This window comes from Trachypithecus francoisi, unplaced genomic scaffold, assembly GCF_009764315.1.
Source record: "Trachypithecus francoisi isolate TF-2019V2 unplaced genomic scaffold, Tfra_2.0 Lachesis_group17, whole genome shotgun sequence".
Classification (NCBI taxonomy): Eukaryota; Metazoa; Chordata; class Mammalia; order Primates; family Cercopithecidae; genus Trachypithecus; species Trachypithecus francoisi.
The window spans coordinates 61,268,491-61,340,579 of record NW_022681462.1 but is presented as its reverse complement, the minus strand read 5'-3'; the positions used below and the strand labels follow the sequence as shown (position 1 = coordinate 61,340,579).

Sequence of the window (72,089 nt, the reverse complement as noted above, 5' to 3'; positions counted from 1 at the left end):
TGACATCCATTTTAGAAGCAATGCTCAGTCAACTAACTTGGCATTTGAGGGGGTGGAGAGCTGCCTTTTCCAAAAAGAACAAGGCTACAAGGGACAGGATCCTGCCTGTAGAGGTAATAAAGAAAAGGAGGCTGGGTGTCGTGACTCACACCTGTAATCCCAGCACTTTGGGGGGCCAGGGCCAGAGGATCACCTTGAGCTCAGGAGTTTGAGACCACCCTGGGCAACATACTGGTATCCTGTCTCTACTAAAAATTATTTTTTAAAACATAGCCAGACGTGGTGGTGTGCACCTGTAACCCCAGCTATTCAGGAAGATGAGGTGGGAGGATTGCTTGAACCCATGAGGTAAAAGCTACAGTGAGTTATGTTTGCAGCACTGCACTACAGCCTGGGTGACAGTAAAAACCTGTATCAAAAAGGAAAAATTAAAAAAAAAAAAAAAGCAGAGGGACAGGATTCCAACATTCTGAGTAGCTCTTAAATGGTGTGGGAATAAGACATCTTCTCAAGGTGAAACTGTATTTACTAGCAAGAAAATAGGGATCAATTAAATTGGTCCAAGTTCTGCACAATTTGGAGCAGTTGACTTTGATTTGTAAAACTGCATGTTAATTGTTATCTGAGCTTTTAGGAGCTTAGCCCCAAAAATCATACCTGAGGTAAGGGAACCCTAGAAACCATTGAATGACCATACATAGGTAGTACAGCAGAGGGGTTGGGCCAGCCTCCAGAACAGTCAGGATTTGAATAGCAACTCTATTCTCTACTAATTGTGCCACCCTGGGCACATACACCTCTCTTTTTCTTTCTAAAATGAGAAAAATGGTACCTACCACATAGTTGGTTTATGGATAGAAGAGAAATCCAAAGATCTGCAGAGGGTCCCTGTGGGTTTTCAGCTGGGAACAAATCAATGCATTCCTGTGAGGAAGTTACCTGATGCTGAGGAAAGGACCACTCAAAAAGAAAAAGCAAACCAATGGAGCTCACGCAGCACCAGGAGCAGTTTGTATTTCCAGCAGCCAGAATAGAAAACCTCATTATCCATGATATACCAGGTGAAGGACTCAGATATTGCCTCAGTAGTGTAGAGAAATTTAACCCTAGACTAAAGATTATGATGGTCCCACCTAACTTAAAAGAAAGACTCAATAGTATCATACTGTTTCCAAAAAACTTAATTGCAATCCAGAACCAAATTTCAGAATATTTGGAGGAATACAAAAATATCTAGAATCTGAAAAGGTAAAATGTATAATATTTGGTATTCAGTTAAAAAAAAAAAAACAGAGGCCAGGCCCTGTGGCTCACTCCTACAAATCCCAGCACTTCAGGAGGTCAAGGTAGAAGAACGGTGTAAGCACAGGCATTCGAGACCACAGTGGGCAACACAGTGAGACCTCATCTCTACAAGAATAACTTTTTTTTTTTAAATTAGCAAGGCATGGTGGTGCATGCCTGCAGCCCCAGTTACTCGGGAGGTAGAGGGGATGATCGCTTCAGCCCAGGAGGTCAAGACTGCAGTGAGGCAAGATCAAACCACTGCACTCCAGCCTGGGCAACAGCCCTGTCTCTGAACGAAACAAAAACAAGCAAACAAAAATGACAGGAAACAGGAAATATGAAAGGAAACAGGAAAGGAAATAGTCATGAAGGGAAACAGGAAACATAAGGGAAAAAAATTCAATCAATAGGAACATAGGAAAATGGCACAAATGATAAAATTAGCAGAAAAAATTCATCAAAATAATTAGTATGACTATATTCTATATGTTCAAGTAGATAGAGGAAAAATTGAATATGTTAAGCAGAGACAAAGCAAGTGAAAAAAAACCTCAAATCACACCCTAAAAATAAAAACCTCAACATCTAAAATAAAATAAACACTGGATAGAATAAATAGACAGACACTACCAAGGAAAAAGACTTGTGAGCTTGAAGACACAACAATAGAAAGTATCCAAAATGAAACAGAACAAAAAGACGGGGTGAGGACAGAACATCAGTGAACTAAGTGAACAAATTACATGTAATTAAAGGGAAGGGGAGAACAAAAATATTATTTAAGGAAACAATGGCCGAAACTTTCCAAAAATGATGCAAGCTGTAAGTCCACAAAAAGTCTCCACAAACCCCAAGCAAAAGAAACGCCAAGGACATTACACTTCAGAATATCATAATTATATCACTTAAAACCAATAATAAAAAGAAAATCTTAAAATCAGGCAGAGATAAAAGATACGCTATAACAGAGTAACAAAGATAAGAATTACATCAGAATTTTCATTGGAAACAATGCCAGCTAGCAATTAATAGAGTAAAATCTTTAAAATTCTTGGCGGCGGGGGCGGTGGTGGAGGAAGAAGGCTGTCAATCTAGCAATCTAGACCTAATGAAAATGTATTTCAAAAACAAACACAAAATAAAAACCTTCTTAGAAATGCAAAAGCTGAAATTATTCTTCATCATCAGATTCATATTACAAAAACATATATTAAATGAAATTTTTTAGATGGAAGGAAAATACCAGATATATAAACAGCATTGGAAAGGATTAATACGTGAGAAAATATAAAATAATGTATTATGTTTAGAGTCTTGAAAACAAAATTGACTATCTAAAGCAAAAATAATAGCCAATAACTTAAAATGGATATAAAACTAACATATATAATAAGAATAGCACAAAGGCCAGAAGAAGGGAAATATAAGTAAACTGTTATAAGTTTTTAATACTATATATAAAGCAATAAAGTATTACTTGTAGACTGTAAGTTAATATGTACAATATAAAGCCTAAAACAACCACTAAATAAAAAAAATGGATAGAACTATAATCTAACAAAGAAAGCAGCCGGGCGCAGTGGCTCAAGCCTGTAATCCTAGCACTTTGGGAGGCCGAGATGGGCGGATCACGAGGTCAGGAGATCGAGACCATCCTGGCTAACACGGTGAAACCCCATCTCTACTAAAAAAATACAAAAAAAAACTAGCCGGGCGAGGTGACGGGCGCCTGTAGTCCCAGCTACTCGGGAGGCTGAGGCAGGAGAATGGCATAAACCCAGAGGCGGAGGTTGCAGTGAGCCGAGATCCGGCCACTGCACTCCAGCCTGGGTGACACAGCGAGACTCCGTCTCAAAAAAAAAAAAAAGAAAGTAAAACAGAATAAAAAATAGGCAAATAGGCAATAAATCCAAAAGAAGGCAAAAGAAAAGGAAAAGGGGAACAAAGGACAAATGAAATGAAAACAAATGACAAGATCGCAGATTAAATCAAATCATATCATTAATATTAAATGTAAATGGTCTAAATACCTCCAGGTAAATGACAGAGAATGTCAGATTGGATAAAAAAGCAAGGCCTAACTATCTTGCCTATCAGAAATTCACTTTAAAAAGACAAAAACAGGTTAAAAGTAGAAGAACAGACATAACGCTAACCAGAGCACACAGAGTGAAAGAACACATTTAACACTAACCAGAGCAAAGCAGGAATAAACAGGGGCATTTCACAGGAAAGGTTAAATTCATCAAGAAGACATAATCCTTAAATGTATATGGGCCTATGTGACATTATGAGATACAGATACAGGTGGGTTTTTGTTCATGGCTCCTGGCTCATAATTGACATAGCCCTTGTTACAGTAAAAAGAATTTCTCTCTCTGATCTTCTCTTGCCCAAGGCTTTTAAAACTCTGATTGTAGAACATAAAAGCCTCATTCCAGAAAGAGTCCTGCCTCATATTTTGAAGGAAGGAATGTTGCACAGAGACGCCAAAAAGAATCTGAACAGACAGGCTTTGCTGTATTTGGATCATACCCTTTTAGTCCACTCACATTTGTACATGGTCATCAATCATGCCTATCCAATGAAATCTCCATAAAACGTCCAAATGTTCATTCAGGGAGCTTCCAGATAGCTGAACATATGGAGTTTCCTGAGAGTTGGCATACCCAGGGAGGGCATGGAAGGTCCATGCCCCTTCCCATACCTTGCCCTATGCATCTCTTCATCTGTAGCCTTTGTAATATCCTTTATAATAAACTGGTAAACATGTTTTCCTGAGTTTCTGAGTCACTTAAGCAAATTAATCAAGCCCAAAGTGGGGGTCACGGAACTTGAAATCCAACTTAAAGCTGGTTAGTCATAAGTTCTAGAGGCCATGAATTATGACTGGTGACTAAAGGGAGGGGCAGTTTTGTGGAATGAGATCTCAACCAGGGGATCTGACACTATCTCTAGGTAAATAATGTCAGAATTGAATTAGAAGATATTCAGCTGGCACCCACTGCAGAACTTATTGCTTATTTGTTGGTGGGGAGAAATCCCAATACACTTTGGGGTCACAGAAGTCTTGTGTTGATATAAGACGAAAGGAATAATGGTTTGAATTTTTCCTAACAGCCTAATAACAGAGTTTCAAAATACATAAAGCAAAAACTTACGAAATCACAAGAAGAAACTACGAAATTTAGAAAATCCTTAAATATTCTGAGGCATGAATTGCAGAAGAAATTTAAGAAGAGCAAATTAGGAAGTAATTTTTAACTGGAGGGAAATGAAAACACAACATATCAAAATTGTGAGATACAGTAAAAGCAATGTTTTAGGAAATTCACAGTACTGACATGCTCTTATTAGAAAACAGAAAATGTCTCAATTCAGTGGTCTCAGCATCCATATTAAAGATTAGAAAAAGAACCCAGATGAACATATATGTAAAAATTCTCAACAAAGTATCAGCAAACTGCAATAGCACATTAAAAAGATCATTCACCGTGATCAAGTGGGATTCATTCCTGGGATGCAAGGATGATTCAACATATGCAAGTTAATAAATGTGACACACCATATTAATAAAAGAAGGACAAAACCCATATAATCATCTCAACAGATGCAAAAAAAATCATTTGACAAACTTCATCCTTTATTATAAAAACTCTCAACAAACTAGCTACAGAATGTACAAGTAACATTCCACAACATAATAACGACCCTATATGACAAGCACACAGCTAACATCATACTCAACAGTGAAAAGTTGAGAGCTTTTTCTCTATAATCAGGAACAAGATAAGGATGTTCACCCTCACCACTTCTATTCAATATAGTAATAGAAGTCCCAACCAAAGCAATCAGGCAAGAAAAAGAAATAAAGGCATTCAAATAGGAAAGAAAAAAGTGAAACCACCATATTGCTGATGACATGATCTCATATATAGAAAATGCTAAGGATTTCACACACAAAAAAATGTTAGAACTGATCAGCAAATTCAGTAAAATTGCATGATACAAAATCAACATACAAAAATCAGTAGTGTTTTTATACACTAACAGCATATATAGAAAACAGCATATATATCTCATATATAGAAAACCGCAAGGATTTCACACACAAAAAAACTGTTAGAACTCATCAACAAATTCAGTAAAATTGCATGATACAAAATCAACATACGAAAATCAGTAGTGTAGCATACACTAACAGCAAACTATTTGAAAAAGAAATGCAGAAAACAATCCCACTCATAATAGCATTAAAAAATGAAATACTTAGGAATAAATTTAACCAAGGAAGTAAAAGATCTATATGCTGAAAACTATAAAATATTAATGAAAGAAATTAAAGATGACACAAATAAATGGAAAGAGATCTTGTACTCATGGATTAGAATATTTTTTAAATGTCCATACACTACCCAAAGCAATTCACAGATTCCATAAAATCCCTATCAAAATTCTGATGTCATTTTTCACAGAAATAGAAAAAACACTTCTAAAATTTGTATGGAACCCCAAAAGATCCCAAATAGCCAAAGCAATCTTCAGCAACAAGTTCAAAGCTGAAGGCATTCACATTCCTTGACTTCAAAGTATATTACAGAGGCAGGAGTAGCTTGCAGCTCCCACTCAGATGGACAGAGCAGCACATGGTGACCACATCGTGAATTGTTGCTCCAAGAACTACTGCAGGAATATACCAGGAAAACTGAGGGAATTCACAAACCCTTTGCAGGAATTAGATCACCAGTGCAGGCTCCCTGAGACGACAAAAAACTAACTGCAGTCGATGCACTCTTGAAAGTGCCACCTCCTGGCTGCAGGCAACCAACACAAAACCAGCACACTAAACAAAAACACAATCAAGGACCCTCACAGAGTCCACTTTGCTCTCCTGCTGCCTCCACCAGAGCAGACACTGGTCTCCACAGCTGAAAGACTTAAAGATGAATCACATTACAGGACTCTGCAGATACTCCTCAGTGCCCAGAGCCTCGTAACTCTACTGGGTGGCTAGACTCAGAAGAGTAAAAATCCAGTTCAGCTCTCCAGTTCAGTTCCCCATTCTTAGCGGAAGAGGGAGAACACCAAATCAAGGGAGCATGGCATGGGAAAAAAGAATCTGAACAGCAGCCCTTGAGTCCCAGATTTTCCCTCTGACATAGCCTACCCAAATGAGAAGGAACCAGAAAAGCAATTCTGGTAATATGACAAAACAAGGTTCTTTAACACCCCAAAAGATACCAACTCACCAGCAATGGATCCAAACCAAGATGAAATATCTGGAATTGCCAGAAACAGAATTCAGAAGGTCGTTTATTAAGTTAATCAATGAGGCATCAGAGAAAAGTGAAGTCCAACTTAAATAAATCAAAAACATGATACAGAATACGAAAAGAAAAATATCCAGTGAAATAGACAACAAAAAATAAAATACAATTACAACTTCTGGAAATCAAGGACACACTTAGAGAAATGCAAAATACACTGGAAAATCTCAGCAACAGAATTGAACAAGCGGAAGAAAGAACTTCAGAGCTCGAAAACAAGGCTTTTGAGTTAACCCAATCTGCCCAAGACAAAGAAAAAAGAATTTTAAAAAGTGAACAAAGCCTCCAAGAAGTCTGGACTATATTACATGTCCAAACCTAAGAATAATTGGTGTTCCTGAGGAAAAAGAGAAATCTAAAAGTTTGGAAAACACATATGAGGGAATAATCAAGGAAAACTTCCACAGCCTTGCTAGAGATCTAGACATGCAAATACAAGAAGCTCAAAAAACACCTGGGAAATTCATCACAAAAAAATAATCACCTAGGCACAAAGTCATCAGGTTATGTAAAGTCAAGATGAAGAAAAGAATCTTAAGAGCTGTGAGGCAAAAGCATCTGGTAATCTATAAAGGAAAAGCTATCAGATTAACAGCACATTTCTCAGCAGAAACCCTACAAGCTACAAAGGATTGGGGTCCTGTTTTTAGCCTCCTTAAAACGATTATCCCAAGAATTTTGTATCCAGTAAAACTAAGCTTCATAAATGAAGGAAAGATACAGTCTTTTCCAGACAAACAAATGCTGAAAGAATTCACCACTACCAGGCCAAAACTAAAGAACTGCTAAAAGGAGCTCTTAATCTTGAAACAAATCCTTGAAAAACACCCAAATAGAACCTCCTTAAAGCATAACTCTTACAGGACCTATATAACAATAATACAATGGAAAAAAAGTATTCAGGCAACAAGTAGCATCATGAATAGAATAGTACCTCATATCTCAACATAAACATTGAATATAAATGGCGTAAATGCTCCACTTAAAACATAATGGCACTTAAAATGGCAGAATGGATAAGAATTCACCAATCAAGCTTCTGCTTTCAGGAGACTCAGCTAACACATGCAGACTCACAGAAATTTAAGATAAAGTGGTGGAAAAAGATATTCCATGCAAGTGGACACCAAAAGCGAGGCGGAGTAGCTATTCTTATATCAAACAAAACAAACTTTAAAGCAACAGCAGTTAAAAAAGACAAAGAGGGATATTATGTAATGATAAAAGGACTAGTCCAGCAGGAAAATATCACAATTCTCAATATATATGCACCTAACACTGGAGCTCCCAAATGTATAAAACAATTACTACTAGATCTAAGAAATCAGATAGATGGCAACACAATAATAGTGGGAGACTTTAATACTCCACCAACAGCACGAGATACGTCATCAAGACAGAAAATCAACAAAGAAACAATGGACTTAAACTATACCCTAGAACAAATGGACTTAGCAGATACTTCTACCCAACAGAACATTCTTCCCAACAACTGCAGAATATAAGTTCTATTCATCAGCACATGAACATTCTCCAAGATAGACCAAGGTAACAAAACAAGTCTCAGTAAATTTAAGAAAATCAAAATTATACCAAGTACTCTCTCAGACCACAGTGGAGTAAAACTGGAAATCAACTCCAAAAGAAACCCTCAAAACCATGCAAATACATGGAAATTACATAACCTGCTCCTGAATGATCACTGGGTCAACAATGAAATCAAGATGGAAATTTAAAAATTCTTTCAACTGAATAATAGTGACAAAACCTATCAAAACCTCTGGGATACAGCAAAAGCAGTGTTAAGGGGAAAGTTCATAGCATTAAATGCCTACATCAAGAAGTCTCAAAGAGCACCCATAGACAGTTTAAGGTCACACCTCATAGAACTGGAGAAACAAGAACAATCCAAACCCAAACCCAGCAGAAGAAAAGAAATAAAGATCAGAGCAAAACTAAATGAAATTGAAACAATCAACAATAAAAAATTACAAAAGATAAATGAAACAAAAAGATTGTTCTTTGAAAAAATAAATAAGATAGATCATTAGCAAGATTAACCAAGAAAAGGAGAGAGAAGATTCATAAGCTCAATTAGAAACAGAACGGGAGATATTATAACCAATACCACAGAAATACAAAAGATTATTCACAGCTACTATGAACACCTTTACATGCATAAACTAGAAAACCTAGAGGAGATGGATAAATTCCTGGAAATATACAACCCTCTTAGATTAAACCAGGAGGAAACAGAATCTCTGAACAGACCAATAACAAGCAGTGAGATTGAAATGGTAATTTAAAAAAACAAAAAAGTCCAGGACCAGATGGATTCACAGCTGAATTCTATCAGATATTCAAAGAAGAATTGGTAACAATCCTATTGACACTATTCCAAAAGATAAAGAGGGAAACCTCCCTAAATCATTCTATGAAGCCAGTATCACCTTAATATCAAACCAGGGAAGGACATGACATAAAAAAAGAAAACTACAGACCAATAATGATAAAAGGACTAGTCCAGCAGGAAAATATCACAATTCTTAGTATATATGCACCAACATTGGAGCTTCCAAATTTATAAAACAATTACTATTAGACCTACATGAGATAGATGGCAACACAATAGTAGTGGTGGACTTGATGAACACAGATGCAAAAAAATTCTCAACAAAATACTAGCAAACTGAATCCAGCAGCATATCAAAAGATAATCCAATATGATCAAGTAAGTTTCATATTAGGAATGCAGGGATGGCGTAACATACATAAGTCAATAAATGTGATACACTACATAAACAGATTTAAAAACAACAACAAAAATCACATGATCATCTCAATAGATGCAGAAAAAGCATTTGACAAAATCCAGTATCCCTTTATGATTAAAATCCTCAGCAAAATCGGCATAGAAGGCACATATCTTAAGATAGTAAAAGCCATCTACGACAAACTCACAGCCAACATTATACTGAACAGAGAAAAGTTGAAAGCATTTCCCTTGAGAACTGGAACAAGACAAGATGGACCACTTTCACCACTTCTATTCAACATATCCTGGAAGTCCTAGCCAGAGCAATCAGAAAAGAGAAAGAAATACAGGGCATCCAAACTGATAAAGGGAAGTCAAACTGTCACTGCTGATGATATGATCGTATACTTAGAAAACCCTAAAGATTCATCCTAAAAGTTACTAGAACTGGTAAATGAATTCACCGAAGTTTCAGGATACAAAATTAATGTACACAAATCTGCTATACACCAATAGCAACCAAGCTGAGAATCAAATCAAGAACTCAACCCCTTTTGCAATAGCTGCAAAAAATATAAAATGCTTAGGAATATACCTAACCAAGGACATGAAAGACCTCTGCAAGGAAAGCTACAAAAACACTGTGGAAAGAAATCACAGACAACACAAATAAATGGAAACACATTCCATGCTCATTAATGGGTGAAATCAATATTGTGAAAATGACCATACTGCCAAAAGCAATCTACAAATTGAATGCAATCCCCATCAAAATACGACCATCATTCTTCACAGAACTAGGAAAAACAATCCTAAGATTCATATGGAACCAAACAAGAGTCCACATAACCAAAGCAAGACTAAGCAAAAAGGACAAATCTGGAGGCATCACATTACCCAACTTCAAACTATAATATAAAGCTATGATCACCAAAACAGCATGGTACTGGTCTGAAAAGAGGCACATAGACCAATGGAACAGAATAAAGAGTCCAGAAACAAGCAAAATACTTATAGCCAATTGATCTTTGACAAAGCAAACAAAAACATAAAGTGCTGAAAGGACACCCTATTCAACAAATGGTGCTGGCATAGTTGGCAAGCCACATGTGGAAGAATGAAACTGGATCCTCATTTCTCACCTTACAGAAAAATCAACTCAAGATGGATCAAAGACTTAAATCTAAGACCTGAAACCATAAAGATTCTAGAAGATAACATCAGAAAAACCCTTCTAGACATTGGCTTAGGCAAAGACTTCATGACCAAGAACCCAAAAGCAAATGCAACAAAAACAAAGATAAATAAATGGGACGTAATTAAACTAAAAAGCTTCTGTACACCAAAAGAAATAATCAGCAGTTAACAGACAACCTACAAAGTGGGAGAAAATCTTTGCAATCTATACATCTGACAAAGGACAAATATCCAGAATCTACAAAGAACTCAAACAAATCAGCAAGAAAAAAACAAATAATCCCATCAAAAAGTGGGCTAAGGACATGAATAGACAACTCTCAAGAGATATACAAATGGCCAACAAGCATATGGACAAGTGCTCACTATCACTAATTATCAGGGAAATGAAAATCAAAACCACAATGTGATACCACCTCACTTCTGCAAGAATGGCCATGATCAAAAAAGTAAAAAAAAAAAAAAAAAAAAAATAGATGTTGGCATGGAAGCAGTGAAAAGGGAACACTTTTACACTGCTGGTGGGAATGTAAACTAGTACAACCATTATGGAAAACAGTGTGAAGATTCCTTAAAAAGCTAGATCTACCATTTGATCCTGCAATGCCACTAGTAGGTATCTACCTAGAGGAAAAGAAGTCATTATACAAAAAAGGTACTTGCACATGCATGTTTACAGTAGCACAATTTGTAATTGCAAAAATATGGAACAGGTCCAAATGTCTATCAATCAATGAGTGGATAAAGAAAATGTGGTGTGCTGGGCGCAGTGGCTCACACCTGTAATCCCAGCACTTTGGGAGGCCGAGGCAGGCAGAACACAAAGTCAGGAGTTGGAGACCATCCTGGCTAACACAGTGAAACCCCGTCTCTACTAAAAATACAAAAAATCAGCAGGGCGTGGTGGCGGGTGCCTGTAGTCCCAGCTACTTAGGAGGCTGAGGCAGGAGAATTGCTTGAACCTGGGAGGCGGAAGTTGCAGTGAACCAAGATTGTACCACTGCACTCCAGCCTGAGCGAGTAAGACTGTGTCTCAAAAAAAAAAAAAAAAAAAAAAAAAAAAAAAAAAAAGAAAATGTGATAAATATGTGCCATGGACTACAACTCAGCCATAAAAAGGAAAAAAAAAAATGGCATTCACAGCAACGTGGATGGAATTGGAGATTATTCTAAGTGAAGTAACTCAGGAATGGAAAACGGAACATCATATGTTCATACTGATGTGAGAGCTAAGCTATGAGGACGCAAAGGCGTAAGAATAATACATTGGACTCTAGGGACCTGGAGGAAGAGTGGGGACGATGAGGGATAATAAAAGACTGCACAATGGATACGGTGTAGACTGCTCAGGTGATGGGTACCCCAAAACCAAAGCCACTGAAGAACTTATTCATGTAACCAAACACCACCTGTTCCCTAAAAACCTATTAAAATAAAAAATTTAAAAGATCCACAAAGAATAGTGAAATCTGAATAAAGTCTAGAGTTTTAGTTATTAGCTTTTTTAAAAAAGTTGAAGTCATAGAAATAGAGTAGGATGGTGGTTACCAAGGGCAGAGGAGTAGGGGTGGGTTTAGGAGATGTTGTTCAAAGGATACAAAATTTCAGTTAATCAAGAGATCTATTGTACAACATAGTACTATAGTTAATAACATGTATTCTTGACAATCTCTAAGAGTAGATTTTAAGTGTTCTCTCTATAAAAAATTGTGTAAGTATGTTAGGTAATGCATACATTAATTAGCTCAATTTAGCATTCCACATTATATACATATTTCAATACATCATGGTATATATAATATATAATATATAATTTTGTCATAATAAACATATTTTTAAATTAATTTAAAAATTAATTTAAATTTATGTTGTTGTTGGAACATGACAGCCTCTCCACGTATGAATGCCAATATTCAATATTGAAAAAACAGTACATTATAAAGCTACTGTAATCAAAACAGCATGGTAATGGCATATAAAACAGACACTCCAACCAATGGAACAGGATAAAAAGCCCAGCAATAAACCTATACTCTTATGGCCAAACCAATGCTCAAGACTGTAATCCCAGACTTCAGGAGGCCGAGTCAGGCAGATTGCCCAAGCTCAGGAGTTCAAGACTAGCCTGCGTAACATGGTGAAACTTCGTCTCTACTGAAAATACAAAACATTAGTCGGGCATGTTGGTGTGTGCCTGTAGTCCCATCTACTTGGGAGGCTGAGGTGGGAGGATTGCTTGAACCCAAGAGGCGGAGGTTGCAGCTAGCCAAGATTGTGCCACTGGACTCCAGCCTGGGTGACAGAGTGAGACTCTGTCTCCAAAAAAAAAAAAAAGGGAAAGCTCCATGACACTGGTCTGAATAATGATTTCTTGGAAAAGAACCCAAAAGCACAGGTAACAAAAGCAAACGTACAAAAATGAGACTGCATCAAACATAAAAGCCTATACAGCAAAGGAAATAATTAGCACAGTGAAGAGACGACCCACAAATTGGGAAAAAACATTTGCAAACCAAACAGTTGATAAGGGACTAATATCTAAAATATATAAGGAACACAAACAACTCAATAGCAAGAAAACAACCCAGTTACAAAATGAACATAGAACCTAAATAGACATTTTTCAAAAGAAGACAAATGACCAACAGATATAGGAAAAAATGTTCAATATATTTAATCCTCAGGGAAATGCAAATGAAAACCACAGTGAGCCTCACACTTCTTAGAATGGCCATTATCAAAAAGACGAAAGACAAGTGTTGATGAGGACATGAGAAAAAAAAAAGGAAGCCTGGCCCACTTTAGTGGTAATGTAAATTAGTACACCTATTTTGGAAAACAATATGAAGTTTCATCAAAAAACTAAAAACAGAACTTTCCTGTGATCTAGAAATCCCACTTCTGTATATCCAAAGTAATTGAAATCAGTAAGTCAAAGTGACAGCTGCACTCCTATGTTCATTTCAGTAGTATTCACAGTAGCCAAGATATGCAATCAACCCAAGTATCTATGCAATGAAGGGATGAAGAAAATGTATATATAAATTCTGGAATGCTATACAATCTTAAAAAAAAAAAAGGAAATTCTGTCATTTGGGACAACATGAGTAAAACTGGCAAGCATTATGACAAGTGAAGTAACCCAGGACCAGAAAGACAAATACTGCAAGATCTCATTTATATGTGAAGTCTAAAAACATCAAACTTATAGAAGCAGAGAGTAGAATGGTAGTTACCAGAGGCAGGAAATGGTGGTTGGGGTTGAGGAGGTAAGGACAAGAGAGATGTTGGTACAAAGCTTTGGTTAGAGAGGATCTATTTTTGGTGATCTATTGTACAGCACTGTGACCATAGTTAAAAATAACATATATTTCAAAATTGCTAAAAGAATAGATTTTAACATTCTTACCATAAAAAAAGTAGGTTAGGTGATGAATATGTTAATTAGCTTGATTTAATCTCTCGACAATGTATTTATATTTCTAAATATCACACTAAATCCCATTATATAATTTATCAATTAAAATTTTTTAAAATTAGAAAAAGATGAGAAAATTAAACCAAAGTTAGTAGAATAGAAATAAGATATAAGCAGAAATCAATGAAATAAGAAAAAGGCACATTGGCTCATGCCTATAATCCCAGAACTTTGAGAGGCCAAGGCAGGAGGGTTGCTTGAGCCCAGGAGTTTGAAACCAGCATGGGCAACTAGTGAGACCTCACCTCTACAAAAAGTCCAAAAATTAGTTGAGTGTGGTGGTGCATGCCTGTAGTCCCAGCTACTTGGTAGACTGAGGAGGGATGATAACTTGAGCCCAGGGTTGAGGCTACAGTGAGCCATGATTGCACTACTGCACTGCAACCTGGACAACAGAGCAAGGCCCTATCTTAAAAAAAAAGAAAAAAAAGGAAAACAATAGAGAAAAATCAATAAAATGAAACCTGATTCTTAGATAAGATCAATACAATTAATAAATCTTTAACCAGACTAACCAAGAATAAAAGAGAGAAGAACAAATTACCAATATCAGGAATAAGAGAGGTGACATTACATACTCTAGATATCGAGAAGATAATTAGTGAATACTATGAATAATTCTATGCCAATAAGTTCAAAAACTTAGGTAAGATGGACAAGCTCCGGGCCGGGCGCGGTGGCTCAAGCCTGTAATCCCAGCACTTTGGAAGGCCCAGACGGGCGGATCACGAGGTCAGGAGATTGAGACCATCGTGGCTAACACGGTGAAACCCCGTCTCTACTAAAAAAATACAAAAAATTAGCCAGGTGAGGTGGTGGGTGCCTGTAGTCCCAGCTACTCGGGAGGCTGAGGCAGGAGAATGGCCTGAACCCAGGAGGAGGAGCTTGCAGTGAGCTGAGATCCGGCCACTGCACTCCAGCCTGGGCGACAGAGCGAGACTCTGTCTCAAAAAAAAAAAAAAAAAAGATGGACAAGCTCCTTGAGAGACTGAAAATACTAGACCTCATTCAAGAAGAAAAAAATAACCCGAATAGTTTTATATCTTTTTAGGAAAACTCTGGTCTCCAATGGCTTCATTGATGAATTCTAGCAAACATTTAAGAAATAAACATCAGTTCTACATATACTCTTCCAAAAAGAGAAGAAAAATCTTCCCAATTCATTATTGCAATCTAGCATTTTCCTAATATCAAAAACAGGCAAAGATATCTAAGTAAAAATAAATAAATACAAAAAACAAAAAACAATACTCCTCATAAACATATGAGCAAAAATCCTTTTTAAAAACTTTCATCAAATTGAATCTAATAGCATATGTAACGGATAATAGATAATGACAAAGTGGTGTTTATCCCAAGAATACAAGGTTGGTTACACACTTGAAAGTTAATTATTTAATTCATTTTAATATATTAAAAAGGAAAAGCCATACAATCATATAGAGACACAGAAAAAGCTTTTTATCAAATTAACCACCCATTTCTGATTTTTAAAAAACTCTCAGCAGACAGAAGAAGAGAACTTCCTTAAATTGATAAAGAGCATCTATAAAAAACCTATGGTTACATCTTACTTAATGGCAAAGACTGAATGCCTTTCCCCCAAGATTATGAATAATGCAAAGATGACTATTCTTACCACTTCTAGTCAACGTGATACTGGGAGGTTCTAGCCACTGTAATAAGGCAACAAAAAGAAATAAAAGGCCTCCAAATAGGAAAGGAAGATGTAAATTATCCGTATTTACAAATGACATGAATATCTTTCTAGAAAATCCTACAGAATCTACAAAAAAGCAAGTAGTACTAATAAGCAAATTCAGCAAGATTGTAGGATATAAAATCACTATACAAAATAACTTCTATTTTAATATACTAGCCATAAACAATTATAAAATTTAAAAAATATTGTACTTGGCTGGGCACGGTGGTTCATGCCTGTAATCTCAGTACTTTGGGAAGCTGAGATGGATCACCTGAGCCCAGGAGTTTGAGACCAGCCTGGGCAACATGAGACCCCATCTCTAAAAAAAATGTAAAAATTAGCTGGGTGTGATGGTACACATCTGTGGTCCCAGATACTCCAGAGGCTGGGATGGGAAGACCACTTGAACCCAGGAGGTTAAGGCTTCAGTTGGCCATGAGGTGCCACTGCACTCCACCCTGGGTGACAAAGACCCTGTTTGCTTGCTTGTTTCTTTCTTTCCTTTCTCTCTCTCACATCTATATGTGTGTGTACATATATATAGTATCAAAATATGAAATAAGACATTTGACAAAAGACATTCATGACCTATACACTGAAGACTAAACAACATGCTGACAAAAAAATTAAAAAACTTAAACGTACTGTGTTCATAAATTAGAAGGCTCAGTATTGGTTAGATGCCAATTCTCCCAAACTGATCTATAGATTCGATGCAATCCCAATTAAAATTGCTGCTTGCTTTCTTGTAGAAATTGGTAAGGTGATTCTAAAATTCAAATAACACAAATGACCTCGAAAACTAGAAACAAAGTTGGAGCACTTATACAAACCAATTTCAAGACATTATTAAGCTACAATACAGACATTGTAAAAAAATAATAATACTGTATAAGAATAGAAAAACAGATCAATGGAATAAAATAGAGTCCATAAATGGACATATACAGATATGGTCAATTGATTTTTGACAAAAATGCAAAAGTAATTCAGTGATAAAAAGGGATAGTCTTTTCAACAAATTGTGCTGGAACAATTAGATATCCACGTGCAGAAAATGTGAATCCCCATCCATACCTTGCATCACACCCACACACAATTTATTAAGGAACATATGGTAACTTCCATCACTTAGGATCTGGTTCTCAGCCCTGTCACAACACAATTCATAGTCTAAATACACCCGTGAACAATGGCATTCAAACCCCCAGGGAATCTCTTCTACCCATCAGGCCAGAAAGATTTATGGGTTTTGCCACTGCCAACAACAGAAATGGACACTTACTTAGAATGTAGAAAGGATTTAAGTGACAAAGCACTTAGGTAAAAGACAAGACAAATTAACTTTCCAAATCCTAAGTCTCAGCATGAATTCACTAGATTCTTACATGAAAAAAAAAAAATTACTTCCCAGTAGTGTTAGGTATTCATTTTCTTGCTCCTTTTATGTTCCAATTAATGGTTTCACAGGTATTCACAAATTACTGCCAATTTCACAATACTTGCTCATGATGGCTGAGGAGCATTTTGCAATATTAAGCCATTCATATTACTCTTAAATTTATATATATATATATGTGTGTCTAGATGTAATATGCATGAAATGTAATTCTGATTCTTCATCTTGGCAACTAGATGGACACTGGATGCTAGAATCATGAAGCTTATATTTATAAAAACAATATGCATTAAATAATTAATAAAAAAACTTAAATGTTTCAGATTTTTAAAAATTTTTATTTTTATTTTTGAGACCAGCTCTCACTCTGTCGCCCAGGCTGGAGTGCAGTGGCACAATCCCAGCTCACTGCAGCCTTGTACTCCCAAGCTCAAGTTATATTCCCTCCTCAGTCTCCCAAGTAGCTGACACTACAGATGTGCACCACCACATCCAGCTAATTTTTTAATTTTTTTTTTTTTGTAGAGAGGGGATTTTGTCATGTTGTCCAGGCTGGTCTCAAACTCTTGGGCTCAAGTGATCTACCCGCCTTAGCCTCTCAAAGTGCTGGGATTATAGGCACGAGTCACTACACCCCGCATGTTTCAGATTTAAATTATTTTTACTTAGAATTTTGATAGTTCAATTATAGTTTGTATTTTATTTCAGTAAGTAATTTTGCACAGTTTAGAAAAAATACAATTTTTGAAACACTCATGAAAGACAATTTTTTTTTTTTTTTGGAGATGGAGTCTCACTCTGTCTCCCAGGCTGGAGTGCAGTGGCGCCATCTCGGCTCACTGCAAGCTCCGCCTCCCGGGTTCATGCCATTCTCCTGCCTCAGCCTCCCGAGTAGCTGGGACTACAGGCGCCCGCCACCATGCCCGGCTAATTTTTTGTATTTTTTAGTAGAGACGAGATTTCACCATGTTAACCAGGATGGTCTTGAACTCCTGAACTCGTGATGGCCTCCCAAAGTGCTGGGATTACAGGTGTGAGCCAGAAATATAATTTTTAATTTTTTATATTAGCTAGAATCTTGAATGAAGATATATTCAAATTTCATATACCTGAGCACATTAAAAACTTTTTTAAAATGCTTTAGATGTTTGAGATGTAAAAATAAAGATATACTAGAGATAAAAAATAGCAAGGCAGAACTCAGGAAAGAAAAATTGAGACAATACATGATATAAATGATGAATTGATGGGTGCTGACGAGCTGATGGGTGCAGCACACCAACATGGCATAAGTATACATATGTAACAAACCTGCACGTTATGCACATGTACCCTAGAACTTAAAGTATAATTTAAAAAATAATTTAAAAAAATTAAAAAAAAAAGAAAAAAATGAGAGAAAAAAGTAACAGAAAAATATCCCAAGTGGTGATCTGTTAAGTTTTTTAATACTGGAAACAATGAAAGTAAACAGACCTCTGTCAAACATGACCCAAAACAGAATGTGAGAAAAATACATTAGAAAATCTTAGCTCAATGAAACATAATTTTTTATCAAAATAAAAACAAGCAAGAAAATTATTTTTGCCAAATCTGCAATGTGAACAAATCAGATGAAGCTCTTACAACTTCATACTAAAGTGACAATGAAAACAATTGATCTAATGCACAACTCAGAATTAAAAATTTACACTCTGGCCTTTCTATTACAAAAAGAAAATCATGTTTTAGAATTGGTACATTTCATGTAAAAGAAAGAAACCTCCATGGCTTTAATCTGCTTATTGGACAACGATTGTAGGAAAGAGCAGTCACGTTTCACACAGCAAGAGAATGTGTCTCAAACATAGTCTGATATGAACTAATGTTTACAACTTTCCATTGGATGAACATGCAAGAAAATTTAACACTTCATTTTACACCAAAACTATTTCAAATGTAGAAATGTAGATGAAGAATTTTGTAACTATTGCTATGTTTTATAATCAATATTCAGGCTGGGCGCGGTGGCTCAAGCCTGTAATCCCAGCACTTTGGGAGGCCGAGACGGGTGGATCGCGAGGTCAGGAGATCGAGACCATCCTGGCTAACACGGCGAAACCCCGTCTCTACTAAAAAATAGAAAAAACTAGCCGGCGAGTTGGCGGGCGCCTGTAGTCCCAGCTACTCGGGAGGCTGAGGCAGGAGAATGGCGTAAACCCGGGAGGCGGAGCTTGCAGTGAGCTGAGATCCGGCCACTGCACTCCAGCCTGGGCGACTGCGAGACTCCGTCTCAAAAAAAAAAAAAAAAAAAAAAAAAAAAAATCAATATTCAAAACTAGCATTGATCATGAAAATAAAATACCTGTGACTGGAGAGACCTAGGTTCTTGGTAAATGGAAAACATTACTTGCACACAAAAGACAAGCATGCAACTATTATACTAAAAGTTAAAAAAAAAAAAAGACTGAATTAACAGCAAACCTGTGACAGTACTCAATTAAGGTAAGTGAACACTGAAAACCCTGTGTCTACCAAAAACACAAAAATTAGCTGGGTGTGGTGGCAGGCCCCTGTAATCCCAGCTACCCAGGAGGCTGAGGCAGGAGAATCGCTTGAACCCAGGAGGTGGAGGTTGCAGTGAACCGAGACTGTGCCACTGCACTCCAGCCTGGGCAGCAAAGGGAGATTCCGTCTCAAAACAAAAACACACACAAAATAAAATAAACAAACAAAAAACTTGTTTTGATCCTCTGAAAAGAATAAGATTATGTCTCATTATTTTAGCCAAGCAAGTTGAAGTTCTTCAGGGCACTAATCACATAATATTTTTTTAAAAAATAAAGACAAGGTATAGGTTTAGAGGAAATCATTTTGAAACAGTGCTACAGTGGCAAGATATAGAAGTGAAACTTTTTTTTTTTTTTTAGAAACTTTGGTTACCATCTAAGATGGAGAAATAAATGAGATAATGATTAACTTAATAGGTAATCAAGTAGTGAAATCATACATAAATGCATAAAATAAAACTGAATATTACTTTATTCAACTAGATTATAACAGCAACAAAAGTTACATTTAACAATATCCTTATTTTGTACTGATGAACTACTAGAAGAGGGAAACTAGGAATTGATGAATTCTTCACCTGCTATAAAAAGTACAAGTTTTGTCTTAAGCAAAAAACTACATTCAGTGAAGGAATTGATTTAAAAGACGGTCTAGAGTAAGCCTTTAACAAAAGTACCAACATGGTTGGTAAATTAAAAAACATTAATGAGCCAGAATTGTGGCCAAGCATTATTTAAAAGCATTATTAGCACTATACAGGACCGCAGTTTGAATTTGTTTCTAGGAGACGCAGGCTCATGTCAAAAGCGAATGATACTCAAAATATGTTCATATATAATTTTAAGATTATATATGGAGTGTCTTGGTGAAACACATATCAAATTTGATCTCACAGATACCCTGAGATACATGATGGAAACACTGACCAAATGTTCTTAGATTAAGTAGATTTGATCTGGACAAGATATGAAACGCATTAGATGAGCTAAGCAAAACAACAGACTATTGTCAAATAAAGTGCCTTGGGGTCTGTGGTCTTTGATATTAAGAACTGAATCTTGGCTGGATGCAGTGGTTCACACCTGTAATCCCAGCACTTTAGGAGGCCAAGGAGGGCATATCGCCTGAGGTCAGGAGTTCGAGACCAGCCTGGCCAACATGGTGAAATCCTGTCTCCAATAAAAATACAAACATCAGCCAGGCGTGGTAGCAGGTACCTATAATCCCAGCTACTTGGGAGGCTGAGGCAGGGGAATCACTTGAGCCTGGGAGGCAGAGGTTGCAGTGAGCCGAGACTGTACCACTGCACTCCAGCCTGGGCAACAAAGCAAGACTCTGTATTAAAAAAAGAATTGATTCTTAATATTAAAAATGATATTTTTAATTTGAAAATACAGTTTGGTATGAACTTTTGCTTGCTATAATATTTTAAAACTTACCAAAAAACCCAAGCAGGTCTATATTAGACTACTGTATTTTTTAAAAGGATTACAAACTTAAAAAACAACTTTAGAGGAAATAATTTTTCAAAGTCCAAAAGAAACCACATGAGAAATATGCAATAAAGTGACATTCCAGTAAGATGAGAAAATTAGAAAAAGAAAACAAAAACATTTGCATGAATATGAAGGAAAGGATTCACATACAAATAAGCCCCCCAAAAATTTGTATAGTCTATTTTTTGACAATTATAGATCAAGGTACAGTCTTGACTGAAGGAGTTTTGAAAAAATTGTGGAATAAATTCTGCCTTCAGTTTTTATAATATCTAAGCATTGAAAAGTGTGAAAAAAGAACTTACTGTAGAGATCTAGATATTGCTATAAATTGATGGTGATAAGAATTTTTTGATGAAGTCAAAATATTTTGTTGTATTTCAGCAGTAATAATTTGTCATGCAACCACATTACAAAGTTTGTACTTACACGTAAAATTTTTGTTTCATTTCCTAATCAAAGTAATGCTTTAAGTATTTTATTGACAATTTCAGTGGCTACTGCCTCTGCAGAAAGCAGTTTTTCCAATTAGAATGAATTTTTAAAATAACTACAAAGACTAAGGAAAGGCTGTCTAATTTGACATTACAGTCAATCAACAAAAAATTTGTGAAAAACTCAATTAAACAAAATAATTTTTAATTTTATTTAAAATATAGAAAAATAAAATTTTCACTGAAACATTATTATTCCATAACCAGAATAGCCAGATATTCCCAATAAAAATAAAATTCAGTTATCTCTGATGTTTCACCAGTTTTAACCATATATAAAACCACAGCTTTTACATATCTTTCCATTTTGTAGCTACATAGCTTTGTCATGGTAGGATAAAGTCAACGGTTTCTTAATTTATGGCTTTAAATATATATATTTTTATATATAGTATGATATATATGTACTCCATCAATACTCTTGCCTTAGACTCCACATATTTTAGGGCAACCCTTTATACTAGAGAAGATAAATATCGTCAAAAGATAGTTCTTTAAAAAGACTAATAAAATTGATAAATCTTGATGAGACTGTTCAAATAAAAAAAGAAAACTCAAATATCCATATTATGAATAAAAACAGGGGCATCACTACAGAGCCAACAGACATTGATATCTCATGATTATGTCATAATTATATCTCATAAGAGGTATTCTGAATAACTTAAATAAATTTTAAAATTTGGATGAAATAGACAAATTTGTTTAAAAATAAAATTCACCAAAACTGCCAAAAGAAATAGAAAATCTAAACAGTATTATAATTTCAAAAAATTTAATATATAAACCTTCCCACAAAGAAGTTCTTGGCCCAGATGCTCATAAGTAAACTTTACCCAAGACTTCATGAAGATATTTTGTCAGTCTTACATAAATTTAGGTTTAATGAAGATATTTTGTCAGTCTTACATAAACTTTCCAAAAAACCAAAAGAGATGGCAAGCTTCAAAACTGATTTTATAAGATTGGTATTAATCTTGATATCAAAACCTAACTAGTATATTTTAAGGAAGTAAAATTACAGACCAATCTTACTGATGAACATAAATGAGAATTTCCTATACTAATGAACGAACGAATGTGAACATGATAATGAATGCATGGGCTTATTTCCTGGTTTTTCATAGACCTACGACAGAAATCCACTCAGCCTGACAAAGTAAGGATTTTAATACCAGTCTTAGCTCATACCCCCAAGAACCCCTGGATGCTAAAATGGCTCAAAGAGCTAACAAAGTCTGGACAAACCAACATGCCTGGTTTAATTAATCGGTAGGAAGTCCAGGTATCGGTATTTCTTAAAAGCCTTCCAGAGTTCGGGCAGAGATCACGGTGAGACGCTGAGCTCCGCGGCCAACTCCTGGGCCAACGAGTGAGTTGGGGAAGCCCCGGGACAGACTGGGGCCTCAGCCCTGCAGACACCCCAGAGCCCTTGCTGTGTCTCCCACTGGCCACATCCAGGCCTTGAAGGAGCATTGACCATATTTCTCAACCCACCTCTGTAACCTGATGGTGGCAGCAGCCTCTCCCAGACGACCCCGCCGACCGCTGGATCTCCAGAGGACACCCCTGCCAAGCCGTCCGGATGCAGAGCCTTTGAGTGGCAGATGCCGTGGCTGGCCGGAAGCATGGCAGCGACAGGGAGGTCGCTAGGGTGTGGAGGGGCGGGTCTACGGAGGCCTCCTTAGGCCACAGAGCCACATAGAGCGTAGGCCTGCAGTGACCGCTCAGTCCCAGTTGAACCAGACCTACTGAGTCCTGAGGACAACCGACAGAGGCGTTAACAGCACAGAAGGTGAGCCAAGTCCCGGAGGAGGGTGAGTAGAAGGATGAGTGGCCATCGCGGGTTGGTGATCGTTCTACCAGACCTCTATGTTGCAAGAGAAATGGTAGGATGACAGGGCACAGTTGGCCCGCTGGACATGCCCACCACCCTTTGGGAAGGTTTACTGACCGTTTATAGAAAGCTTGTGTGTATATAACATGAAAAAGTTGCTCTCGACTTCCCTCCAACCTTTTAAAAGAAAACATTTTCCACATTTAGGCTTTCTAGATGTGAAGAGGTTGCCGACGAATGACAGTGAGAAAATCACACATCTTGTAAATTCTCATTTGTTTAAAAAGAAATCATAGGTCGGGCGCGGTGGCTCATGCCTGTAATCCCAGCACTTTGGGAGGCGAGGCGGGCAGATCACGAGGTCGGATCGAAACCAGTCTGACAAATACGGTGAAACCCCGTCTCTACTAAAAATACAAAAATTAGCCAGGAGTGGTAGTGGGTGTCTGTAATCCCACCTACTTCAGAGGCTGAGGCATGAGAATCGCGTGAACCCAGGAGGCGGATGTAGAGGTTTCAGTGAGCGGAGATTGTGCCATTGCACTCCAGCCTGGGTGGCAGAGCAAAGACTCTGTCTCAAAAAAAAAAAAAAAAAAATTACCAAAATACATGTCTTCTGGAGGTGACTTTGAAATGGATAGACCACCTCTGGAAGCAAAGCTTCCATGTTTGTTCAGTGAGTTAAAGGACATAGGACAGAAGACCTGAGAAGGAAGTTCTAGGCCAGTCTGGTCATATCTGAAGAGATTTTCATGTTCTAATCTAACCGTGGTTTTGTGTACATTTTATTAATGCTCACTACTGTATATAAGTTGACTAACGTAAAACAATCCCTTTATAAATGTCCTTTTGTTTGTTTATAGGAAGTCCTGTCTTCTGGGATTGAGTTTGGTAATCCACCCCTTGGAGCTAGACACAGTAGTATACTTAGTCATTGGGATGGTGGGAGAGAGAGAAGAGGGAGAAGAGGAAGGATGAAAGAAAGGTCTCTTTGCTAGTATCTCCATATCTAGAAGATGGTTTAAAATCATAACCGTAGATCTATATGAGCATTTTCAGTAAAGTGCCTGTGTTTGTTGTGGACAAGTCTTATTATTTTGCAACATCTGAGCTTTATGAAAGTCCTGGGGTGACAATGTATGTTAAAAAGTAGAGCTAGTGAATTAGGCAATTTATTAATTTTTTTTGTTATAATTGATAGAAAAGATGCATCTTGGACATGGAATCGTTAAACCACGTCTGAGCAGTGTATGTCAGAACTTGTTCATTAGGTTGGCAGCAGAGGGGCAGAATGAAGTATAAAGGGAGAGATGTATGCAAATGTGTCCATGTTTACATTTTGACGCTAGCCATTGATATATGTGCAACTCTTTTGGCTGTACTATAGGAATACAGTAAGTAATTCGATGGAAACATACCTTCTTGCTAATATTTTAATGGTATAGATATAAATTATCTTAGAAACATTATACATAGTGTATTCTGCTGCTTTATGTTTCATTTTAAATTGAGCATTAAGAAAATACAGTGTTTTAATCAGAACTCTGCTAATGCTTTTATCTAGAGGCATGTTATCATTTGGGCCTTCTATGAAATTTTAGTCCTAAGCAAGGGAGGATTATATTTTTTCTAGCAGATGGAGTTGGTGTAATGTGTTGCTTGTTATCAGAATACTCATATAGCTTTAAGATTTTGAATTGGTAAATATTCATGATGTGTGAAAAGGCATAATACATAACATATGATCTCAAGTTCATAAAACTGGATGTTGTATCTACACAAATAGGACTTAGAAGGACATGTGAAACTAAATTGCTTGTGATTGTGGATGACTTTGTTCTTTGCTTCTAGTGGTTTTCCGTTTCCTATAATGCACACATTAGCTTTTAAAAGTGAAGGTTATTTTTAAAACCTGTAAAAAAAAAAAAAAAAAATATTCCAGGTGACTCTAAGCAGAAGGTTGAGAGCCACTGGGGTAAGTTACTGACCCTGGTATGTAGCTAGTATTTATTCTAAGTGCAATGGGAAGGCATTATAGGGGTCAAGGAGAGGTGTGACATAATCTAATTTGCTGTTTAAGGCTGAGGCCTTGTAGAGACTGCACCACGGAGGGTGACAGCAGAAGCAAGGTACCAGTTAGGAGCCAACTGGGGAGAGTAAAAGGAGTCAGGATATATGTCAGGCATAGGGCTGCCCAGTCATGCTGACAACGGAAGTCCTGGGAGTGAAGGACAGAGAAGAATCCCTAGAATCTGGGAATCTTTAGCAGTACCAGACACGGAGCTCCTGTAATTTCACGTGTCAGACAGTAGTCTCTGCCACCCCTTCCTCTGGCAACTCCCACAGCCTGCAGCAGGGCAGGCACCTGGTAGAGGCATATACAGATGGCTAGAATGAAATAACCTTTCTGGTGCAATAAACCTCCAGGCTCTGTGGAAGCCCAGGTCTCCTGTGTGACTCTGATAAATTCCTTCCCCTCTCCGGCCTTTGTAAAACAGAAATTATATTTTCCACTGCCTGCCTTACGGGCAGAGGTATTTTGAATATCCAGGACAGCAATGCATAATGACAGTTAATAATAGTTGTTTTCAAGAACAACCACCTTGCAAGGTAGAGATGTTCAAACACTCTTACAAACATCAGAGCTGAGAGATAAAGTAACTACCTGAGGCCAACTTGCTATCAGTGCTTATGTGGGGTTTTGATCCAGGCCAGTTTCACTTCAAATTCTAGATTCCTTTCACCACATGATGCTGAAATTGCAACATATTAGATGATGCACTGGCAAGATGGCAGGAAAACTATTACATTCTTTCATTGTTCCTGATACCAAGATTGGTGGGATTCTTTTGAAAAGCAAATTAGTAATGAGTATCAAAATCTACAAAAGTGTTTCTACCTCTTGATCATCTTGAATTTATTCTCAAGACAGCAATTTTGAATTATAAAAAGGTGTATACCTAGAACTTTTAGTTCTGCATCATTTGTAAAAGCAATAAATTCAAAGTAATTTAAATAGGGGACTTGTTTAAAAAAAAAAAACAAAAAAAAAACCAACTATGGTGTTAAATCAAAGGAGTACTATACAGTGATGGTTCTCCGTGAAGGATGACTTTGCCCCGCAAGAGACATTTGACAGTGTCTGAAAACATTTTTGGTTGTCCCAGCCTGGGGGGAGGGTGAGTTCTATTGGCACTTGATGAGGAGTGACCAAGGATACTACAATGTATAGGACAGTCTCCCCAAATGTCAATAATGCTGAGATTGAAAAACCTATTCTACAGATGTTAAATATGATGAATGAAGATTTTATGATTTAATAGAGAAAAAGTAGAGTTCCAAATTTGGGGCACACCATGATTACAACCATGGAAAACCTTATCTTGCACATAAAGAAACAGCAGATGAAAACACAGGAAACTGCAAAACTATACATTGATGGAAGTAGAGATAAGTCTTAATCTTTGAAAAGTTTTATTTAATGATGTTATTTTTTACTCTCAGCAAAATTTGGGGAAAAAAAATTGAAATGCAACTTGTTATAGATATCCATTGTTGTCGTTGTTAGCCAGATCAAACATTGTACACAGCACATTTTTGTGCTCAATTGATTCTCCGAAAGGAAAGAAGGAATTTTGTTTGTTTTGCAAAAGTTATGTGAACAGATCCAGATCAAAAGTGGTATTTTTAGAAAGCCATGCAACTGTCATATGCATTATGTTGGTCAAGACTCCTTCTGGTGCAAGGAACACAGATCAAACTGGAACTAGCTTACACAAGAAAAGACATATTGGTTCATGTGACTGGGGGGAAGATGTCTGACATCAAGTCATGTGGACCCGAGAGCAGAAACAGTGCTATCTGCTGCTTGGTATGCCCTGTGCCTTTGCTCTCTTGCACTCTCAGACTACCCACTACATTCATTCTCCGGGTGTGGCCCTCATCCTCTATTGCATACTGCTTTCTCACTGGGAACAGAGGAGACACAAATGTTTTGATGGAGCACATGCTCCAGTATATTCCTGGTAAAAGATACACGGGAGGTAAAATTCTGAGACCCTGCATTTCTAGAATTTGCTGGCCTCCCAAAGTGCTGGAGTTAAAGCTGTGAGCCACTGCCCAGAGTTTTTTTATGATATAACTTTCTTCATCTCAGAGTTAATAAATAATCATCTAAGACCTACTGAGGGCTCTTTTTCTATAGGATCACAGTGGAAAACTGTAAGAGTGGTACTGGGAGAGAGCACTAGTTTGAAAAGAGAAATGATGGTGGGACCTGGGCATTGCAGTCAGCAAGAAAAGCTGAAAGAAATGCAAACATTCATTCAAAAGCTGCCTAAGTTATCTAAGTTTCCATTTCCTCATTACAAAATAGGGCTCAAATAGGACTAGAATAGACCTAAAATGTGTCATAAAATTTCTGTACCTGGAATTGAACATTCATTGCCTCATGTAATGCACCAAGCAGAGCCAGGCAACTAGAAGTCGTCTGTAGTAAATGTTTCCATTGTTCCCAACTCTTGGCTCCCTTTCTTGAGAGATGATTGCAAGACACTCATGACCAAGTGACTTGAGTATGTTCCTGTAAGTAGGGTATGCTTCCCTGCCCATGTCAGACCCAGCCACGAGACTCAGTGGAGCCAATACAACGTAAATGGAAATGACAGAGAAAAGCATGAGGGACAATGCAAGTTTTTTCCAGTTCTCTTACACTTTCCCTTGGTCATCACTTGTCTTGAATCTGGGCTTCTCTTTCAGCTGGGTCCCAGATGAGAAGACACAGAACAGGGCCCCAGCTAATCTAGCATATTCATGAAACAGAAACAAATCTATGTTTTTTGAGCCACTGAAGTATGAGGGTTACTTGTCACCACAGCAAAGCTGATTAATACCGAGTCCCACATACAGCTAATAAGGAAAAGCAGGAGGAATAGGAAGATGACAGTGTAGAGCAATAGGAGGAGGGGGCAAGAAAGATGGAAAGGAGAAAGATGATGAAGAAGAGGAAGAGAAGGAGACTTTTAAGTAACTCTTGCTGCTTAGAATCATGTTAGCATCTGTGAAAAATAAAAGACCAAAGCTAGGATATGTATGTTCCCATTTAGAAGATTAAAAAATCTAGTTGGAGAGGAACCATAGATAAAATGTCCTAGTCACAGGGATAGCAGAATTTAAGGGCTAAGCATGCTCCAGACCAAAGGCTGCAGAAATTCTAGCTGTAGAGGGTAACTGTTAGAGGGGTAGGGAGAACTGAAAGGGCTGGAACTGAGCATTGAAGGACGCATATACCACTTGAATGTTCAAAAAGAGGGGAGGTCACTGTAGGCTGAGCACAGAGCACAGAGGGCGGGGGAGTCGGGGAAGCCAAGGGGAGAGGCCACAGCCAAAGACATTCTTGGCTTGAGGACGCCATGACTTCTGAGAGTCATCCCAAGAACCTCTTCCTCTTCGTCAGAAATGTATCAAGACCGAAGGACCACCTGTCTTTTTGGTAGGTGAAATAAAGTTAATCAATTGGAGACCTGCACTTGTGAGCTGAGCCAGAGATGCATGAGACTGCCATGCAAGGGGAGAGGGGTGCTCAGAGCAGCTGCTAGTTCCCCCAGATGTACGGCTAACTGGGCTGTGGAGTCTTGACAGCGGGCGTGTTTGGCTTTCTGACCCCAATCACCCACAAAGTCTGAGTGGATTTCTGGAGACTAAGTACAGAATTTCCATTTCTGGAACACCTCTGTAATTTCCTAAAAAAACCAAACTTCGTGGTTTGAGCATATTGCATGTGACCAGTAAGGGTTAGAAGAGGGTTTTGCAGAGCTGAGATGCAAACAGATGCTGACCTTTGTTCTCTCAGGCAAATACTCCCCTCTTTGCTCTCTCCTCTGGAATTTCCCACAAACTGTGCTGACCTTCACCAAGGGATAGTAGGCTCTTAAAAATTCTGCCTTGCCCTAACTTGTTCATAAAGGAATTCATGGCAGCTGCAGATCTCCTTGAAGTTCAATTATAGTTTTGTTTCAATGAGAAAATTAGGCCAAAGGAAAAATAAAGTGGGCAAAAGAGATGAAACAAGGAGTAGGACACAATACTAAGGAGAGAGAGGACCACAAATGTTACAGTGTGCTTCCTGTGGCAAATCCACAGATGGTAATATTGATTACAAGTTTTCTGGTTTCTAAAAGATAACAGCAGATGCCAGGTGAAGCCCAAGTTTTCCTGGTATTGAAACCAGGGAGAATTTTCCCCCCGCCCCCAATGTAGTAGGTTGGAATGACTTCCACCTTCCGTAATGACCCTCAGTGAATACAATAGCAGGTTTCAGTTCCTCAGTACAGACTAACAACAAACGTCAAAGTTCCATTAATCAAATGAACTATTTGAAAGACCTAGGCAATTCAGTCCAGTCTGCAACCATCTGATGGTACCTCTTGACCCAAGGATAGCATGTAGCATATGGAAAAAGAAATGAATGGCTTATCCTTCAAGCAATCTTCTATGAACAATTATTTCTTTTTTAAAAAATGAGCTTCTGATAAGAATAGAGCTGCAGAGTTTGAAGTTATACTATCAGGCAAAAACTTGAGATTCACACAATGTATTGTTCTTGTCAAAGGAAGACTGGATATGCTTTGGCCATAAGCCAAGTAGAGGGTGGGGGCTAATGTCCTCTTTTGCCAGTTTAAGGAGTCTAATCAGGATTGCAGCCAGCATGAAAATTCACTGAACCTCCACCAAGAAGGGGGCCAACAAGAGCAGCGATGATTCCCACAGGAGCTAGTTATGCATCTATTCCAACCTGTGGCAAAGTTCCAAACGTTGTATGTCATAGAGATCACCCTCTAGCATGTTAGCCTAGAAAATGTTCAAAGTAGCTATTACCAATTGCCCACTAAGACCACAAAACATTTAATAAAGCACCCAGGACATTCGAATCCTAATACCAGTTCACCGCTAAAAAATATTGTATGGCCTAACCAAAATGAGCTACACATGATTACCTTCATAAGTCATAAAACGAGAGTGCTATCGTGAGAGAGAAGGGGGAAGACTGTGCTGATGTTTTTAAAAGGTTTGGATATCACTATGAATTGTTATCATTGAAAATAGTTACTTGTCCCTACAAAGTCTTCTGATGATGTGAAAAGAAAGTTCTAAGGAATTCTCATTTGTTTTTTCCCTTCTTGCCCCACTGTCTATAGCTCACTCAGCTTACCCATTAAACCCTGAGGGTCTGTTTCCCTTTTTCCTTCCCACACAAACATCACAGTAACAGTCTGGCCTTCCCAAACCACCACTAGAAATTTCAGCTGAACTGGTCATATATCAGTCAATTCTAGAAGACCAGCTCTGATCCCAAGAAACTGTGACATTGCCTCCATTGGAAGTTACAACCTTCACCTGCCCACCTGGACTCATCCCATAGGGAATTGAAGGAACGTTTCTCCTCTTATTCATCTCAAGCAACAAATCTGGGACAAAATTCAAATTAGCCTTAAGTTCCTTAAGTGGGAAGGATTAGTCTTATAAATTAGTTTATAAATTCCCCCATGACACGTAATAGAGTACTGCATACACTAAAGGAGCTTAACAATAGTTGCTACCATTTGACACTTTCTTTATTCCAGGAGCTGTACCTGAAGCTCTACATAATTGTCTCATGCATACATTTTGTCATTCATTCTAACTCTCCTAAAAAGGTATTATCCCCATTTTTAAGATGGAGAAATGAAGGCTCTGGTAAATGCATTGACTCATCTAAGACAATACAGCTAGTAAGTAGCAGAGTAAACTTTGATCCAAAGACTGATCGGTGCCAAAACCTAAACTCTTTCTACTCTATAGGCTGCCTCCCTGTAAACATTTCATTCCTCCAGTGACCACTGTATCAATGATGGAAGTCATAGGTGGGTCAATGACTTCCCAATATATCACATAAACTACCTAACAAAGCCCAGCAACAATATGGATCTTCAAGTAGTGAATACCATCACAGAAACGTCTTTCTGTCAGAGATTTTATAGATAGGATCACTACTCTGATTGAAAAACTGGACTAGATGATCTCAATATCTAAAATAAAAAAGCAAAGACTGGAGTCATATTCTGATCAACAAGGCCAAAGTTAAATTCCAGGTTCCTTTCATTTCAGAAAATGCCCATTAAGTGCCTCATATATGAGATACTGTGTTTCAGAAGACAGAGACAAAAGAAAAGACACAGTTACCAATATGGGAGAATTATTATTATTTAAGCTAGATATTGAAAAGAAATAAGATTTTAGAAAATTAGGGTAAAAAAAATGGAAAGTTATACCTAGTATAGTAGCAGATGAAGGGAATTGGCGTATTCAAACACAGGAAGGTAAGAAACTATAGAAAAAGTTTAGAGAAATAAAGGTACTTCACAGAATGTAGTGGAAGGGAAGCACTGAAAAGTAAATTGAAGCCAGGCTATAGAGGACTTTGAATGACTAAAAAATCTAGATTTTAGTTGATTGCACTGGAAACCACTGAGACTTTAGAACAAGAGAGTGATTTGTTTATGGCTGTGGCTTAAGTAGATCAATCTGAATCCTCAATAAAATATTAACAAATAGAATCCAATGATATATAAAAAGAATTATACACCATAACCAAGTGGAATTTATTCCAGGTATGCAAGGCTGGTTCAACATTTGAAAAATCAGTGTAATCCAAGGCATCAATAAGCGAAAGAAAAAAAGTCATATGACACTATCAATTGATAAAAAAAAAAAAAAGCAGTTGACAAAATCCAACAACCATTCATGATAAAACTCTCAGCAAATTAGAAATAGAGGGAAACATCATCAACTTCATGAAGAACATCTGCAAAGAACCTACAGCTAATATCATATTTAATAGTGAGAAACTGGATGTTTTCTCCTAAGATGAGGAATAAGGCAAGGATGTTCAATCTCATCACTGTTTTTCAACATCGTACTGGAAGTCCTACCTACTGCAATAAGATAAGGAAATAAAGGGTATACAAATAGGAAGGGAAGAAATGAAACTGCTTTATTCACAGATGTAACGTAAATAGATCAATATGGCACCAAGTATAGGACAGAGTGTGTGGAACTAGTAATTCCTTAAACTCATGCTGGTGTAGAGACCTGCCAGAGCCCACATTAAAAAAATGAAAAACAAACCAACAAGTAAACAAAGCCAAACTCCCAATTTAAATAGCAACCTTGAGCTGAGTTGATGTGGATGCTGAGGCACCTGGGTAGAATGTACAGAATTGTGCTAGATGTCAGGGATCTATCTGTTGTGTTTAGGGCAATTTGATTGCACTCTCCCCACTCCTCAGCCACCCCAAATATTGATTTCTCTTCTGGGTATACGAGGGACATGACATGATAGCTGAAGTTGTGTAGTAGTAAGCTGCTTTATAATGGCAATGTATTGATTTTATCTTCTCCTTGTCTTCTGGAAGGCTCAGCCCAAGCAGCTAACACTAGAAACAAAAATGGCCATAATACAATCTGACATTTCCATATTTCCTTGATGGTTTCCAAGTGAATTTGCCCTTCAATAGCCTTCAAACTAAAGCAGAAAGTTTCAGAGTAATTCAATTGATGAGAATGTAGTTGAGTGCCAATAATGTGTAAAACCCGATAGAGAATAAAAGGAAGTTTAGACAAATATAGTGTGGGGAAAGAGAAAAAGCAGAAGATTTGGAGTTAGTTGAAGCAATCTGAGTTTTGAGTCTTACATCATTACCTTCAGTTGTATGACAAGCAAGTCTCTTAATCTCTGAGCTCTCAGCTTGCCTACTTTTGCAATAAGAATGATAATACTAACCTGAATGCTGTAAGGATGAAATGAGAAAATGTACATGAAGTTGGTTGGCTGCAAATGGCTAAAGAGATGTTCAGTTTGTTTATCCAATTGGTTAAGGCCAGTTGGCAAAGTCTACACATGAAAGCATTAAATATCCAAAGGAGATGAAGAGTACAGGAAGCATAAAGAGCAGAAGTCTGTGGGCTGGAATGAACAACAAAGGCATCCCAAAAGATGTGAGACTCCAGCCAAATCTTAAAGGATTCAGAGTAGAATTCAGAAAGAGGAGGCAGGGAAGAGCGTCACTGTCATAAAGGAGGCGCTCAAAAATAGTTATTAAATGAGTAGGTGAATGAAAGCATACAGAAACACAAGAACAAATTAGAATATCTAAGAAATAGTCTAGAGGCAGTATGTAGACCAGAGTATAAAATTAAAGATAGTCCTTGATGCTGCAGAAATTTTGTTTAAATGAGTTTTCTATGAGTGCCCATATGAACACTAAGGTATTTTCTAAAGATGGGCATTTCTGTTTCAGTAATCTTAGATCACATTGTAGAAATCACACTGTGGCTGGTTTGACACCTGTACTGTACTGTGCTATCTCTTTGACCTATCTATGACCTGCACATTTTGGTGAATACATTTCCTGTAGCCCCAGTGGGACAAGATAGCTCTTGTACCTACTGACATATTTAGACACGTACTATCTTAACGGCCACTGTTCTTTCTTTATAACCACCATATCACCTAGATTGTTAAAGTCAGCTTCCTTCACAAACCACAGTGTAAAAGATTCTCACGGGAAAAAAAAAAAAAAGGTGCCAAGGTATCTTATGACTTTGGTGCTTGTGTTTTCAAAAGGAAAATTTCAGGTAAGAATAGTAAAAGGGACTTAGGAGTAGGGGTTTCAGGGGAAATGCAGAGGGAGAGACAGAGCAGGCAGAAGAGGGGAGCAGCAGAAATGGATAGAAACAACCATACAGATCTGGACTCCAACTTAGGACCCTGTCATTAAATCTCTCTGTGATCTGGGGCAGGTTGTGACATCAGAAAGTTGATAGATGTGATCTCTAAGAATCTTGCCGGATATTCTAGGACTGCAAGTAAAAGAGACACTATTTTCTTTGCTAGGAAAAGGCAAGTCAAGCCCAACTCTTCTTTTCTGGGGCTCTATTATCCTCCTTCCACCCCACCCCAATAACCCAGAGAAGCAACTGGCCCCATCATTCAGAAGGCAATGGATACATTTGGGTTGAATCAGTAGGTCTATTTTTTTTTCCTGTTATTTTCACTCTCCCAAGCTTAAGTGGAATTTCTCATCAAGTTCTAACCCCAGAAACATCATTATGAGTACCACACTTTAAGCCAGACATTGACAAATCAGACTTTGTCCAGAGAAGACTAGCCAGAATGGCAAGGGTTTGAGAATTTTGTCTAATGAGAAATAAATTAGAAAATAAGATGTTCAGGCTAGACAGGAACAGGCTTGGGAGAAGCCCAGCCTCAGCTGAAGCATGGGCAGAGAAAAATCAGTATGTTTGGTGTTACTCCACAGGCAGAAGGAGGGCCACCAGAGGAAGCTCCAGAACAGCAGATGACACTGCCACTAGAAAAACTTGCCCACAATTAGAGCAACCAACGTAGCTCATGGGGCAGTGACCTCCCTGTCTCAGGAAAGGTTCTAGCTCAACAGGCTCCATGCCCATCTGCCAGGAGACCTCAGAAAGTATACAGTCAGCAGGACAAGGGATCGAAGTATCCTTTCCAAGGCCAAGATTCTAGGATTCCACCTCAGAGTGGACTGTGAAACTTGTCAATTGTTGGTCATTTTACTTTCTAACTGTTTTGTTTTGTTGCAACTTGCCTAAGTTCTTGTAAACTGAATCCCGTGCTGTGTGACTGTATGTTACTGCTTTTCCATGGGTCTTCAAGGGAGCAGGGACATCAAAACCTTTGGTTTAAAGTTTCCGTGGTTTCTGTCTCCTCTCCCAAGCAGAAGTCCCACGAGTGTGATCAGGAATAAAACATTTCAGGCACGACATGATCATTATTCCAAGGTTCTGTGAAGCCAATTACCGGCTTTGCAAAGTGAAAAGTGCAACTTTGGATTTTTCTGATCAGAGTATTATAGAGAGGAGCCCACCCTTCTCTTACTATACAGAGAAGAGTAAAACACAGTCACCTTTCCACAGCATCTGAGTGGACCTAACACAGGGCAGTGAAAGTGACGTAGAACCATCTTCAAAGCCTCCAGGAGCACACGTGACCTCAGGTGAGACATCTAGGAGGTGGGGAACAACTCACAGTGGCCTCTGTTTTGACAGTTTCAAGTTTCTTTGCCCACTTTGAGTCCCTTAAATCCTGGCTTTTCTTCCTTAAATTGTTCCCTAATTTGCACCCAAAACATTTCTCTTCAAGAAATCATTAAATTTAACATGAAAATACTATTTCTAATAGGAAATGAACAGAAACAACCTAGCTCTCTGAAGAGGGGTATTTTATTCAACTCTGAACTGCTCACACATTATGCAACTGTGAACAAGGCTCATTTAAAACTCCATGAAGCTTCTAATGTTTTCACCACAAAATATATTAAGTATTGAGGTGCTGGATATGTTGACTAGTTTAATTATTCCACATTGTATTCATAAATCATAACATCATCTTGTTCCCCATAAAATTATACAATTATACATTGTCAACTTGCAAGTAAAACAATAAAATCCAGCCTGACCTGGTGGCTCACATTTCTAATCCTAGCATTTTGGGAGGCCGAGGTGGGAGGATTGCTTGAGCGCAGACATTTGAGACCAGCCTGGGCAACTCCATCTCTACAAAAAAATAAATAATTAGCCAGGCCTGGTGGCATGCACCTGTAGTCCCAGCTATGCGGGAGGCTGAGATAGGTGAAGCACTTGAGCTTAGGAGGTCAAGGCTCCAGTGAGCTGAGATTGCGCCACTGCACTCCAGCCTGGGTGACACAGTAAGACACTGTCTCACATAAATAAGCAGATAATCAATCCATGAAGCAACTATATAAAAATGCCAAGGTGAAAATGGAAAGAGAACTATGCATATTGTAAGGTTGTGACCCCATAAGATATGCATACATATGTACAAATACATAAAAGGAAAAACATTTTAAAGACAAATAGTTAAAACAATATTAGGGGAAACTTATTTGAAGGATACCTTCTTCCCTGTCTCCCCATACACATCTATTTTAAATTTCCATTAAATTCTTAAAATTGTTTGCATAGCAAGTAATAATTTAAACAAATATTTGATTATTTCAGCATTACTTTTTTTTTTTTTTTGGCCAGCATTACCTTTTGGAAGCCGGTTTCCTTCCCCCAGAACACACTCATGTGTAAACTGGGGATGGTTTGGTTCATCTGATTTTTATTTGAAGTTGCCACAGCCTGTTCACTCTGAAGGCTACATACATGGAAGAAACTTCATAATAAAATGACAGTCAGCCTACTGCTTCATTTTCTTAGCCAAGAAAGGATCTAAACCCTTCACATAACAGGAAGGGGCATGCCAGCCCAGGTACTTAAACCAACATTAGCATTCACCAAAAAATACTGGTGCTCCGCACCCCTACTCTCACAGTGCTGTGAGCTTAGGCTTCCTTTAGGATATAGCTAGTGTTCTGTTTCCTATTCAGACCTTCACATCCAGCAGACCCTGCACCCCAGTTCTGCACCTGGAATGGGACTCCCAATTGCCATGTGCCCAGCTGAGTTCCAGTTAGAGTCAAGTTCCCTAGACCCCATCCCTGTCTTCTGGTGTCCACAATTCTAACAAGCAGGCACATGGCCATAGGTGGCCTTCAAGACAGCACTCCTCAACAGTGTTCCTAAGTTATTGTCCCCCTAACTCACCCCACAATATGACTGTTGGTAACACCTTTAAGGAAACCTAAAGAACTTTTACCAATGACCTCAATATTGCAGATCAAGGCCAGGGCATACCTCCCTCTCCCCGACCTCCCTGGAGAAAACAGGGGTCCCAGGCTGTGCACATCCCCCACAGGCCCGATGCCACCTGTTTGGTGTTCCCAAAAGCTTTTTCCAGATGGAGCCACAAAGGCCTTTCTAGTCCCTTAAATCCTAAACCTTAAACATTAACTTTAATTCACCTGGGTTTATACATCGTATCAATTTTACTAGAGTTGTTGAACATTTTGTTATATGGAAAAAGCCACCTCGTGTTGGCCTAATAGACCATCCAGACTAATACTGTCCCTCTGATACCTGTCCCAGCTCTACTCGGCTTAAGACTGGTCCTTCCCCAAACTCCCACCCACACTGGTTCTGCCTCTGCACATGTCTGCTTCCTGTGGGTCACACTCTGAGCAGCAGCCCTAAGTCTCTGATTTGTCTCTAATTAGCCTTGCTGTCTCCCCTTTACTAAACTGAAAGCTCCTTTTGGGAGGGCCTGGGTCAAGGACCAGAGAAACAGGCACTGGATAGGGGCACATAGCAGGTACTCAACTAGGGACTCGTGGAATGAAACTGGAACAGAGACATTACCAAACACCCCGAAAGCCCTGAATAGTCTAATAGGAATGTCATCCCTGAACTCATATGGAACACCCAATTCAAGTAATTTGTCATATAGTGTCTTCCAATTACTGGCTTCTGGAATGTGGCTGGTAGGCATAGTCCCCTTTGCCAGATCTTCTATGCATATCTGAAATATAGTACAAGTCCTCTAACCACAGAGGAATGTTGAAAGTTGAAAATATTATATAGCACATGTTGGCTCTGCCTCTGCCCTCCGGGTACCCACAGCTCCTGGGCACCTACTGCCAGTTGAGACCACATAATCCCAGAGGCACACACTTCCTGAAGGCCACTCTCATGTCTCCCTGGCTCATCCCAGTGTCTCTAGGTCTCCTGCTGCTTTAACAGCCAATGACCCCTTGAGTCTCCTTTCGGGCCTCTTCCTCCAACCGTGGCCATGTTTTCTTGCTTACATATTTCTGAGCAAAAGAGGTAAGAACTCGTCCCAGCCTCCCTCCACATTCCAACAAATGACCATGTAGAACTGAGGAGACCCTTAAGTTGATTTTCCCCTAATTAAAGTGGGACAGACAAAGATGTCCTAAATTCAAGTTGTTCAAGATTCTGGGGGAAACTGCCCCATGTGCATTACACTAGAGGCTCATCCCTCAGCTCTGAACCCCTTCCTGGGTGCAGAAGTGGGGATAGAGACCCAGGGAAGCGTGGGGCCTCCAAGTCACTCAGGTGACTGGCTCCACCCTTGTCATGTGCCTTGAAGGGCCCCCCACAGCTCAGGCACTCAAAGCAGCACACTCCCATCTTTGCAAATATCTGGGAAGCACGTATTTCTAAACAAAGGAAATCTGGAGAGTCAGGCTTGAATGTCTCCAGATGGACACTCATTCCTTGGAAACCTCCTCTCTGCAGCTCAGCCTGAAAGGACGACTTTTCCCCTCAAGAACTTAGCATTCATGAAAAGAAGTTTTCTTCAGAAACTTGAAAGCTATTTCAGTTGCAAAAAAATATGTCCAAAGTTTTCTGCATGTGAATACACAAACATGAAGGTACACACTCATTTGAAAAACTGGGAGGAAAGGCAGCCCAAAGAAAATCTGCATATTGTTAAAAATGTAAATCAAGGCCATCATGATGGCTCATGACTGTAATTCCAGCACTTTGGAAGGCCAAGGTGGAAGGATCGTTTGAGGCCAGAAGTTCAAGGTCAGCCTAGGCAACATAGCAAGACACTATCCCTACAAAAAAAAGACGAAACTTCACCAGGCATGGTGGCATGTGCTAGTAGTCCCAGCTATGTGGGAGGATCGCTTGTGCCCAGGAATTCATGGCTACAGTGAGCTATGATTGTGCCATTGCACTCAAGCCTGGGTGACAGAGCAAGACCTTGTCTATTAAAAAAAATGTAATTCCAATTTCTTCAGGTCTACTTAATATTCAAATTCAGTCTACTTAATATTCGGTGGTATGTATCTTTCAACAAGTTTGTCGCATTCTTCTAAATTGCCAAATTTACTGACATAAATTTGTTTATAATATCCCTTATTATCCCCTTAATAGTGATATCACCTCTCTCATACCTGATACTGATTATGTTTTAAGTTTGGCAAGAGGTTTACCATTTTTCTTGACCTTCTCTCACAACCAGCTTTTGATTTTTTCTATTTATTGGTTCTGTGTAATTTTTTCCCACAAATTTTCACTCTGATCTTTATAATTTCCATTCTTCTCACATTTTTGGGTTTTATTTGCTCTTTTTATTCTGCTTTTTTAAGGTGAAAGCTGAAGTCATGATTGGAGATCTTCTCTAATACAGGCATCTTTCATGCTATAAATTTTCCCCTAAGTACAGCTTTAGCTGCAAAGCACTGTGAAATCCTATATTATCATTTTCTGTTTTAAATACTTTCTAATATATTTTTTCTTTGACCTATGTATTATTTAAAAGTATATTATATGGTTTCCAAATATTTGAAGATTTTTCCAGATCTCTTTATGGATTTTTAACTTAATTCCATTGTGGTCAGAGAACACACTTTGTAGGACTTGAATCCACCTAAATATATTGAGACTTGTTTTATGGCCCAGAATGTGTTCTATCTTCATAAATTTTCTACATGAACTTGACAAAAATGTGCATTCACTTGTTGGGTGGAATGACCTATAAAGTATCAATTTGGTCAAGTTGGTTTATACTGTTGTCCAAGTCTTCTATATTCTTACTGGTTTTCTATTTGTTTGGATTTTTCTATTCCTCCTTGAAGTTCTATCAGTTTTTGCCTCATATATTTCGAAGTGCTGTTATTAGATACATAAATGTTTAGGAATGTTGTCTTCTTGATGAATTGACTCCATTACTATGAAATGACTATCTCTGGTAATATTCATTATTCTGAAATCTATGTTTGACAATATTAGTCCTAAAGTTGGTATATTTTTTTCATCCTTTTAAACCCATTCATATCTTTATATTTAAAATATTTATATCAGTCTTTAAATATGCAGATTAAATATTTGTTGTTAAAATGGGTTTCTTGTGGGCAGTATGTAGTTAGCTGGGTTTTCCATTTTTATGCAATGTGACAATATCTTTTTATTTGGGAGCTTACACCATTTCCACTTAATGTGATTATTGATATGATTGAGTTTAAAGCTACTGTCATGATATTTTCTATTCATCCCATCTGTTTTCTTTTTTTGTCTTCTTTTGGATTATTTATGTTATCTCCTTTGATGGCTTTTTTGCTAGACTCCATGGTGGTTAGAGTTTATAGTATGTATGAAATAAAAAGAAATATGCACATATTAGTCTCTGACCCTGGTTTCTGATGTGGGAACTCCTAAAACCCTTGTAATGTCTTAAGCAATAGGAGTGCTAAGAGCATCTTTTGTTCTAATATTTGGTCTTTGACCCAGGTTCCTGACACAGAGATCCTAAATCCCTTGGAATTGCCTGGGCAATAAGGGCATCTTTTGTTCTAATGAGGTGACCCTTGGTGGGCTCCTGGGTGGGGGCTGGTCACCAGAAAGACCATACCAAGATTAGAAACCTGGAACTTTCAGCCCCATCCCCCATCCTCAGGGAGGGGAGAAGAGTTGAAGATTGAGTGAATAATGAATCATGCCTATGTGATGAAGCCTCCATATAAAGTACAGGCTTTGGAGAGTTCTGGAAGAGTAAACATATCCACTTGCTGGAAGAGTGGCACACCCCAATCCCACAGAGACAGAAAATCCTTCACTTGTGACCCTTCCAGACCTCGCCTTATGTATCTCTTCATCTGGCTGTTCTTCTGTATCTGTTGCAATGCCCTTTGTATACATTTGTAAATGTATACATTTTGTATACATTTACAAATGTATAAATTTTCCTGAGTTCTGTGAGTCATCCTAGCAAATGATAAAACCTGAGGAGGGGATCATGGGACTATCCCTTCTATCTGTAGCCAAGCCAGACAGAAGTTGTGAGTAACCTGGGACCCACTACTTGTGATGGGCATCTGAAGTCAGAGGCAGCATTGTGGGATTGAGACCTCTAACTTCAGGCACACACTGTCATAATTTAATTGAACTATAAGACAGCTAGTTGGTGTCCAAGGGGAATTGGAGAAATGCCTGGTGTGGTGTGTGATTAAAATGGGTTTCTTGTGGACAGAAACCCATACACACACATACATCTGGTGTTAGAAGTGTTATGACTATACAGAAGGAAACATTTGTTTTTACTATGCAGTATGCTTCTTCACTTTCAAGGGTTAATATACTACTTCACATATAGTAAAAGAACCCTACAACAGCATACTTATATTTCTTCCCTTCCTCCCTCCTGTCCTTTGTGCTATTGACATACATTTCACTTCTACGGATGTTATAAAACACAGTATACTTAATTTTTGCTTTAAAAGTCTACTGCCTTTCAAAGAAATCTAAATAAGAAAGAAAAAGTCTATACATTTACCCATGTAGTTACTGTTTCTGCCACTCTTTACTCCTTTCTGTAGATCCAGGATTACTCTGGTATCATTTACGTCCTGCTTGAAGAATTTCCTTTTAACATTTCTTAGAGTGCAAGTATGTTGATGATGAATTTTTTCATCTTTTTGAGGTCTGATAATATTTTATTTTGCAAATGTTTTTGAAGAATATTGTTACTGGGTAAAGAGTTGTAGGTCCACATTTTTTTTTTTTCATTACTTTAAAGATGTTGCTCCACTGTCTTTTCATTTATGTTGTTTTCAATGAGCATTCTGTTATTCTTATCTTTATCTTTTTTCCCTGGTTGCCCAGTTGATTTTCCCTTTATCAGGAGTGTTAAGCAATTTTATTATAATGAGCGTTGGCTTAGTTTTGTGTTTGTTGTTCTTTGTTCGTTGGGTTTCAGTGGATTTATAGTTTTTATCAAATTTGGAAATTTGTTAGTTATAATGTCTTTTATTTTTTATGTTCCTCCCTCTCTCCTCTCCTTTGGGATACCAAAAGCATGTATAATTGATCACTTGAAGTTGTCTCAAGTTCACTTGTGCTCTGTTCATTTTTCCTGTTTCTTTTTTTTTTTTTTTTTTTTTTTTTTTGAGAAACAGGGTCTCACCATGTTGCCCAGGCTGGAGTGTAGTGGTTATTCACAGGTATGGTCCCACTACTCATCAGCATAGGAGTCTTGACCTTCTCCATTTCCAACCTGGGCCACTTCACCCCTTCTTAGGCAAACTAATGGTCCCCCACTTCTGGGAGGTTACCATATCAATGCCAATCTTAGTGCAAACACTGAGTCGGCATAGTATAGCCCAGAACTCCTGGGCTCACATGATCCTCCCACCTCAGCCTCCCTAGTAGCTGGGACTACCGGTGCTGTGCTCGCTCTCTGTTTCATTTTAAATTGTTTCTATTACTGTGCCTCAGAAGTTTATTAATCTGTTCTGCTGTAATTTATAATTTGCCATTATTTCCATCTAGTATTTTTTTTATTTCAGACATTATAGTTTTTACTTCTGTAAGTTCAACTTAGGTCTTCCATTTCTCTACTTATTATGCTCAATCTTTCCTCCAGCCTTTTGAACATATGAGATATAGTTACAATAATTGTTTTAACCTTTGTCTTCTAATTATTATCTCTGTCATTTCTTGGTTAGTTTCAATTGACTGACCTTTCTCCTCATTTGGGTTGTATTTTTGTTTCTTTACATGCCTTGGAATTTTGAATGGATGCCAGACATTGTGAATTTTATCTTGTTGAGTGGTGAATATTTTTACATTTCTATAAGTATTCTTAAGCATTTTTCTTTTTTTTTGAATACCATTATTTGGAAACCCTGATTCTTCCAGATCTTGCTTTTATACATAAGAGCAGCATTTAGTCTAGGGTTCATTTTCCCCATATAGCAAGGAAAGACCTTTCTCAGTCTACCCAATACTTTGCATGTTTTGAGGACTTCCAGGCTGGTATTGGGATTAAGCACTTTGCTCATCTCTGTGTGATCTCGGGCCACGGTTCCCTCTTGTCCTTTCCGGTGCCCCAGGTAGTAGTTTCTCACGTGCATGCACTGAGCAGTACTCAGCAGAACACTTGAGGATGACCCTCTGTGGATATCTAGAGTTCTGTCTGTATAACTGTCTCCTCTTCTATTCTCCATTCTGCAAAGTCCAGCCATCTTAGCTTCCCCAGATTCCTAACTCCACCTACTTCACTCAGGAAGACTTGTGGTCAGTTCCTGAGTTCCTCCTTCCTAATCTGCAGCCTGAAATTTCTCTCCAGACAGTAAAGTATGGAAACTGTAGGACTCCTCTTGCTTTTTTTGTCTTTCAGGGATTACTTTCCTTTGTTGCCTCATACCCAAAGTCTTGAGAGCCATTGTTTCATACACTTTGTCTGTTTCTTTGTGTGTGGTGGTGGTGGTGGTGTTTCAGGTAAGAGGATCGATCAGTTCAGTCCCTGTTATTTCATATTGAGCAGAAGTGGAAGTCAGGACTGTTGATGTCATTTTAATATCTGTGACAGTGGTAGCCATACCAGAGTGAAAAATACAGAGGAGAAATATAACAAGATTGTATTTGCTCCTTAATCAGATGATAAAAGTGATTTGTAAGGGTATAAAGAGCCAGGAGCAAAATACATGTAAATATTAATACTTTAGAAAGTCAAAGAAAGAAACTTTAACTGAAAGAGTAGCAGAGTTTGTTGTAATATTGGTGAGGTAATAGTTACCAAAATTCAGGCGATGTGTTATCTAATACTGACTATAGAAGAGGGGCTTACAGTGCCTATTTGGAGGTCAGAGACCTGAGCCTGCTGCAGTGTCTTGGGCAAGAGTCAGGCTTTGTGCCCTGGCCAGGATCTTCTCTGGTTAATAAATTCAGAACATTTTTGTCAAAAGTCCCAAGTCACTCAAGTTGAGACGACACAGTTGTTTTCTTATTGAATAAGTCCCTTTCTAATCCTAAGAGATTTACATTTAAGTATAGAAATGATAAATCTATCTAAAAGTAACATGTTAAATTTTAAGAATACATATAAATTTAATATTTGAACCCATATCATGTTTAAGAGAATTTTCAAATTAGAGTATCAAACAAATTAGACTTGTGATTCTAATCTAGGATTTCTATTACTTTTAGTCTTATACTTTTAAATTAAAAATTACAGGCTGGGAGCAGTGGCTTATGCCTGTAATCCCAGTACTTTGGGAGGCCAAGGTGGGTGAATCACGAGGCCAGGAGTCTGGCAAAAATGGTGAAATCCTGTCTCTACTAAAAATACAAAAAAAATTAGCCGGGAGTGGTGGCATGGGCCCGTAATCCCAGCTACTCTGGAGGCTGAGGCAGAGAATTGCTTAAACCTGGAGGGGCGGAGGTTGCAGTGAGCCAAGATCGTACCACTGCACTCCAGCCTGGGCGACAGAACGAGACTTTGTCTCAAAAAAAAAAAAAAAAAAAAAAAAAAAATTACAATAGGCTTTAAGTTTACAAAGAATACTGAAAGCTGGCCAAGTGTGGTGTCTCACACCTTTAATCCCAGCATTTTGGGAGTCCGAGGCAAGAAGATTGCTTGAGCCCAGCAGTTCAAGACCAACCTGGGCAACATCACAAGACCATGTCTCTAAAAAAAACATTTTTTAGCATGGTCCCAGCTACTCAGGAGGCTGAGGTGAGAAGACCACTTGAGCCCAGGGGGTTGAGGCTGCAATGAACTGTGATTGCACCACTGTACTCCAGCCTGGGTGATAGGGCAAGACTCTGTCTCAAAACAAAAAAAAAGAACAACAAAAGAATACTGAAAGTTACTCTCTCTCTCTCTATATATATATATACACACACACACATACACACACACATATACATACACATACATATATATACACACACAAATATATGTTTCATATATTTTTGAAAATTATGAAATAGTTTAGAAGATAATGTTAATTACACAGTTGAAACTCTTAAAAAATAAAAATTAGGATACATGGAATTTCAAAGGCAGTTTGGACGTTTTAGGTGCCCCTTTAACATGATTCGAAATATTCACTAGATTAAAAAATAGAATGAAATCTGTGGGTTAAACTTAAAAGCTTAAGCCATATGCCGTGGTGTGCACCTGTAGTCCAGCTCCCTGCCCCTCCAGCTACTTGGGAGGCTGAGATGGGAGGAACACCTGAGTACAGGAGTTGGAGGCCAGCATGGGCAACATAGTGAGACCCCCATCTCCAAAAATATATATTAATAAATAATTTTTAAAGGATGTGTAACTTTTGAAAAGCTTATGGGAAAATTAGTTTTCAATTTAAAACATTCACATAAAATTTAAAACGAAAGTAGAACCTGAATAGTCTTTTATATGTCAGTGCTCCCCTGCTTTCCTCAGAATACCAAACACTGCTCATTGACAGAAAGAGCCCCAGGCCTCTAAGCACAATGTGAAACCGATTGCTCTAAGCTGTGGTCAGTCACCGAAAGGTAACTCTGAACCAGGCACTGTCATTTACAGATTTGCTCACTGAATTATCACAACAGCTCTCTGCCACAGGGATTAGTTTTAGTCCTAGTTTTACCAGTGAAGCAACTAAGGCTCCCAGTCAGGATATGGCAAAGCTTTAGTTTACTTAAAGCGAAGTTCACTCCATGAACTTCGTGGAGTTCACGAAGTCCATGCTCTCAGTCACTATGCCATGTACAGTGTAATCCCTCTGCATTTCGTTTTTTTCACTTTTTCAAAGAGTATTACAGCAACAACATAGAGGATGGATTGATGAGAAGATAGAGCCAGGAGACTAGGTGGGAACAGTGGCCCTCTCCATGTGATGTAAGAAGGGCATGGTCTATGACTATTGCTGGAGTTGGAGAAAGAGGACAGGCCTGATAAGAAAGTTGGGAGAGGGCTATTTGGGAGGTGGCCATTAGACTAGCTGAGAGAACGGCGACTCTAGGTTACTCCAGGGAGTTGGGTGGGGACCCTGCAGAGGGCAGTGGGGGCTTAGGTGGAGAGAAGGGGAAGGTTTAGGAGGAGGAGGGTTGGGGGTTGAATCTGAGTGTCTGCAGAAGCAGTCAGGGAGCAGCTAGACATGGGAGTCTGAAGGTTAGGACAAAGATTGGTTTTCAAAAACTGGAGAGGCAAAATATGTATTGGCACTCATAGCACTAGGAAAAGAATGTTGTTAATCCAATTCAACCCATAACTACTTTTTGGCTAAAGGAAAGATTTGGTTTTGGATTTGTTTGCTAATTTTTACATATCTAAGTCTCTAACGGCTAACATGGAATCAATGTGTGAACTAAAGCTGCCTTTTACAAATACTCCAAAGAGAACACATCAGAGGCAACTACTGTATATACAACTGTATCCAAAAAGCAGCAAGGCCTCATTACTCAGGGGACAGAAACAGAGCATTCCCCAAACCAACTGTGGGCAATGCCTATGCTATGTGCAAGAGGAGACCAAAGAGAGACCTAGTACCTGCCTTCAAGGGGCTACCAACATCCCTTTGTTCCCGGCATTCAGGTATCTACCATCCACAAGCAGGCTAAGTAGGTCAGTCCAATCTGTATTAATGAGTTCTGAAGCATCTTCCATAATTTAGGATCTGGTCTTGCCTTGAAGTTGCCAGGTTCTAGAAACTTTGTTATTTCTACTTTTGTTCACTTGGATCATCAAAGGGATAGAACACATAATCATTTTTCCATTGTATTAGCAGGACACATCCCAGTTGCTGAGAAGTAGTAATTGAGTTTATCAAATACAATTACCTCCACTCAGTCCACCTCTTCCTCAGTTTGCCTTTCTTAATCAGGGAGAACTAACTCTACCTCTCACAAAGGACCCTTGCATATTTGAATGGCTTCCCAGGAGTCTTTGAGTGGCATATAATTACACTTAATTTAATTTTTTTGTCATTAGTCCCAGAGGCTTTGATCCAAGGTCTCTGTTATTCTGATATAAGGAAAATAAAGCTCCACCTAAAATTAAATATTTGCCTTTGCATTCGGTTTGCTGTTCATTGTACAAGTAATCTTCTGTTAGAATCTTTGGTTTCCAGCGGCCATTTCTGGGCTTGGCATATTCTCCAGTTTCTTGTGTTTCCCCATCAGTTGTCAGGTCACCAGGAGCCTGAGCAAACTCAGGTTTCTTGAAAACTTCTAGATCAAGGCCTCAGGAGGTGACAAAGAAGGGACTCTTACATCTCTCTTGTTTTCCATGCAAGGCCAGAAATCCTCAGACCTTGAGCATTTGGGAATGGGGTGCTTCTGTTGAAGATGCAAATTGGTAGAGAAAAAATAAAGCTCTTGCCCATTTGGTTTCAGGCAACGTACCTAAAGTAAATCACAATCCAGCCCACCTTCCATTTGTAAACCACCGTTCATTAGGTATTTACAGCGTGAGAGCATAGTGTACCTGTCCTGAAGGACCTAACGGTATTATAGAAGAAAGAAACTAGTAAAGCAGTCAGTAATAGTAGGAGGTCAAATAGAATACAGACTGTCACAGATGCAAAAAAATATACACAGAGGGGCTTCAGAAAGAGAAATAAACTTACCAGGCCATTCCTCTTCAGCTTTTGGGCAAAACCCCTCTTTCCTTGGTGGCAAAGCCAAGCATCACGTTGTCCTCAACTCTTCATTGTCACTTTTCTTTAGGGACTGCCTAGACTTTCCAAACTTAGATTGAGGGATTTATTATCCAGACCAACTGACTTCCTTTTCACCCTAATTCCTGGCACCATCTTGGGAGAATTATTTATCATGTAAATGATACTGAACATCCTAGTCTCCAGGTTCTTAACAGTCTCAACTCCAGTGACTCCTGCCTTTCTATACTGGGCTGCCTATCCTCCTGGTCATACCTTCTATCTCAACACCAACAAGAACTACCTCATCATTCAAGTCTTCATCTCAATTGCACACCAGATCAGAGCCTCTCATCCCTTCAACTCTCACTCATGTCCTCCCACTACACTTAGTCTCTGGCCTCACACCTTGACCTCTGAGCTCCTGACTCTACCTGGCTCTCCATATCTACCTGTACATCCTGACTTCACTTCCTCATCCAGCCAAGACCTTACCGGGTTTCACTTCAATTGTTCTATTGGCAGCCACCTTGGCACTGTCATCTTCTTGTCTATCATATCTACCCCCAATAAACTCCGAATCCTGGATTGATCGAAATATCCTCCCTCTAGACAAGGGTTACTTTTTGGGCTGCTGGAGAAAATCTCACCACGGGGAAGAATGATGTCCCACAGAATTTATGGCATCAGCTGTACCATCAACACTCCTGGCTGCTCAATTGTCTCCTCAGGGACTCTTCTAAACATGTATGTTTTTCCTCAAGTTTCCCAAGCCAGTTTCCCTTCTCTCTCTTAGTTGTCCCTAATTCTTACTTTACAGAAACGTAAATAAAAATGTCCCAACTCCCTGCCCCTCCACCACCACCCCCTAGAAATCTTAACTCCATATGTCCTTCAACGTACCCCTCCTCAGAGGAAGGGACATCTGGATGTTCAGATGTATCTGTTGTCACTGACTCCTCAAGGACCTGGCTCCCTCAGCAACAAGTTCTCTTCAATGACTGTCAACCTCTGGATTCCCACTGGATTCTTCACTTCTTCCTGTAAACAAGCTCATGCCTCTTCTTTCTTTAAGAAGTCTTGGCCAGGCACAGTAGCCCAACGTCTGTAATCCCAGCATTTTGAGAGGCCAAGACAGGAGGATTGCTTGAGCCCAGGAATTTGAGACCAGCCTGAGCAATATGATGAAACCCCATCTCTACAAAAAAAAAAAAAATGCAAATATTCGCCAGGTGTGGTGGTGCATGCCTGTAGTCTCAGCTACTCAGGAGGCTGAGGTGGGAGGATCACATGAGCCCAGGAGGTTAAGGCTGCAGTGACCTATTATTGTACCACTACACTCCAGCCTGGGTAACGGAGTGAGACCCTGTCCCCCCCACCCCCACCCCCAAAAAAAAAGAAAAAAGAAAAAAAAAGTTCTCCTTCAACCCACCATCTTTTCCTGCTGTCACCATAGAGCACACCCTTCTTTCATAGCCAAGTTCATGGGACACGTGGTCTACAGTTTCAGCCTCCACTTTCTCACCTACATTTCCTCCCCAAGGTGAGCACCACCAATGCAGCTTCTACTCTTCTCAGCTGCCAAAAGTGCCTAGTCCACGTCTACATTTAGATGTCTAATGGATGGCTCAAACTCAACATGTCCAAATCTAAACTTCTGATCTTTGAACCCAAACCTTTTTCACCCATAGTCTTCACCACTTCCGTTGAGGACAAAGCCATCCTTCTAGTTGCTCATGCTAAGAAAGACAAAATAATACTTTTCTTCTTTTTTTTTTTTTTTGGCCCTCCACATCCCAATCTATCAGGAATTCTTATGGCTCTGCCTTCAAAGTATAGCCAAAATTTGACCACTTCTATGTGCTCAGCACACAGAGTTGCTGAAATCAAATTTGGCCACCTCCCTGCCACCACCCTGATCCAAGCTGCCTGGATTCCTACAGCAGCAGGTCTCCCTGTGTGACCCCACCCTCCCTACAGCCTATTTTCAACACAGTAGCCAGACCATAATTTAGACCATGTCATTCCTTGCCTCAAAACTCTCCATAGGCCCCCCAAAGCCAAATTCCTTCCATAGCCTACCAGGTTCTGGAATATTTGCCTCTACTTTGCCCTTACCTCCCTGAGTTTATCTCCTGATACTCTCCCTCACTCACTCCACCCCAGCTGGCTTCCTCTGTAGAGTTTTTAGAACATGCCAGGCATAGCTCACCTTAAGGCCTTTTTAATGGCTATGCTTTCTCTAAAATGCTTTTTCCAGATATTTACATGGTCAACCCCTCACCATTTTCAAGTATTTGCTCAAATGTAACCTCATGACCACCATATTTAAAATTGAAACCCCTGCCCAACATTCCTGATTTCCCTCAAGGATGTTCTACATTTTTTAATTGGTAGCTCTTACCTATAGATATAGTATAAATGTGCATCTAACATGCTATAAGTATACTTGTTTGTTGCATTCATTCTTTGTTAGCTATCTTCCCTCTCTAGAATGGAATTATTCACTTGGATAGCCTAAGCTCCAAGAACAGTACCTGGCATATAGTAGATATATATAGCACTTATATATAGATATGTGTACTGTGTATAGTATATATAAAATATATATACTATATATGACATATATATTATATATATAATGACATAACTATATAATATATATTATATATGCAGATAGTAGGCACTTTATATAGTAGGCACTCATATATACATACTATATCTATATGGAAAATAAACTGAATTGCCAAGGTCCCCAGTGACCTGTTGAACCCAAAAGAAACTTTCCAGTCCTCACCTTACTGGATATCCCTGCAATTCTGACACTGCTAACCACTGCATCTTCCTTGAACCTCTCTCCTCTAATTTTCTTTCTCTGTCTCAGGCCACTCCTCCCTTGTCTCTTCTGTAGGTCTCTTTAAGTATTGAGTACCGTCAGCTACATCTTAAATCCTCCCTTGTTCTTCACATTCTAAAAACAAAACACAACAACAACAACAACAACAAAACCCATACCCAAGGTGTCATTGCCACCTGAACACTGAACAACTCTAAAATAGATGCCTCCACACAGACCTCTCTCAAGTGTCAGACCTAGCCAACCAGCTGATTATCAGACAGTCGCAAATTTAACATAGCCAAGCCAGCTCCTTGTGCAGAGCTTGCTTTTTCAGTGAGCACCGTTCACCCAGTTGGCCAAGCCAGAAACCCAGGAGTGGTCCTCGGCCATTTCCTCTCTCTGACCCTCCACATCTGATTGATCACCAATCCCCTCATCACTGCCACCTCCTGATCACCTTTTATCTGAACTGCCATCACGGCCTCCTCCAGTTTCTCTGCTTCTGATCTCACCCTTGAAGGCCATCCTACAGGTGTTTCAACTCCCTTGCCTCTCAGTCATCTACAGGGAAAATCTAAACTCCCCTTGGGCAGGGATGCCAGGCCCTTCAAACAGGCCCTCTAGGTCAGCCTCATCTCCAGCCACTGCCCTTCTTCCTCCAAGAGTCCTGGACCACGTGCCCTCTCTCCTGAGGGTGCCTCCATGCCCTTGTGGGTGCTTCTCCCTCTGATGGTCAAGTCCCTTCAGTGCCTGTTTGTCTCTACATATCTCACCCTTCGAAGCTCAGATGCCATGTCCTCTAAAGCCACTTTTTCAAGTCACCCGAAGCATCCCACCTAGGTGCCCACCACATTTTGTACATACCTCCACCATGGCAACGACCATGTGGTCTTCTAATTTTAATAAACCTTCTCTATTGGCTCCCCATGTTGGCTGTGATGGTCAAGTATTAATAAGGAAAAGGGCTTCATAAGCTATAAAACCTCAAACAGATGTTTGTCACTGAGGGAAGCAGGAACCAATAGGGAGACATACAAAGAAACAATTACAATGAGGTTATTACTTTTGTGAAGCGATAGATATGGAAATTGAGGCTCAGAGACCCTATGCAACTTCAACAAGAAGCCAGGAACAAAAAGCAAGGCTTGGATCTAAGCATCCTGGTGACTAAGGAGTATCACAGTCAGGGTTCAAGTTCAGAAAGTAGAATCTACTCTTGTTTGTTGGCTTTTTAAGCTAAAAGGCCATAACAGAGAATTCGATGCCTACAGAATGAGTTATGAACATGGCAGGAGAAGAGGGCTCTAGACTGGGCCATCAGAAGTGACATTCAGAACCGTGCCACCTAACTCACCCACCAGGGGAGATGCCCTTTACTATAATCAAGAAGGCAGAGAATCAAAGCTCAGCACACAGAATTTAAAATCAAGAACACACTGCTAAATTTCCAATCCCAGGGTCAGGGAGGCATTACACCCCTGTTGATGTGCCATGACACCTATGAAGCTAACAGCTGGACATGGAGTCACCACTGCAGCAACGTTCATACCTCAGAGCTGTGCTGGCCACCAGCAAGAGCCAGCATAGCATGAAGATGGCCTCTGCTCCACGCCCACCTTCTAGAGATCTCATTGGTGCATCTGTTGGTGGAAACTGATTTAAATCTAGAATACTAGGAGCAAGGGAATCTAGGAAATGCCGTTTTCAATTTTCTAGCCTCTCAGATACAAGAAGACATAAGAGCTTGAAATGGATGCCAAGTGTGGGTCCACAGCAGTCCCATGCAGCACAAGATGGAAATACCCTAAGTGACGTGCATCTTACCATGGCAACATACCCCAGCAGAAGACAAAAGTTTTATGTGTTGTTCTAGAACAAAGAGCTAAGAGACATTTCAGTTCCTGGGGAAAAGATAAAGATTTTCCTAATATGAATTGCTGAAAAATTTCTTATGGAGGTGCGGAGGACCTTCCATAGTGGACATTGTGTAATGCTCAATGAAACATACATTGTTTATCTTTAACATAAGTTTCATAGCAGACACAGAAGGAGAATTCGCACACTGGTTCTTGAAGTGACTTTTAAAAAGGCAACAGCATAATATGGACCTGGAATCAGGGACCTCACTTGTCCCCATATCTGCCATTAGTTTGACTCCTGGGTTGGTCATGTTCAAACTGCGCCGCTTAGAGTCTGTGAGTTCCATGAGGGAGCGTGGGGGTTGGGCAGGTGAGAAGAGGGCATGCTGAGCCGTCCTCTAGGCCCCTTCTACCAAAACAGCCAGAGCTGTATCCGTTTTATCTGAAGTCCACATAAATTTTCCTTTTAAAAAAAGGGCTTCATTGCTTTTCAAAATATTTGAAAATTATTTGACCATCTCTCTTTTTTGATATAAGATCCTGTGGCAGCATATGGAGATTATTGCTCTTAAAAGTCTTTGTTTTTGGTAGAGACAGAATCTCACTACCATTTCCCAGGCTGGTCTTCAACTTCTGGCCTCAAACGATCCTCCCTGCTCAGCCTCCCAAAGTAATGGGATTACAGGTGTGAGTCACTGTACCTGGCCTAAGTCATTTATTAAAACTAGCTCTGGTCGGCCTGGTAGGCCAGTGTGAAACCTGGTAGGAGCTACAGAACAGTGTGAGGTTCTACACTGGCCTATAAGATCAGAATTCTGTTCAGCTGATCCAGACTGATCTAAAAACTTATGAGTGGCTCAAAATAGCCAGTTTTATGGCTGCCTTGTCCAGACAGCAAATTCTGTGCTTTTTTTCTCCACCATATCCCACAAAACCCAGCTCCAGGCTGGGACCATGGCACAAAATCAATCAGAATGCCAGGATACAAAAGAAGCTTAGAGATCCTCTGGCCCAGTATTTTCATTTCACAGGTGAGAAAACTGAAGTCTGGAGGGAGCAGGGGACTCAGCTCTTCTGTAGGCTCTTATACCTATCTTCTCTTGCCAGTTCCATATTTAATCAACATTTCGCCTGCACCTGCAGCTGCCTTAGAATTAAAATGCACACCTCATAATGCCAGCAGTGTTCTCCTCAGGGGTGCTGAGCACTGACGAGAGATTGGTGATTCCAGCAAATAAATATCTCCATCAATCATAGGAGCAGCTGTCTGAAAGGCCCAAACTGAAGGGAAGAAACTTGCTGCCTTTTGTTCTTCCCAGAAAATTTCCTACCTTCTGTTTTCTCTCTCCCCTCCTTCTTGACCAGAATTTCTGGTCTCTACTTCCCAAATGAAGCCTGCCAAATGGAGCTAAGTTCTCAACCTACCCTCAAAACAGCTGAGTCCTGGCTTTGCAGGGAGAAGAACGGCAGCCCCTGGTGAAGCAAAATCCAGCCAAAGACACAGCTCATTCTGGCCAGGGATCTTTTTACATAGGCCAGGGTCAGAGCTCGGCAGAGAGCCAGGCCAGCTGGCCCATTTATGAAACTGATCGACAGCTAGAGGCTGAGTCGGGATGCAGGCTCAAGGTAAAGACTGCCTTCTGAGAGCACGAGGAAACCAGAATGGTGAGGAGCATTTGTCGGAGGATTCCTATCTGACTGTGGGCTGCACTCTCCTTCCCACCTGTCACTGCTTATGTGTGGCCAAATGAACACAGTCACCCCATGTAGAGTACTTTTGAAGCTAAACTTTCTGCCCAGACCTGGCCTTCTGTGGTCTTCCCTGATTCTCCATGGTACCACCATTCCCCTAGTCTCTGAGGCCTGAAGTCAGGCAAGCCCTGTTGATTCTTCTACAGGAGGGTTTTACATCTGTCCCCTGGGCACCTCTCTCAGTCTCACACATCTTCCTCTCTGGCCCAGAACTTACAATCATCTCCTAAACGGGCCCCTGCAGCCTGACATACACAAAAGCCACAGTAATCATCCTAACGCGACTTTGCATGTGATCCTTCCTCATAAATTTGCAATGTTCCACAAAATAATGAGCTGGGACTTCAAGGCCTTGTATAATTGGATCTTTTACCAAGTTTCCAGGCTCATGTCCCCATTACGAGTGCACTTATGCATGTGTGTACACATTCACAGCTTTTGATTAAGCCAGAGTGATGTACCCACTGTCCCTTAGAAATGTTCTGTGGATTCCTGTCATTGTGCTGTTGTTCTCACCATTTCTCCACTTGGCACAGTCTCCCCCATAATGTGACATGTCTAAATCCCTCCTGTCCTTTCCACTCTTCTCCCCCTCCTTCCACCTTCCAGGCCCACAGAGAGTCCTGTCCACCTTGAATGCACATCCCATTTGTCATCTGCACCATGTATGTGAGCATGGCCTCCAGATGACTGGTAAGTTAGATGGGACATGTGTTACTATCCCCATTTTACAGAAGCAGAAACCATGCCTCGGGAGCTGAAAGATCTGTCTCCCCATGGTGGCACAGCAATGGGTAGCTTCAGCAGGACTCGCCCTGGTGTCCCGCCCAGCCCAGTCGTTTCTCATTCTTTCTGCAATGCCAGAGGCAGAAGAGCCAGGGCTGGAGAGGAGGAGGTGGCAGCAGCAGGGGGAGGAGACAACAGGCCATCGTTGAGGACGTCACTCACTCACGGTCCAAAGACCCTGAGGAAAAGCAGTGAGTAGTACTTGGCTCCCCAGTCAGCCAGAAAAAATAGGACAAGCTCAGCTTGAGAAAGGATCCAGCCCAGCTCCCACCACGTGGTCAGCCAGACTTGAGGCGGAGGAGTGGCTGCTCCTATAAGCAACCCCACTGCCATGTGGTAGAAACTTGAGGGGCAGTGTTTCTGGAACAGTATTCCTGGAAACTTGAGGGGCAGTGTTTCCTGGAAGGTCAGACTGAGGCAACTGCCATCGTTGTATATTTCTGTTATCACGTTGACTCGGGGGAGTCCAACACCATTTGTCAGATGGTGCAGGAAGACACAGTAGCCAGGCCTTCAAAACAGGGCGCCTTTGTCCACTACTGACACTCTGGCTGGGAGCCCAGCTCAGCTTCAGGGAAGGATTTAGGTCAGAAGAAAAACGGGAGGGGTGGGGGCGGCTGCAGCCTTAGAATCTGTTTCAGCACAAGAGCTTTACCTCTTCCCACAGCCACACCTATGCGCCCCAGGCCAGGAGGTGGGAAAGGCTGGCCTTACCTTCCTCATTACTACTGGCTTTGAGGGGGAAAGTCTATCTGGCAAATTCCTGTCTGCTGGAAAGGCCCCAGGCCATTTTTATCAAGCTGTCACCTCTTTCCCGTCAGCTCAAGTCAGAAAGTCTTTACTGACCTCGGGGCGAGCACAGACCTGTGCACAGAGGGATGTGGCTCCTTTGGAAATTTCCATACACCTGGGGAATGGGAAGGAGGATCCCTCAGGGCCACAGAGCCAGGAGCAATTTCCAAAGCAAAGGGGCATTGCCAGGCAAGGAGGAGGTTGTCCTGGATCATTTGGAGTGTGAGGGCTTCCTATTGACTTCCTTCTGCTTGGTGTTTCAAGGGACACTACTCAAAGGGGGTTTATGAAAAGCAGCCCCTTCACGACTTGCTGTGACAACTTCTCTTCAAACATCCTTTCCAAGAGACTCCTTTTCACTGGGATCAGCCAGAGAACCTTCCTCCAAGCCCACCTCTTACTCTCAATGTGCATTTACAAGGTTGCAAAGAGGTTCCTGCATTTTGTGAAACATATTAGTGACCTGCTCTGACCTGGCTCTGGCTGCTGACCGCCACCTTCCTGCTGGCCTCGCCTGCCATCTCGTGGACGAAGGCAGTACTGCTGCCAGAGAGATGATCTTGAGCTCAAGTTTCTAGAGCAAACTTGAAAATCAACCAGGGGAGGGCCATGAAGAAAATTACTCTTGAATGGCAAGAAATCAATAATGATAAGTTTCACTTTCTCCAGTCAAGATGCACTTCTTTGCCATTTCCGGCATGTCTTATCTCACTTATCCAACAAGTATGCAGGTGAGCACCTACTGTGTCCTAGGTGCCATGCTGGGCACTCGGGTAGACATGAATCAAACAGTCCCTGTCCCAGAAAAGCCTGCAGTCTGGAAGTACAGAAACATGTGAGCCAATAGAAACATTTGAACGTGAGTGGTGCATTAAAGAAATGTACCACAGGCCGCAAGGCTCCCAAATAGGAAGTCTGCTTGGGACAAAAATGGGAAATGGTCCAAGGGGAACAGAAGGTAACATCTGACCAATGACGAGCAGCAAAAATCAAAAATTGAGGGCAGAGAAGTTTCAGTTAAGTGTTGTCAAATCGAAACTTCCACCACTTTCTTCATCCCTGAGTCAGCAGTGTTGTTAGTAGGATACTGGTCATGTGTAAGCTTGCAGGGTGCCTTAAAGGGGGAGAGGTAAAGGGTTATGGGATCTTTTTCAAGGCAGTTTGTGGGGGCCTATATATCAGTCCACATGTGTGTGATGGTATCAAGTCCAAGAAGAAGGAAAACAAGACAGACTCTGGAGTAAAACAAACCTGGGTTTGGATCTCAACTTTACTACTTAAGAGTTGTGTGACATGCATGAGGAAATCGCTTAATGTTTCTGAGCCACAGTTTCTTCACACATAAATAGAGGTGATAATCACAATACCCCATGAAAGGAATGAAACAAAGCTGTTCATGTGGACCCCTAGCCCAAGGCCTAACATAAATGACTGCCCTCATAAATGACTGGTGGTGGTGGCATTAGGGCATGACGCCAAGGGCCCAGCACAGTTCTCCCCTAGACCTCTCAGGGACCACCTGTTCCCAGAGGCTTCCCCATACCTCTCAGGCATCTTTCACATAAGTTTGCCAGATACTGCCTGGGACATACTTATATGAAAACGTTATTTATCTGAAATGTAGCTGGTCCTCTATTTTTAGCTGCTAACTCTGGCAATCCTACTTCCAATCTCATGTTGCAGGTATATGACCCAAGGCAGTCAAGGGAGATTATAGGAGTGGATTGGGGCTGTCGTGGAAGCCCTTTTGAAGTTGCAGGTAGTGCACACCAAGGTCAGGGGCTTTCTGGCAGCTAGGTCCAAGTTTCATTGGATCCACTCTCTTATATCACCAAAGCAGGTTCCCCATGAGTTCTGTGGGAAACTAGTTCTGAAGGAATGGAAACACAGAGCACACCAGGGGTAAGGAGTCTAGAGTCAAATAAACTTGGGAAAGTCTGCATTAAACAAAAGTACAGCGGTTCCCCTCAATGCCAGATGTCTCAAGACGCTTCATCACAACCATGTGAATCATGAATTTCTAGCAGGCGGGTATGGTATACAGAACTTCCCAAACTTTCCAGTCATGGAAACTTGATCTTCATGGTCGATCCCTTGGGACTGGCTTCCTGAGAAATACTCGCTGGGAAACACTGCCCCAGTGGTTGACCTCGGAAAGCAAAACCATGTTCAAAACTCCCCTAAACCTCAGACGAAACCCAGGTGCTGATTCAGTCTCTGTAAAATGAGCCATTTTTGAACCTGCCAGCAACAGGCAGCCTCTTAACCAGCAGACAGCCAACACAGTCACAGCCACAGCCTGTGTTTCAGTTTTTAAGGAGGGACCTACCTTAAGTACTTGTGTTTTAAGCTGATAGGTATTTATCATCTTGTGGCACAAGAAAGGGGTCTGAGAAGCCTTCCCCTAACTCCCAGCCATCTCTCTCATTAATCTGCCTCTACACCTAAAACTTCATCGTTAGGTGACGAGGCCTTGATACAAAGGCAAATATGCCTGGGAAGGGTGGCACGTCACCACGTGTGACCCGTCACCACGAGTTAGCATGGGTCCATAGATGGGATTCCTCTCAGAGTCGCAGCTCCCATGCCAGCTTCAATTTCCTGGCAAGGAAGTTACACTGGGGCTCAGATCAGGCTCTAGCAGTGCCAGGTTAGGGAAGGGGCAGGGCCTGAGCTGTCTGGGGTGGGTGCAGGCTCTGCTGGGGTTGGCAGAGAAGAAACAAGCCAAGTGTTCCAGAATTTGCCAAACTCAGATCTTATACAGGATCTTATAAAGATCTAAACACGGGTTTGGAGTGACCATCCGTCACATGCAGCTGGGGCACTGACTCCTTTCCCATAGGTCTGGCTCACCTCTGGGTACTCTGGTCAACCCAGGGGCCTCTCAGTCACCTGAGGAAATACCCAGTGCCTATGGTGCAGGCCAGCCTTGGACCACACCTGCCCTAACCTAACCCCCAAATCTGGTAACTGAGTCCCAACCACTGCTGCAGTTCTAGACTCAAATGCCTACTCTTGGCCCCTCACCTTATTTCCTCAGCCTTGAATTTGACTCCCTGCCAGACCGTCCCCCCTCCTCCTGCCTCAGTCTTCTACCTGTCATTTCCACTTCAGATCCCCCAGCTCTTAACCCAACATCCCTTCAAGAGTCTGAAGTCCTACCCCAAGCCACAGAACAAACCCAGCTCCTTACTGCCACAGTTTGCCCATGCCTCCTGCCTGCTGGAAGGAACCTCAGGCCATGCTGCATCTGCTTGCTGGGATGGCTGCTTACTGCCTCCTGCTAGGCGTCCCGAATGCTGAATGCCCCCCTACTTCTGGCTCCTTCCATGGTCAGTGTCATTCCCACGGTTCTGTGTGGGTCCAGCTCCCAGGTATTCTTTTGTTTATGACACCCTCCTCCCACCTCCATCTCCTCCCTGGAACACAGACCTCCACAAAGCCAGTGCTACTGACTGGGTTGCCACCGGCCATTCTCTGAAGCTGAAACCCCTCACAAGGGTCTTGTTGGTTCAGCTTTTCTGGGGTGACCTGATAATTCTGCAATGGGGCAGGAGCAGGAATCCCCGGACAAACTAAGCTGAAAGCCTCCCACGAAGGTTAAGCGGGGACCACAAGGGGGCAGCATTGGTCAATGCTTGCTTCACAGAGCTACACACGGGTTACCCTCTTACTGTTGCTGAGGGGAGTGGGAGGAGGATAGGGCAGTGCAGAGGAGAATTCTTTAGAGGAATAAACTTATTTTGTGTTAATTTATGCAAAATGAAAAAAGGGTGTCAGAGGAAACATTCAAGGAGGCTTTATTGAGGGAGACTCCAATGATGTCATAAGGGAGACCCTCTACTATCTTTCAGCTGAGCCAGTTTGTGCTCCGGTAATTAAGAAAGGAAAGCAAATTCTAAAGGGCCGCTTGGGAGCAGCACCAACAGTAGGTGCATGACTACGCTCCAAGCCCACGTATTGTAAGATGGAAACAATAACAGCCCCATAGGAGGCAGAACAGGCAACATTGCCCTCATTTTTAGATGCAGCAGCTGCACCCCCAGAGGATTTCAATAACTTGCCAAGGCCTTGGCTTGGCTAATGGCAGAGCTGGGGCCAGAACTCCAGGACTCCTGTTGCCCCCGCAGAACATCTTCCACTACACTCCGTCGGGTCTCTCCTCTGATCCCAAATGAATCAATCAGTAAGCTGTTACTGCTAGCTACCATGGGCCCAGGCTGGATGGTTTCCAGGGCCCCTTCCAGCTCTGAATAATGAAAGCCCCAGATTTCAGCCTAACACAGACTCTTCCTTGGAACATTCCTTTCTTCTGCAGCTCCAAACTGCTTAAGAGTCCAAGAACACCTTTATTCAGGTTTATCTGAGGTCACCATAAGTGGGCTTTGATTTACCAAACCTAGTACATGAATAACTATTGGGTTCCCATAAATTATAAACTGAGGGAAAGCAGTTTGTTCAATTATGCATGAAGTTCTTTTAAACAGCAAAGTTCCCACACCTGTCACCCTGCTACCCAAGCATTTAAAATAGAATCGAACTTATAAGACTTTGATTTACATCCAACCTTGTGGGAATTCATCTACTGCTGATCCACCCACATCAAGGTAGAGAAATAAAAGGAAAGTGGTTAGGAAGTAAGGCTTCTGGTTCTGCTGGGTGTGTGTGAACGCAAAAAGGAGAAGGTGGCCAGGTGCGGTGGCTCATGCCTGTAGTCCCAGCACTTTGGGAGGCCAAGGCGGGCAGATCACAAGGTCAGGAGTTTGAGACCAGCCTGGCCAATATGGTGAAACCCTGTCTCTACTAAAATTACAAAAATCAGCTGGGCATGGTGGTGCACACTTTTAGTCCCAGCTACTCGGGAGGCTGAGGCAGAAGAATCACTTGAACCCAGGAGGCAGAGGTTACAGTGAGCTGAGATCGCGCCACCGCACTCCAGCCTGGGTGACAGACTCCATCCCCCCCAAAAAAAAGAGAGAAAGAAAAGGTATCATTCTTTGATCCTCTGGTCCGCCAGCCTTTTTCATACTCGCCAGCCAGAAGGGAGCCACTCCCTCCTAGCCAGGGCCATTGGCTAAACTGAGTCTTTAATGGCACCTACAGTGAGCAAGGTAGTATGCTCCATCCTCAGCCAGCCTCTAATCTAGTGGGAGTGATGACACAAGGCCAGACCATTTTATCACCAGGCAGCCAGAGAGACGTGAAGCATGGGTGGTAGTAGCTGGAGACTGGGGAGTATGTTCACAGGTGGAAATAAGAGGGTTTTGTAGGCCAAGGAAACTGCCAGCAAAGATAGGAAGGCAGGCAAGCATAGGGTGTATTTAGAGAACATTAAGATGTATTCCCTCTCTCCCACTTGATTATAAATTCCAGAAAGGAAGGAATTGCATATGATGATCCTTGGTGTTTCCTCAGAGTGCCTAGCACAGGGTCATGAATGTGGAAGGGGCTTGCAAAATACTGTTTTTGGGTGAACTTCTCAAGTCAGGACATTTCCCCAGGGCAATGAGGCATGTGTGTTGAAAGGAAACTGACTTGCTAGTAAGTACACACTATGCCAGTTTGCCACGTATTGCCTCTCTGCGATACATCCTCACTTAATTTCCCTGCTTGTGATAACTGAAGCTGAACCTATTAACATTTCCCTTGTTAGCTGGCATGATATTAAGCTTTGTCAGTAGATAGCACTGGAGAGAGGTCACTGGAGGAAGGGGCTTCTCTTCCTGGTTCTGGAGCGCTTTTCTTTTTCCTACTCTGGCAAAGCTCTAATGCTTGGCCCACATGTAGAACACCTAGTGACTGTCACCCCCAGAAAACTTCAGTAGCACCTTGGGGCAGCTCCGCAAAAAGTTTCCCAGCTAAGGTTCTCTTCAGTAACTTTCTGGCAGATTCAATGGCAGGAAGCTTCCCAATGAGTTTTGTTCACACCCGGCACTTACCAGGGTTGACCTGTTTGACCTTGACCTCAGCCACACTTCTATGCCATTCAGTGCCTCAGCCACACTGTCTCCAAAGAGGGGCACCTCTTCTAAGTTTATTCTAGTCTAGATATATTAGAGTTCTCTTTTGCCCTCTAAGTAGTAGCCAATCCCCTGTTCCTAGTTAATAATTATTTATATTCTACCTTCCCTGTTGGAATAATTGTGTGGTTTCTGTCTCCTGACTAGGCCCTGACTGATACAACACTTATACATGTGCATTCACCCACATCCCTGCCTACTCCTTGCTCCCTCCTCAGTCTCATTTCTCCAGTGAATCCTTGGAGCACCTTGAGTCAACTCTTTCTCTTGGATAGTACTTATGTCAGCCAGGGTTCAGCCAGGAAAACAGAATCCACATTAAGTATTTCAAGCAGGAAGGGACTGAATACGGGGACTTTAGTACCGAAATCCTAGCTTTACCTCTTCCTAGCCGTGTAACTGTGGGCAGGTAACTTCTCTCTGCAACTCAGTTTCCACTTCTCTAAAGATAAAAGTAGGAATGGTACCTAACTCATAGTTTGCTCTGAAAATTAAGTAAAATGATCCATGAAAAATTCTCAGTGCCCGGTACATGGTTAGTGCCCAGTAAATGTAAGCTAGTATTACTGTTACTATTATAATCTTCTAAACACTTGAAGACATCTGAGGAAAGTGTTCAAAGCCACAACAGAGTCTGAGGCTGAGGCAGTTAGAAAAGGAAGAGGACATTTTTGCAGTAAGATGTCCATCTCTGGTTGAAGTAAGACTACCCTGGATTGGAGGTAGGGGGAGGTGGCAAGGATATGACCAAATGGCTCAAAGATACCTGCCGGTCCTCAACTTGAACAAGTTATACATACTAAACTTTCTTCACCTGTGCTGAGCAAAGGTCTCTCCTCCAGACGTCTTTTTACGCTTTTAGTTGAAAAGATAGGCCAGACACAGTGGCTCACACCTATAAATCCCAGCACTTTGGGAGGCTGAGGTGGAAGGATCACTTGCATCCAGGAGTTCGAGACCAGCCTGGGCAACACAGCCAGACCCCATCTCTTGGATCAAAAAATCAAAAATCAAAAATTATCCAGGCATGGTGGCATGCGCCTGTAGACACAGCTACTTGGGAGGCTGAGATTGGATGATTGTTTGGACTGGGAGAGGTCAAAGCTGCAGTGAGCCATAATCTCACCACTGCACTCCAGCCTGGGTGACTGAGTGAGACTGTCTCAAAAAAAATTATATATATAAAATATATATGCATATATATGATGCATATAAATTATATATGTGCATATTATGCACATGGTTAAGAAAAGTCAAAGAGTACAAAATGGTATTATAGTTAAGAATCAGTCTCCTTCCCACCCCCAACCCCTCAGCTCTCCTACCACAGACAGCCACCATGAACCAGTTTCGTGTATCTTTTCAGACATATTCTACTATATTTTCATATTTTAATACATATGGGAGAACTGTTCTTGCTTTCCTAGTAAATAACATATCTTGGGGCCAAGCACAGTGGCTCACACCTGTAATTCCAGCAGTTTGGAAGGCTGAGGCAGGAGGATCTCTTGAGCCCAGGAGGTCAAGGCGGCAATTAAGCCATGATGGTGCCACTGCACTCCAGCCTAAGTGATGGAGTGAGACCGTCTTGAAAAAAAAAAAAAAAAAAAGTCTTGAAGAACAAGGCATTTGCACTGATGAAGCTACTGTATTCTCATTTTTTCTTTCGTCTTCTTCTTTTTAGCATCTGTATGGCATTGATAAGGATGCAGCACTAATTGTTTAACGAGATCCCTTCTGGTGAAAATTTGTTTCCGGTATTTTGCTGTTATAAATAATGCTGTAATATACCTCTATGGATATGCTAATTTTTATGAGGCAGAAAATCCTCTCACCTCTTAAGAGCTACAGGCCCCAAAGACCATCTTTGTAATCTTGTATAAAGACACAGGAGAAGGAGATGGGAAGTCTGCATTCCAGTCCTGGAATGCTCAACCACTAACATCCTTTGCACGCAGACATGCATCACCTCATCTGTCCGAGTGACTCCATTTTCTTGTTTATCAGGCAGCATCACTGTACCTGCTTTAAATGGCCTCACAAGGGCATTCTGAGAATCAAATGAGATAATGTACATGAAAGCCTGGGCGCGCTGTACTAATACACAAGTCTCTCATCTGGTTGTCAAACCTAGAATTGATACATTGCTCTGTGAATGTGTCCATCAGTCTTCAACATGGTGCCTGCTATACCCACTGCCCCTTCTGAGGGAAAGTAGCCATCTGCAGCTCCTGCTGACAGACAATCCGAGGCTGCTCTGCACTGTGCCCTATCACCCTGCCCTCCCCATCCTTCGACTTCACCAGATTGAACGGGGCTGGGCACCTTCCCCATCTGATAATGATCCTCATCTGTTGCCTCTACTTTTCCTCTCTGCCCTTCCCCTAGGAGGCAGACCTCCATGAAACTGCATTAATTCATTAAGCAAAGCAATGCAAAGCAACACAGAGTCTAGCATTCCCATTTCCCTGTCTCTAGATACCATTCCTTTAGGGAATTTCCCAGAAGTTGAGAAGACTGGTTGCATGAGCCTTAGGTTGGTTTGGCACTGGTGACAGTGTGAAAAGAGCCTCCGCCTCCTCTGCTGAGCTCAGAGAAAGGTTTATAGTAAAGCCATTTGCAGGGGTAAGGGAGACAGGATCACATGGTAGCCCAGCAACAGGCTGCCCTAGAATGAAAAGCTCTGCCCCAGTAGAGATACAGCCAAGTTATTCCGATTCCTGCCCTTGGAAAGGTCTACCAGGAAATCATGAGTGACTCATGTAGGACAAGCAACACAGAAGGCATACAGAGAGGCCATACAGTTGGGGCTATGAAGAGCCATTAGAAGCTGAAGTTATGAGTAAGCTGAAGTCGGGAGGAAGCAGGAACCTTGCCTACAGTGAAGCAGGAGGTTGGAGGTTGGGGGTTGGCAGGGCGGGGGTGAGGAAGGCTGTTGGTGGGAAGTGAGGGGATACAGAGAAGCAGAAACACCGGAATTGGCCAAGTTATACCAATGACAAGGCGCATGTGAAGGTGCACCAACTCTGGCTGCTGATCCCAGAATTGCCCCGAATCCAGCACAGTCCCTGCTAAGCCAGCTCATCCCTCATCCCTGTTGCTGGGCTCCCACGTGTTCTTGTCTCCTTTACCCTTGCATATGGCTTTACTATACAATTCCTTTCTCGGAGCTCAACAGAGGAAGCAGAAACTCTTTTCACATTGTCACCAGTGCCAAACTGACCCAAGGCTCATAAGACCCGTTTCCTCAACTTCTGGGAAGTTCCCTAAAGGACAGGGGTCTAGAGACAGAGAAATGAGAATGCTAGACTGTGTGTTGCTTTGGAATACATTGCTTTGCTGAATGAATTAGTGCACTTTCATGGAGGTCTGCCTCCTAGGGGAAGGGCAGAGAGCAGAAACAGAAGGCAACAGATGATGAGGATCAACTGACACTTTGCTCATGCTGATCCTTTCCTCTCACCCAAATCCCACCCACCCTTCATGTTCCCTCTTCCACCAAACCTTTCTCAGCTACTCCAACCACATCAGCGCTGATCCTCTTTTTTTTTTTTTTTTTTTTTTTGAGTCAGTCCAACTCTGCCACCCAGGCTGAAGTGCAGTGGCAAGATCACGGCTCACTTAAGTGGGTTCAAGCGATCCTCACACCTCCACCTTTCAAGTAGCTAGGACCCTAGTACATGCTACCATTCCCAGCTAATTAATTGTGTGTGTGTGTGTGTGTGTGTGTGTGTGTGTGTGTGTGGTAGAGGTGGATTCCCACTGCTGCCCAGGCTGGTCTTGAACTCCTGGGCTCAAGTGATCTTCTAGACTCAGCCTCACAAAGTACTGGGATTACAGGCATGAGACCCTGAGCCCTGACCTCTTAACTCCTATGGTACATTGCCCAGTTGGCCCCAATTCTTCATCCCCTATATCCAGACCTTTTGTCTTTCTTTGTGGTTCCTCCCACTAACTGGGAAGAGTACATTTCACCATCCTTTGACTTTGAGTTTGTCCATACAACTGGCCTTCTCCAATAACATAAGATGGAAGTGATGGTGTGCCAGCTCCAAGGCCTCTTGTACTTCTTCCATCCCCGAGCAAAGGGTATGCCCAGGCTACCCCACTATTCCCAAGAGGAAGATAAGAGATACATGTAACAAAGCCGCCTTGGCCAAGCTCCCCCAGTTGAATCCAGCCTAAATCAGCCCACCTTTAAATGTCTGAGCTAAGGAAATGTTTATTGTTGTAGGCCACTGATCATTTACGGTTGTTTGATCTATATCTGACAACTACCCATAGTACTTATTGTGCATTTCCATACTTGGTGATTTAACAGCAGTGGATTATTTGTACATATGTCATTGTGTCTTTGAGCAGATCTCTCCTGGTTAAGATTGCCAGGTTTCACAAATAAAGATGCAGGATGCCCAGTTAAATTTGAATTTCAGACAAATAATTTTTTAGTAGAAATGTGTCCTGTGCAGTTTTTAGAACATATTTATACTAAAAATTATTTATCTAAAATTCAAATTTAACTGGGAATCCTGTATTTATCTGGTAATCCTACTCCCAGTAGTGCTTGAGACAGGATAGATATCTTACACAACAGCTGTGAGATCATTTACATGGTCACCACCATAATGTTGGGAGGGGAAAGCCATGGTTCAGTTAAAGATTTGCAAAGACAGAAAGTGAACCTTGAGCATTCTCCTCTCCCCAGTGGCAAATCTACTCCGCATAATAATGGCGATCATGGTTATCTTTTGCCTAGTCCCTGTATGGGCAGTGCGTGGGCTAAACACTCTAATTTTTATTATACTTTAAGTTCTAGGGTACATGTGCACAACGTGCAGGTTTGTTACATATGTATACATGTGCCATGTTGGTGTGCTGCACCCATCAACTCGTCATTTACATTAGGTATATCTCCTAATGCTATCCCTCCCCTCTCCCCCCTCCTCCCACCCCACAACAGGCCCCAGTGTGTGATGTTCCCCACCCTGAGTCCAAGTGTTCTCATTGTTCAATTTCCACCTATGAGTGAGAACATGCGGTGTTTGGTTTTCTGTTCTTGTGATAGTTTGCTTAGAATGATGGTTTCCAGTTGCATCCGTGTCCCTACAAAGGACATGAACCCATCCTTTTTTGTGGCTGCATAGTATTCCATGGTGTATATGTGCCACATTTTCTTAATCCAGTCTATCATTGATGAACATTTTGGTTGGTTCCAAGTCTTTGTTATTGTGAATAATGCCGCAGTAAACATATGTGTGCATGTGTCTTTATAGCAGCATGATTTATAATCCTTTGGGTATCTATCCAGTAATGGGATGGCTGGGTCAAATGGTATTTCTAGTTCTAGATCCTTGAGGAATTGCCACACTGTCTTCCACAATGGTTGAACTAGTTTACAGTCCCACCAACAGTGTAAAAGTGTTCCTATTTCTCCATATCCTCTCCAGCACCTGTTGTTTCCTGACTTTTTAATGATCGCCATTCTAATTGGTATGAGATGGTTTCTCATTGCAGTTTTGATTTGCATTTCTCTGATGGCCAGTGACGATGAGCATTTTTTCATGTGCCTGTTGGCTGCACAAATGTCTTCTTTTGAGAAGTGTCTGTTCATATCCTTTGCCCACTTGTTGATGGGGTTGATTTTTTCTTGTAAATTTGTTTAAGTTCTTTGTGGGTTCTAGATATTAGCCCTTTGTCAGATGGGTAGATTGTAAAAATTTTCTCCCATTCTGTAGGTTGCCTGTTTACTCTGATGGTAGTTTCTTTTGCTGTGCAGAAGCTCTTTAGTTTAATTAGATCCCATTTGTCAATTTCGACTTTTGTTGCCATTGCTTTTGGTGTTTTAGTCATGAAGTCCTTGCCTATGCCTATGTCCTGAGTGGTATTACCTATGTTTTCTTCTAGGGTTTTTATGGTTTTAGGTCTAACATTTAAGTCTTTAATCCATCTTGAGTTAATTTTTGTGCAAGGTGTAAGGAAGGGATCCACTTTCAGCTTTCTATATATGGTTAGCCGGTTTTCCCAGCACCATTTATTAAATAAGGAATCCTTTCCCCATTTCTGGTTTTTTTCAGGTTTGTCAAAGATCAGATGGTTATAGATGTGTGGTATTATTTCTGAAGGATCTGTTCTGTTCCATTGATCTATATCTCTGTTTTGGTACCAGTACCATGCTGTTTTGGTTACTGTAGCCTTGTAGTATAGTTTGAAGTCAGGTAGTGTGATGCCTCCAGCTTTTCTTTTGGCTTAGGGCTGCCTTGGCAAGGTGGGCTCTTTTTTGGTTCCATATGAACTTTAAAGTAGTTTTTTCCAATTCTGTGAAGAAAGTCATTGGTAGCTTGATGGGGATGGCACTGAATCTATAAATTACCTTGGGCATTATGGCCATTTTCACGATATTGATTCTTCCTATCCATGAGCATGGAATGTTCTTCCATTTGTTTGTGTCCTCTCTTATTTCCTTGAGCAGTGGTTTGTAATTCTCCTTGAAGAGGTCCTTCACATCCCTTGTAAGTTGCAGTCCTAGGTATTTTATTCTCTTTGAAGCAATTGTGAATGGGAGTTCACTCATGATTTGGCTCTCTGTTTGTCTGTTGTTGGTGTGTAGTAATGCTTGCGATTTTTGCACATTCATTTTGTATCCTGAGACTTTGCTGAAGTTGCTTATCAGCTTAAGGAGATTTGGGGTTTTCTAAATACACAATCATGTCTTCTGCAAACAGCGACAATTTGATTTCCTCTTTTCCTAATTGAATACCCTTTACTTCTTTCCTCTGCCTGATTGCTCTGGCCAGAACTTCCAACACTACGTTGAATAGGAGTGGTGAGAGAGGGCATCCCTGTCTTGTGCCAGTTTTCAAAGGGAATGCTTCCATTTTTTGCCCATTCAGTATAACATTGGCTGTGGGTTTGTCATAAATAGCTCTTATTATTTTGAGATGCGTTCCATCAATACCGAATTTATTGAGAGTTTTTACCATGAAGGGCTGTTGAATTTTGTCAAAGGCCTTTTCTGCATCTATTGAGATAATCATGTGGTTTTTGTCTTTGGTTCTGTTTACATGATGGATTATGTTTATTGATTTGTATATGTTGAACCAGCCTTGCATCCCAGGGATGAAGCCAACTTGATCATGGTGGATAAGCTATTTGATGTGCTGCTGGATTCGGTTTGCCAGTATTTTGTTGAGGATTTTTGCATTGATGTTCATCAGGGATATTGGTCTAAAGTTCTCTTTTTCTGTTGTGTCTCTGCCAGGCTTTGGTATCAGGATGATGTTGGCCTCATAAAATGAGTTAGGGAGGAGTCCCTCTTTTTCTATTGATTGGAACAGTTTCAGAAGGAATGGTACCAGCTCCTCTTTGTACCTCTGGTAGAATTCAGTTGTGAATCCTTCTGGTCCTGGATGTTTTTTGCTTGGTAGGCTATTAATTATTGCCTCAATTTCAGAGCCTGTTATTGGTCTATTCAGGGATTCAACTTCTTCCTGGTTTAGTCTTGAGAGGGTGTATGTGTTCAGAAATTTATCCATTTCTTCTAGGTTTTCTAGTTTTTTTGCATAGAGGTGTTTATAGTATTCTCTGATGGTAGTTTGTATTTCTGTGGGGCGGTGGTGATAGCCCCTTTATCATTTTTTATTGCGTCTATTTGATTCTTCTCTCTTTTCTTCTTTGTCTTGCTATCAGTCTATTAATTTTGTTGATCTTTTCAAAAAACCAGCTCCTGGATTCACTGATCTTTTCCTCTAAACTGCTTTTCTTGCTTCATTTCATTCATTTGATCTTCAATCACTGATACCCTTTCTTCCAATTGATTGAATCGGCTACTGAAGCTTGTGCATGCATCACATAGGTCTCATGCTGTGGTTTTCAACTCCATCAGGTCATTATAGGACTTCTCTACACTGGTTATTGTATGTAGCCATTCGTCTAATCTTTTTTCAAGGTTTTTAGCTTGTGATGGGTTTGAACATCCTCCTTTAGCTTGGAGAAGTTTGATCATCTGAAGCCTTCTTCTCTCAACACGTCAAAGTCATTCTCCATCCAGCTTTGTTCCATTGCTGGCGAGGGGCTGCATTCCTTTGGAGAAGATGTGCTCTGATTTTTAGAATTTTCAGCTTTTCTGCTCTGGTTTCTCCCCATCTTTGTGGTTTTATCTACCTTTGGTCTTTGATGATGGTGATGTACAGATGGGGTTTTGGTCTGGATGTCCTTCCTGTTTGTTAGTTTTCCTTCTAACAGTCAGGACCCTCAGCTGCAGGTCTGTTGGAGTTTGCTGGAGGTTCACTCCAGCCCGATCCTTCCTCTGGAAGCTTAGCCTCAGAGCAGCACCCGTCGTATGAGGTGTCCCTACTGGGAAGTACCTCCCAGTTACGCTACTTGGAAGTCAGGGACCCACTTGAGGAGGCAATCTGTCCGTTCTCAGATCTCAAACTCCACGCTGGGAGAACCACTACTCTCTTCAAAGCTGTCAGACAGGGACGTTTAAGTCTGCAGAAGTTTCTGCTGCCTTTTGTTCAGCTATGCCCTGCCCCCAGATGTGGAGTCTACAGAGACAGGCAGGCCTCCTTGAGCTGCAGTGGGTTCCACCCAATTTGAGCTTCCTGGCTGCTTTGTTTACCTACTCAAGCCTTAGCAATGGCGGACACCCCTCCCCCAGCCTCGCTGCCACCTTGCAGTTCTATCTCAGACTGCTGTGCTAGCAGTGAGCAAGGCTCGTGGGTGTGGGACCCTCCAAGCCAGGTGCAGGATATAATCTCCTGGTGTGCCGTTTGCTAAGACCATTGAAAAAGCGCAATATTAGGGTGGGAGTGTTCCGATTTTCCAGGTACCGTCTGTCACAGCTGCCCTTGGCTAGGAAAGAGAATTCCCCAACCCCTTGCACTTCCTGGGTGAGGTGATACCCCGCCCTGCTTCGGCTCATGCCCCGTGGGCTGTACCCACTGTCTGACAAGCCCCAGTGAGATGAACCCAGTACCTCAGCTGAAAATGCAGAAATCACCTGTCTTCTGCATCACTCACGCTGGGAACTGTAGACTGGAGCTGTTCCTATTTGGCCATCTTGGAACCCCCCCACCTCCTACCCTATCTAATTTTCACATCGGTGCTGCAACATAGGGAAGTGGCTAAATCTTTTTAGCCATTTACAAATGACTACACTTTCCCTTGGTCACACAGCTGGAGAGAGTAGCAGAGCCGGAATTCTAATGCAGCCCTTTATCTTTCCATATTGCAATCCTGCTTTCAGCTACCAAAGATGTTTTGCTGCTGTTTTCACAAAATGGAAGATGACAAAATATATTCCCCAGCCCTCCATTCTACCCACATGGGAGTATGAATGACAGGTTGTATTAGTGTCCTAAGTTTGCTGTAACAAAGAACCACAGACTGGTTGGTGTAAGTGACAGAAATTTATTTTCTCACAATCTTGGAGACTCAACATCAGAAATCAAGGTGCCAGCAGGGTTGGTTCCTTCTGAGTACTGGGAGAGAATGATCTGTTCCAGGTCTGTGATGGTTAATTTTATGTGTCGATGTCACTGAGCCATTGGATGGCCAGATCTTTGATTAAATGTTATTTCCGGGTGTTTCTGGAAGAGATTAACATTTGAATTGGTGGACTGAGTAAAAGCAGTCTGCCCTCCTCAATGTGGGTGGGCTTCATCCAATCCATGGAGGGCATAAATAGAATAAGGCAGACTGCTGGTTGAATTGGTGCTCTCAATTCAATTGCCTGACTACATAAGGTGATCCGTCAGTCTCCTCCTGCCCTTGGACTGGGACTTCCACCATCAGTGCTCCTGATTCTCAGACCTTTGCACTCACTGGAATTTATACCACCCACTTTCCAGGGCCACCAGCTTGCAGATAGGAGATCATAAAACTCCTCAGCCTCCATAATTGCATGAGCCAATTCTGTGTAATAAATGTCATTTTATGTTCTGTTTCTTTGGAGAACCCTAATACAATGCGTCTCTCCTTGGTTTGTAGATGGCCATTTTCTCCCTTGTCTTCACATCATCATCTTCTTACAAGGACACCAGTCATACTGGATTAGGATCCCACCCTAATGATCTCAATTTCACTTAATCACCTCTATAAAGACCCTGTCTCCAAATAAGGTCACATTCTGAGGT

General features: G+C 40.8%; 1 long non-coding RNA gene across 5 annotated transcripts; it reads left to right on the top strand.

Moving 5' to 3' along the window:
• Positions 1-23,376: 23,376 nt before the first annotated feature.
• Positions 23,377-54,510, top strand: LOC117062362. Of its 5 annotated transcripts, none has more exons than XR_004428332.1 (4): positions 23,377-23,505; positions 34,883-35,082; positions 35,459-35,599; positions 41,855-41,923. It is a non-coding gene; the product is annotated as an uncharacterized LOC117062362 (long non-coding RNA). The 5 variants fall into 5 exon arrangements; XR_004428330.1 differs by lacking the exon at positions 41,855-41,923 and adding an exon at positions 54,059-54,510 and having other exon boundaries at positions 23,378-23,505; XR_004428329.1 differs by lacking the exon at positions 41,855-41,923 and adding an exon at positions 35,785-35,987 and having other exon boundaries at positions 23,378-23,505.
• The last annotated feature ends 17,579 nt before the right edge of the window (positions 54,511-72,089 follow it).